This window comes from Drosophila takahashii, chromosome 2L, assembly GCF_030179915.1.
Source record: "Drosophila takahashii strain IR98-3 E-12201 chromosome 2L, DtakHiC1v2, whole genome shotgun sequence".
Taxonomy (NCBI): domain Eukaryota; kingdom Metazoa; phylum Arthropoda; class Insecta; order Diptera; family Drosophilidae; genus Drosophila; species Drosophila takahashii.
Genome location: NC_091678.1, coordinates 18,536,325 through 18,597,272, shown reverse-complemented (window position 1 = coordinate 18,597,272; position 60,948 = coordinate 18,536,325). Strand labels below are relative to the sequence as shown.

At 41.0% G+C, this 60,948-nt stretch overlaps 2 protein-coding genes and 2 long non-coding RNA genes across 10 annotated transcripts; 2 read left to right on the top strand and 2 right to left on the bottom strand.

Moving 5' to 3' along the window:
• The first annotated feature begins 3,932 nt into the window (after window positions 1-3,932).
• On the top strand, window positions 3,933-5,397 carry LOC108066965 (serine protease inhibitor 42Dd-like). The gene is made up of 4 exons (XM_017155771.3): window positions 3,933-3,989; window positions 4,042-4,889; window positions 4,941-5,076; window positions 5,140-5,397. The coding sequence occupies exons 1-4, from the start codon at window positions 3,977-3,979 to the stop codon at window positions 5,274-5,276; spliced, it is 1,134 nt and encodes a 377-aa protein (XP_017011260.2). The 5' UTR covers window positions 3,933-3,976; the 3' UTR covers window positions 5,277-5,397.
• On the bottom strand, window positions 5,194-6,477 carry LOC138913258 (uncharacterized). The gene is made up of 2 exons (XR_011418910.1): window positions 5,816-6,477; window positions 5,194-5,744 (listed from the first exon to the last, which is right to left on the bottom strand). It is a non-coding gene; the product is annotated as an uncharacterized lncRNA (long non-coding RNA).
• A 9,717-nt stretch (window positions 6,478-16,194) lies between these two features.
• Window positions 16,195-22,407, top strand: LOC138911971 (uncharacterized). 5 transcript variants are annotated; one of them, XR_011417600.1, is made up of 4 exons: window positions 19,860-20,183; window positions 20,235-20,400; window positions 20,804-21,266; window positions 21,444-22,407. It is a non-coding gene; the product is annotated as an uncharacterized lncRNA (long non-coding RNA). The 5 variants fall into 5 exon arrangements; XR_011417604.1 differs by lacking the exons at window positions 19,860-20,183; window positions 20,235-20,400 and adding an exon at window positions 16,195-16,310 and having other exon boundaries at window positions 21,444-22,404; XR_011417603.1 differs by lacking the exon at window positions 20,235-20,400 and having other exon boundaries at window positions 19,865-19,993; window positions 21,444-22,403.
• A 19,730-nt stretch (window positions 22,408-42,137) lies between these two features.
• salr (spalt-related) lies at window positions 42,138-58,708 on the bottom strand. Of its 3 annotated transcripts, none has more exons than XM_070216151.1 (7): window positions 58,519-58,708; window positions 47,831-50,501; window positions 46,793-46,953; window positions 43,901-44,159; window positions 43,608-43,840; window positions 43,334-43,531; window positions 42,138-42,962 (listed from the first exon to the last, which is right to left on the bottom strand). In XM_070216151.1, exons 2-7 carry the CDS (start codon window positions 50,430-50,432, stop codon window positions 42,600-42,602), a joined length of 3,816 nt encoding a protein of 1,271 aa, XP_070072252.1. In that variant the 5' UTR covers window positions 50,433-50,501; window positions 58,519-58,708; the 3' UTR covers window positions 42,138-42,599. The 3 variants fall into 3 exon arrangements, with proteins under 3 accessions (XP_070072252.1, XP_070072250.1, XP_017011278.2); XM_070216149.1 differs by lacking the exon at window positions 58,519-58,708 and adding an exon at window positions 51,602-51,960; XM_017155789.3 differs by lacking the exon at window positions 58,519-58,708 and adding an exon at window positions 51,721-51,960.
• Window positions 58,709-60,948: the final 2,240 nt, after the last annotated feature.

Here is a 60,948-nt window from a genome sequence, read left to right as displayed (position 1 = left end):
AAAAAACGGCAAAGAATTTTTGAGTGAAACCAAAAGCATTTCACAGCGACATGTTTGAACAACATTCTAAAAAAAATCGCATTCAAATATTCCATCAGAATTCGCTAATTTCTGGTGTTGTATGAACTTCCCCGAAATCCACTTCTATTTTTGTCCCGAGCGAATACGGCAGTTTTTTACCGATATCTTAAAAACTAAAAGTGGTACAAAATCAAGATTTTTACCAAAAATAGAGCTTGGGAAGAGTGAAAAGAAAAGCCCATAATTAAAATTAAAATCCATTGTTTTACAATTTTTTTTCAACTTTAAAGGTGTGCAAATGTCCCGAGCGACATTTTGGAAGTGCCCATATATTAACAATTTCTTGTGTCTTTTATCTTAAGATTTATGTTATCTAAACTTTTGTAAATTTTGTATAAAATTATTATTTTTATTTATTAACATCTCTTGAATATAAAAACCCCTCAAAAAAATAATTCAAAAATGTCCGTGAAAATTCCAGGAACTAACCAAAATATAAAAAATAGAATAGACTCTATGAAATCATTGTTTTTGTGCCTGCTGACTTTTTTTTTGAGTGTGTTCATTGTTATGGTTATGATATTGTTGCCGCCTTTGCCGCTTCTGTTCCTGTTCCTGTCGCTGAACCCCTCAGCACTCGCATATGAATCCATCCATCCAAAACAGCAGCCGCCCCATCCCGATTCCGATTCGAAGCGTTTATCCTCGTCCAGCGGCCCCATGCAGAAGGTCCGGGATCTCATCTGTGCTGTGCCCAGTAGCATGCCAGATAAATCAATGTGTCAACACCTCTTTTTGTGCTGTCAGTTTTTTATGGTTTTCGATGATATTTCGCCTATTGTCAGGCCGGCGACGCACGCGGTCCGTGCTCTTGACCAGTTTGCCTGCCGCTGGCCAGCCGTTTGCCCATTTGGTTAAATCGCACATTGCCGGACATTGCGCCTTGGAGTTTGAGTTTGAGCTCGGCCTGGCTTGGCTCGGATCGAATCGGAGTCGGTAGCTGCTGACATGGCCATCGCTCAGCGCTTTTTGTCTGGCCTTTAGTGCAAGAATTATGGGTGCCCCCTCTTCCTCCTTGAGCCCTTTTGCCGGCCCCTGATGGAAACATTTCCAGCGATGCCAGGCATCCGCGGCCACTGCAACTGGATCAATTTCAGTGGCGAAGCGTTTAACGTGGCCACTGTCGTCTTCCGTCAACCTGTCCGTTTGTCCATACCCCCCTTTTGCAGCCCCCCTTTGGTAAGCCCCTGCCGACCATCCTTTTTTCCCCGCGCTCGGAGCTTGCGAAATTTGAATTGTCTGCTTTTTAGCGAAGATTTATGGCAGTCTCGTTAAATTTTAATATAAAATAAAAGTTTTTAGAAAATCATGCGAACGGCGGCGAGTCCGGTTGGCTTGGGCCAGCTTAAATTGCCTGCTCGTACAGTTCGATTGACATGCAAAGCGAATTAGCTGGCCATAAATCGAAGCCAGCCCGAGTGGAGTTAAAATATCTGCAATTATTACAAATTTACAAGTGGCCAACTCTGTCCAGTCGTAAAAGCAAGAACGCGCTGCAGGAAAAGCTGAGGCTATGAGAACTTGGCGATCCTCGGTAGCCGAGGTTTCCCTCATAAACCCTCCATAAACTGGCCTAAAGACTGAGACTGCCGTCATCAGTTTGAAAAAATAATATAAGTAAGCAAAACTAGTTGTTCTGTGGAATAGCAAATTATTATGGTTTAGGGAAGTTCAAAAACTTAAAAACTAATAGAGAACGTTCTTCAAGCAAACTGAATCCTTTAGTTATATTTTTTTTCCACATTATTTTGGAGCTGCTCTCATTACAAGATCATCCCAAACCGGGGCGTTGCCCTTTCATCAGTGATCGATTACCTGAAACTCCGCATACACATCGATTACACATCCTCACCCGTTTTTTAACCACCGGGAACCTCGTACCAATTGGCTGACAAATAAAAAATAATTAGGCATTTAGCACGAAATCCGGAAAAAAGTCGACCGCTACAAAGACCCGACCCGCAGATTGCCGGCCATCGACCAGAGGAATCTCGAAAAAGTTCAAATAACTTGAGAATTGTAACAAATCATTGCTCCATAGCTGCTGCTGTTGTCATTGCCGTTGTCATTCGCCATAAATGCGAGCGTTTATGAAACATAATTTGATCGGAGCAAATGCCTCGGTGTCGTCATTGACGTTGACACCGAGCCGACAAGATGTCCAGATAACAGAGCGGTTGGAAGGGGGTTCTGTGGGTCGGGATGGGGATTGAAGTGCGTGCGATGGCTTTGAAAGACCGCCCCGAAAAACTGCGGAATCAAAACTCCAAGCCGGCTTTCTTCTGGCCGCCCCAAAAAATCGTGCTGCTCTTGGACTCGCTCGTTTAGCGCTCATTTACGGCGAATATGGAGTACAGTAAAGCTTCTTATATTCGTAAAAGAATGCACAAAAATACCGCTTAAAGAAAAATCATTTTAAATATATATTTACAAACCCAAAGTCCAACTAATCTTAAAGAAATATTTTAAAATTACAAAGTTCTGATCACTTGAAAAAATGTTTAAAAGAAGCAAACAATCAAAGAACTTTGTCATTTTTTATATATTTATTGATCTAGCTAGTAAGAGAAATATAGATAATCCTAAAAAAAAACCTTGCAAACAACTAAATCTAAAAAATAATTTTTTTTGTGGTACTTTGGTATTAAGTTGTTTAATTTTGTTCAAGCTCTCAATTACTTGGATTTCTATTATATAAACTATCAATAAAAGTCTTGAATACCCGTTAAATTCGACTACCTGAGTTGATAATACAGAAGTTGGACTGTAGTAGTTTTAGCTGATTCTTGACTTGATGCTGGTGTTGCTGGTGTGACAACAACAGTTGCTGCTAAGACTGTTGCTGCTGCTGTCGTGTCGGCTCGTGTTGACGACGTCGACGACACATAAATTGCGATTAAAATGATTAATGCTCAACGCACGGCGCAATGTTAATTGCCACCGCTCCAAACTCCGCTCAAAGTCCCGATCTCCAGCTATATATCTATATGGTCACTCTCCCCGAGTTGCTGCCGCTGTTGTTGTTGTTGTTGTTGTTGCTGCCACTGCGGCTGCTGCTATTTGCATAAATTTGTTTTGACGCTTGTAATGAGCTGTTTGTGGCATTTTCACTGCCACTATCGAAAAACTTTTATCGGCCTCAGTGGCCGAGAGCCCGACAATAATTTTCATGTTCGTTTTTTAATGTTTTCTCGCTTCTTTTATTTTAATTTTTCCAAGTCGGCCCCAGCATATTTGAAATTATTATAAAGCATCTTTAGTCTGCGGGTCCGCTAATCGCCGGTTGGCCATCGCTTTCGAACGGAAGTTGCCGCTTTTGGGCAAAACAATTTTGGGATCGCATCCACTCCGGTCACGGATACGGATGAATGAAATTCATAAGCGCCAAGTGCTACTTATAAGAAATTTGCTGGTCATTAGCGATCGCACGATTAGATAGACCAGCCATGTTTTGTAGAAGTTGTTCTGCGAATGAGGTTGCGAAAAGTTGAAAGTATGAGTCGCCGAGAAAATATTCAAATATTTAATTTACTGAATTTCTAATGAAAAATAAATTTAAAAATATTCAAATTAGTAATTTTTTAAATTTGAGGGTAAAAAATGGTAAAGCGTTTCGAGAATTAAGAAACTACATAAGAAATGTTTTATTATTCACTCCACTGGGGGAGCTTGTATCCCCAAAAAAATGTTCGGAAACTAATATATTATAAGAACATCTGGATTGAAAGACTTGTTCAAGCAAATAAAAGTTTTTCTTATGTAACACATCCAAAATCACATTTTACCGATGATTTTTGTAAACTCCATTACGAATCTATGTAGCAAATTCGATTAAGATTTAGTTTATATATAGGAACTCATTATAATTTGCGTTTAGTTTACAGCTACTTTCAAAATGAGATGTTTCGGTAGGTGGAGATGGTTATTCACTTCCAAAATTAATTAATCTCTTTTTCTCAGCTCTGATTTTTCTTGCCTTCCTTGTATCGGTGTCTGGCCGATTTACGGATGATTTTTACAAACATTTAGCAGGGAATAATACAAGTGAAAATCTTATTTTTTCGCCCCTCTCCGTCGAAATCGCTCTGGGCATGGTCTACATGGGAGCTGAGGGTAGGACAGCCCAGGAAATGAGGAACACTCTGAAACTATCCGAGGATAAAAAGGAAGTGGCTAGAAAGTACAAGAAATTGCTGTCAAACCTTGAAGGACGAGAAAAGGTAGCCATTCTCAAGCTGGCGAATCGAATATATGTCGCGGATAGTTATCGATTGGTTCCGGAGTACAATCAGGCGGTTAAAGACTCTTTCAAGGCCCAAGCCGAGACCATCAGCTTGAAAAGTCCAGAGAGTGCATCATTGACTGTCAATAAGTGGGTGACTGACCAGACAAACGGCAAGATCAAAGATTTAGTTACTCCCGCCGACTTTAAAGGTGATCTAGTTGCCATGCTCTTGAATGCTATTTACTTTAAAGGTCAGTGGGAGCACAAGTTCAATCCTAAACATACAAAGGTGACGGACTTCTATATAACTGATCAAAAACGAGTGCCTGTTCAGATGATGAAAGTGTCTGGGGTTTTCCAAGCTGCATATGTACGATCTTTGGATGCCCAAGTGATCTACCTACCTTATCAAAATTCTAGCCTCTACATGGTCGTATTTCTTCCCAAAAAAAACGATGGCCTCACAGAGTTGGAGAAAAAGATCGCCGATTATTCCGAACCTATACCACCCAGGGAAGTGAATTTAAAATTGCCGAAGTTCAAGATCGAATTTACGGCAGAACTAAAAGATATTCTTAGGACGGTAAGTGAGATTTCTAAATTTTAAAGTCATGTTATAAATGTTTAACTTTAGATGGGCATCCGAGATGCATTTTCAGGAAATGCTAACCTCAAAAGCCTAGTAAATGGACAGGTTAATATTGACAAAGTCAGGCAAAAGGCCTTCATTGAGGTGAATGAAGAGGGAGCCGAGGCCGCCGCTGCAACAGGTATTTAAAAATTTTTGAGCGGTTCTGAAACGTTTTAAAATTTAATACAATTTTAATCTTCAGTTGCAATATTGACTTCAAAGCGAGCAACGCGACCCTTAGAGTTTGTGGTCAACCATCCGTTTGCCTACGTCATTCGCGACAATGAAAATATTTACTTTCAAGGGCATGTTGTTAATCCAGCAGCGAAGGATAAATAAGAAACAAATTTTAAATAAATTCAAGCATTAATAGGAAGTAAAATTCCATAAAAGTAATGCGTAAAACAAAAAAATACTTTGTTGCATACTTTTTGAATACCAACTTTCTTTTCATTTTTCATTTCCGCGCTTACATGGCTCCTAATATATTCACAATTTGTCAACTAGACATCAAACATTTAGCCATTCAGTTGGAACACTATAGAGGCCCGTTCCCAATGCGATCGCTTCATTGATATGTAAATCGCATGTGCCCATATTGTTTATGGCCCCAGATGCCATGGCAAAAGTTGTTCAATATCTCTCTATATGCGCCCGCCTCTACAAACATCTATCTATTTGGAATCTATCTGGGATTTGGGTGTGTTCCGGTCGAGGTTCGAGTCGAAATCCATTCTCATTGCTCACTCAATTGATTGCCGAGGGAGCCCAAACAATTGCAACAATGTAAATCAATCAACTTGCTTGCTATTGGTAATTTTTATATTTAATTTAGTATTTCCGTTATTAAAATCAAAATAAGACCATTTAAAACTCACCTGCACAATAATTTACTGGCTGCACCCCAAATTGCCGATGCCATTGTCGTTGCTGTTGTTGCTGCTGTCGCTGTTTACACAAGCAACACATACGAAATTTATAATCACAATAACAGCAAAATGAACAATAATATTTGTTAACGCTCGAATAGAGACGCGCCCAATAATTTTATTGAATCCCCAATGCACACACACACAGATATCCAAAAGTTTAATTTGAAAAACAAAACACAGTCGAAAACACAAGTGGAAGCTCACGGATACAAAGATACTTCCACTTGCGGCACACAGTAGCAGCAGGCCAAGAGTTTTGGATTCGATTCGTTTCGTTTCGATTCGCGTGAATTTCGATTTTCATAAAATTAATGAATATTTAAATTGTGTTCCATGCAAAACGCCGCCGGAAACGCGCTTTGCTGGAGCCACCTGTAGTATCTGTATCTGTAAATGTATCTCCATCTGTATCTCTATGTGTATCTGTATCTGCGTTTGTTTATCATCGGACTGGCTTGGCCGGATGCCCACCCACACAAGCATATCTCTAGATATATCGATTGGGAGACAACTGCGAGTCGGATTCTGATTTGGCGCACAAAAAGCACTTTTTGTGCTGGCTCCATTCAAAATTCTTCGCCATCTCTGTCTCTTTCTTGGCTTTTGGGTTTGTCGGACGTTGATTTGTACAAATCCGCTGGCTGCCGCCACTTGGATAAGCACATGAATGAGCTTCGATCACAATAAACAAACAGTTTCACAGTTAATAATTTGAAATTGTACAGATACGCACTGGCTAATAGGTCTCCAGGCTAACTTTGCCCCCCAGTCCACCAATCCCTCGACTTGTCTGGTCTATAAACAGAATTTTCATTCATTGCTCTTCGACCGGACGGACATATAGCCGCCCACGCCCGTTCGATATCTGAGATCCGGAGTACCGATCGCCGATTCTCGTCCTCAGTATTGTGACGCCAGGAGAGCACCGTTCTACATTGACTCTTAAATCATTACCTCAAGGTATATTCACAACATTTCTTGTATAATATTAATGAAACGAATTACATAAATTTTATATTTTTAGTTTTTTATGATAAGTATTTGTGCTTATTTTCGTTGTATAAAGTATATAACTCATAAGAGTTTTCATAAAATTCCTACAACATTTTAATTGAAATTGTAATAATTCATTTCATAAATTTTTCTTACTAAAAATAAAAAAAAATCGCATAGCATGAAGCAAATTGAAAGATATATCTTACCAACAAAAACAATTGATAAAAAAATCAAATCTTTTTTTTTTTATTGTTTTATTTGACATACAAGTTTTAAATTAATTTCTTATTTTTAGAGATAGTCATATCCAATCAATTTTGAACCACTGTGCTTAGTTAGAAGTAAAGCATTGGGTGGTGCTGTTGATTCTTTTGAGGGTGGGACTTGGGGCACGGGCTTGCCGTTGTATAGATCAATTATTTGTCAGTCGGCTGGTCGATTTGCTTGTTTATTTATGGCCGATCTCTTTATGAATGAATGAATAATTGCCGTCGTGGCAGTTGCTTTCCACCTATTTGATGGATTAATGCCCCCGGCTCTCCGCCCCTGCCTATATTGCTGGCACTAAATGTTGGCCCCCATTTGGGGATGAGTTATGCAAACTTAGGATTCCCCGGCCAGATGGGCTTGCAACACGATCGCGCGATCGGAACCATTCACCTGGGGTCATTACGGAAAATTTGTTATATTCTGTTTACGCCCGGACTCACTCCAAGTTCCCCGATCCCCTTTCCAGATGCCTTGTTGACTATAATGAATGGGGCTGGCTCTTTTGTTTTGCCCAAGTCCGTTGATCATTTGTTTGTTCAAACAGTTTTTAGCGATGACAGCGTAGTTATTCGCTCCTTTGATGTTGCTGAATGGAATTTTGCTCATATCGGAGCAATATTAATTGCCATTATCCGATGATGAAAATGTTCTGGCCAGTGTGCGATCACACTGCTTCTTTGAACTGATTTTGTTTAGTTAAATGGCCAAAACTGTTTATGTTTATTCACTGTATTTTTCAATTCAACCTCTAAAGGGCAGAAATCGTTTTCTTTTTTTTTTAAAGAACTAAGCGTCTTTTGCTTCTACGATTAAAGATTATTAGAAGCGTTACCTTCCATAATTTCCATCGTGGTTCACCCCGTTTTCCCATAATCCCACGCCAGTCCACCTGACGAAAGAGTCGGTGACATTGAAATGAAAATTGCTGCGTAAACTTGTACAAGTTGGCAACATCTTGCCGGCGGCTCCGATCGCTGGATGTAGTGACAATAATTGCCGCTAAGCTGAACGATGCAGTTGGCATGATTAAAGACGGCCCCAAGGTGGCCCAATGCTCGATGACCCAGCCGACTTTGGTTGGCGACTTTTTCTGGCTTTTCTGCTTTTTCTGCGCCAATAGAACCCAACCAACCTGAAGCGAGAGAACGCGAAAGAAGTGCCTCCTGGATGGGCCCAAATTGTGGCTATTGTTCGTTGTCCGTGTCGCCGATGTCGCCGGAGTTGCCTTTGCCATCGCCTTCGCCTTCGATTGTCTTGTAGACGACGTTGTTCGAATGAAATTCACGGCTTGTATTCTGTTACTATTCGTTTGCCACTGGCGACTTTTTGCTGCTGCACTCGGCATTTGTTGCTGCTGCAGTTACTGTGCACGAAGAGAAAATTCAAATAATTTAAATCGAATAACTTATAAATATTGTACTTTTTATATACAGATATACAAAATTTATAGAACGGATATAAATGAATTAATTAGGTTAAGGGTTTAAATATTTCTAAAAAATAGTTTTAGTAATTGAGATGTAAAATCGTTTTATTTAACCTAATATTTAAGTTCTATGAATTTTAGCTGCTCAAAAACTCACCTTCCTGTTAAAAATATATGTTTTAGTTTAAAGTTTAAATACTTAAATTGAATTTTGAATTATTGAATTTATTTTATAATCTCAAAATATTTTTAGGAAACAGTTTGTGAAATAGTATAAATTTCTGGACCATTACCTCTTCCCTTTTCTTTGTGTGTCTATTGTTCTTTGGATTCTCTGGGAAATCCAGCCGCAATAGTCGCCTGCTAATGACAATCTCATAGACGTTTCCGCAGTTTGTCCAAGCTGTTTGTACTCTGTCCAAACGAACATGATTTGAAACACAATTTTTTTGGTTTATTCCACAGCCGAGTGCCGAGACGATGGCGCTGTAATAGGAGCCTTCCGACTGGCGACTTTCGGTGGCGCTTGGGGCAACACGCACCACCGACAATGACAATCGATTAGGGAACGGCTGGTCATGTCCTGGAGAACACCACTCGGCGGCTCCTGCGATTCCGATTCTGATTCCGACTGCAGCCGGAACATGCCCGGGATGTTAGGAATTTCTGCCAGTTGTGTAGCGCTGACAACAGCAGTTGCAACTGCAACTGCAATGGCAACCTGTTGACCCGCAGCAGCACTAGCTGCAGAATTATACTTGGCCGACTTCAAAGTGTCCCGAAAACCGAATACTGAATTCTGAAACCCGGCTACCAAAGACCCATTTCTCGGCCCTTGCCCACGGGGATCAAATCGATTGCCCCACAGTAGCCAAAGATGTTGCTGCTGCGTTGTTGTCGTTGTCGCATGCTCAGCTTTGATTTGTGCCCATTTAAAAATGTCTTTTTCTCAAATTTTCCCTGCTGGCCAGCTCGGGAGCTGGTATCTTGGTCCGAACTGCCCATTGCCACTTCATCATAGGCCAGGTTTGGATGTTGCTGCCGTTCGGCCGACAACAAGTCGGCACAAATATTCCAGTGGCAACTTGTGCTGCTGCTGCTTCTGATGTTGCAGTTGCTCATTGCAGGGACAGGACAACTTCCAGACAATGTTATTTGTTGTTGTCGGTGTTGCCGGGGCTGCAGCTTATGTTGCTGCTGTGTGTGGCACGTTGTTGTTCCTGCTGCAGCCTTGGTTATCGCCTTTGTAAGTGGTGATCCGCAACAAGTGTCGAGTACGCACGAAACCGAAAAATTACTGAAATCAAGAAAACCAGTACGTTTAAGGGAAATTTAAAACCAAATAGCTTATTCCAAGCTTTTTAATATTTCTAATTTTTATGTCGAATTTTTTATAAATGTTATTTTTTTTTAGAACCAAATTTAAACAAAATGAATATAAATCAAAATTACCTTCAAGAACTTATTATGAACAGTTTCTCAATCATCAATCGTATTTCTTATATGTAAAACCTCTGGAAACTCCTTAAATTAATATTGGTTAACTAAAAAAGGAAAATAAATTAAAATCGACTTAAATACACAACACTTAAAAGGCGTTCTTAATCACAGATCTCATCAAAACTATTTCCTATATTTATGTGGCTGTATTTTCACCATTTCTGGTCTCCACACATACCAAACTGCGATTAGATGACATAGCCGAAGGAGACATCAAACCATGTGAGAATCGCATGTTCTTTAATCTCGGACTCGAATGGAACGCTCATTACCTTCGGATGCCAACCAACCGATCTGTTCATCTGTCTCCCTCTGGCACCAGGCCCTCCTCAAGGAATCTCCTCCTCTCGGCCAACTCCATCTCACGTCTGTCTTGGCCAGTTTATGGCAGCCATACTCCGACCGATGGCCGCCGCCCGATGGCCGATGTAGAATTTCAACCATATTTAAATTATGGAAAACATAAGCGAACATTTCTGAAGCGACGAACATGAACAAAATCAAAAATTCCAACAAGTTACAAAAATAACTTGCAGCAGAGCCCACTTAAAGCCCGCTTAAGGTGAGCTGCAACTACAGCTACAGAATGCCCCGACACAGCAACAACAAATGCAAAAAGGGGTTGGGGAGAGGGGAGCGGGGGATGACAGGGACGCAGAAGAATTCGCATTCGCGCTCATTGCAACAAAGACAGAACAGGAGACTCCAGGCAGAACAACTCTCCTGAATCCTTCGTCCAGGGGCGCAGTCAAACGGGCCCTAAAAGGGGCTGATAGCAATGGGGCATTTTATATATAAATCTAAAAATTTCTACAACTTTAATTCGTTGTTGCTATGGGTTTTATTTATTGGAAATTTCAGAACTTAGAATGAAAGAAAAAATGTATTAAATTCTCCTCTTCTTGGTACAGTATAAATGAATTTTAAATCTAGAAAAAATATGGAAATTTACAGTTTAAACCCGTTTTAGAAAAAAGATATTATCTAAGTTTAGTTCCGATTGGTTATTTAAAAGTGTGTATAATATCCTGCCAAGTTAGTTAAATTGTAATGATAAGCATTAATTAAATTTCATTGTTTCAGTTTTAGAAATCAAATAAAATTGGTTCCTGTGCCACCAAATTTTGCTCTTATTAGTCAGTTAATTATTTTATGATTAATTATGAATACAAATTTTTACAATCATATCTAATTTTTTTAGAAATCGAAAATATTTAAATTCTTTTCCTTTGTACCCCCAATCCGCTCCTGGTGACAATTTCAGCCCGACCGAGCTTACACTCGCGGCAACAAATGAAGCTAACAACTCGGACGGCGTCTGGCAGTCGTCGATGTCGCTTGGTCGTCGTATTCTTCTGCTGGCTTGTCTCGTTCTGGAGCTTCTTGGCGGCAATGCGATTGGCCTGGGCCTAAACTCTGGGCCTTGGCAGTGGCTTTTGGCCATAGCTCTCCGGCAACAACAATTGCGAATAGCAACCGCCACGGAGACAACAACAAAACAACATCGGGCATGGCTGAGGAGCTTACAACGACAATTATAAAATGATGACAATAACAACAACAGCCGATGATGGTACATAAAGCCTGCTCAGTGAGCCTGCCTGCGCACTAAACTCTCACGATCTGGACGATTGGCATTGGGGGCTTGGGAGTCGCATGGCTGGCGGGAAGGGGGTGGCCATTTTCCGGGGGAAATGCCGGGAATTCGCCGAAACAGCCCACGAACTGATCGTCGTCGCTGTTTCGCCAGCGACAAATGTGTTTTCGATTGGTTGGCGGCCCTTTCCTTTTCCCCCGCCGCCATCCCCGATCCCTGGTCTCTGATCTCGGGATTGTAACTGGGCCCGGCATTCAAGTCGGCGCCACAGGCGGCAATAATGTGCAACACACAGCACTAGACCAGACCCAAGCCCCTGGCAGGCACCTCCCCATCCCACCGAGCTTCGGAGTCAAAAATCGAAAATTAAAATTTTTATCTCTGCTACTCAGTGGTGCAAAGGGTGTTTTAATTTACGCCTCTATCAAATGATCAACATTAACTAACTAGTTATAAAAATAATTCCAAATTAACTGTTAAACTTAATTTTATTTTGACGAAAAACTTTTACACAAGTCAACTGATTTTTAAAGCAAAATTTTCAAGTATTTATATTTTTAAAAATAAAATTTGATTTTTTTCATTTTTTAAATTACTTGTGAATTACAAATTTTTAATGTGCATATTTTGTTTTCTGATCAACTAAAGATGACAAATGAAAGACGACCATACAAAAACACTATTTAATGTGTTAAAGATATAAACAATTGAAAAAATAAGAAGGGTATAAAAATATTGACAAGTGCTCCAGCAAAAATAAATTTTTGAGGCAGCATTAATTTAAGTCTGTGATGAAAACTAAAATATTGCTTAATAGAAATAGAAAACAGGTGAGTTTCTTGAATGCAAAATGTTCTAGAATTTTGAATTTTTTGAAGTAAGCGGTATTTCTCGTTCTGTCAAAAACTTTCCGTTGGTTCCCTGCGACGAACTGGATCCCTACTGCGGATCCCCTCTTTTTGGTCTGCCACTTGTTGCGATTAATCGCTAGATCGACGCTTTAGTTAATTCCTGCCAACCGCAGTCAGCAGGCGCCGAGTGTGTGGGTGGCGATTTGGAAGTGGATGCGCCGGGCTGATCTCGTTTCTGTTAATTGCCACAACTTTTATGAGTCGCAATTGGGTCCAGGTGGTGGTTTAGGCGGTGGTTTAGACGGCGGTTTGGGCGGTGGTGCAGGCAGGCTACAGCGGTGGCGCTTGCCCCATTTGCATATGTCGTTGATGCGATCGGTTGGGAGTTGTCCATTTTATAATTGGATAGTTTGTCACCGCGCCGCAGTATCTGCCAGTGGGGGCAGACGTAGGCGGGCATTTGCTTAAAGCTCAGTGGTCAGTGGCCAGTGGCTGCGTTTCGAGATGGTCAGCTTAATATGCATATTAGCCATGAAAGACAACCGGTTTTTGGCCAAACAGTAGGAGCGGAGAAACCAGGTGCACAAGCAGAAGGATCTCAAATGAATTTTTAATCGAAACCATAAATATAAATCCTTACTTTGTCTTTGAAGTTGAAATATTTTTAAGGGTTATATAATACGGTCCAAAATAAATTATTTGCATTAATTATTTTACATCTCGAAAAGAGATTACCCTGAACAACCAAAGAAAGATTCATTTTATAAAATATATTCTGCTTTGCACACATTTCATTAAAGTTGATTCATTTGTATCCTTGTTTTAGTCTGCATAAATCTCTTCGTATATTCTGTGTATTCGGCAAAGATAAGGATCCCTCGGAGTGTGTTGATAGCCGACTTTATCGACATCTTTTGGGGACCAACTGAAATTCATTCATGTTTAGTCTGCCCTGGGAAGTGGACAATTAAAAAGTTATCTTGGGCATTGAACTGTCACAATCGTTAAAAGAATGCTTATAACATAATATGCCAGCGATCGTTGTCGGCGAATACAGATGCAATCCAGGAGTATTTAGTACATAAGCTAAATGCGAAGCAATCGAAGGGAATAGGCCCTCCGAAGGGGTCTGCCCACTTTGTTTTCGTATAATAATTTTACCTTATTTTTAATCCCGACTGAGCAAAAAGCAAGGAGAGAACCTGGAGAGGATGGGGAATGCATGTAAGTAGGGAGAGACTCCGAGTCGCAGACTATCGCAACATACGGCGATGTCCAATGTTATGTTGTCACGATATCAAAGCATTTTAATTGGCCGATTTATAGATTTAATTACGTATTCATGCGAAACATCGAATCCGTGATTCGTAAAAACACACACCGCGGCCCCCAATCCGCATCGAACCCAGCGGAGGAGAGATAAAGATACAGATACAGAAAGAGAAAGAGACGGGGCGACCGCGAGCGTCTCAGCCCAAGATCAGAGCCTGATTTCTGAGCCGCAGCAGCGACGCAGCAGATCTTTACGATTCTGAATCTCCGCGAGCGGGACGAGAAAATTCGGTTTGGAAGGATCTGAGTGGGAGGTAGGGGAAACAAAATCTTATGGCCCCAAGATTCCTTTTACTTATTTATATAAAGAACACTTCATATATCACTGAGAAATTAAACTGGTTCAAAGCTTATTAAATGTTCTAATGGATGGGTACATTTCCCGAATTAAAATGTTACATTATTTGTTTGGTAAAAAGTTTAGACAAATTAATACATTTCCCGAATTAAAATGTTACATTATTTGTTTGGTAAAAAGTTTAGACAAATTAATAGGTGACTTACACAAAATATTACTACTACTTCAGATCTGTTACCTTTTTATTGATTTTATTAAGCTTCTTTTACTCATAATTAGTTTTTATTTATACATTTCCCGAATTTAAATGTTACATTATTTGTTTGGTAAAAAGTTTAGACAAATTAATAGGTGACTTACACAAAATATTACTACTACTTCAGATCTGTTACCTTTTTATTGATTTTATTAAGCTTCTTCTTTTACTCATAATTAGTTTTTATTTATGTTCTGTATAAATAAAAATCCTTTCTTTGAAAAATGATGCAAACTTCACCAGTTTTACATCCATTTTTTCGAGTGTACTCCAAGCTGCACGAGATGCAATCTCCAGCTGAACTGAGCGCCACACGCTGTCGTCTTAAAATGCAGGAACCGAAACTGGCCGAAATGGAAAGGGCCGAAATGAATGCGATTGTGAACGTGAATGTGAATGCGTATGCTCTTACATATTCATTTGTGGCGAGGGCATAAAAACCATCATAACAAATTTGTATTCGTGGCATATGCGGGGAAAGCCCCATCCCCAGGGCCCCTCCCCCCATCCACCATCCCATAGCCTCCCCATTTCGCGGAGGCGTGCGCAGAGCCATTTATGAAACCATTTCGGGGGCACATTTCATGCGCCGTTTTAATATCTTTATTGGTCATCATCGTCGTTGTCATTAAAAATGAGAATAATAAAATCATAAAGCCCCGACGCAGACGGCCGACCGATTCGGGTACGGAACTCGAGTTTGGGAACTGGCCAGGTCGAAAGATCGGGCAATCGTCAATCGACAGCAATTTCTGTGTTGATGATGTTGTGCAAAAAGCGAAATTATTAAATTTTGTGCCTGCCTCGCATTTTAAATGCGTGTGCGCGCATTTTAATTTCCCCGCTCGGCCAACTCACGTTTGTGGCCCCAGCTGGGCCTTGTCACTGCTCCTCCTCGGCCCTAAATACACAAACAAAAATTATTTAGGTTACTCCATAGAAAAAGTAAAAAGAACTAACTGAAAATGTAGGAGCTCATAATTTTTATTATTTTAGATTTTACGATTGAAGGATTATTTTGTTTCAAAGGGACCTAAAACTATTTTTAGAGCACTTATAAAAATTATGTATCTTTAGTTCATTTATTCAGAACATTGTAGTGTTTTTGTTTGATTTTTTAGCTATTTGGTCGGCCTCATAAACTCATACCTGGAATTAGTTTTATAACTGTCTTATTTATAAAATTAATTTAAATAACTTTAATTTATTAGTTTCTAATATTATTTTTAATTTTTGTTTACAATGGGAGCAAGTTTCTATATTTTCTTAGTGTACTTTCCGGCCCCTCTGCTGGGCAGTACGGATTTGGTTTGGAAGCGGACTCGAGTCGTGGTCTGAGGTCTGGGCCACTTAATTAGAATGAGTTCACTCGCTGCGAAGAGTTGGCCATAATGTGGCTATAAATTATGCATAGCAAGTGCGGCGATTCCCCGATTTCCCCGCCATTTACACCGCCCTTCTCCTCCACCACCTCCCACCGGCAAAGCAGGGACATAAAGCCACCGAAATTATTCAATATGACAGCCGTACATGACAGTTGATTTAAGAAATTTCATCATAAACGTCAAAACCGAATTGTTTGGCTCGTAGATCTTATCCTCATTTTCTTTGGCTCATACGAAAGGGGGGCCGAATAAGTCCACACGATTTCGCGGTTTCTGGGACATCTGTCGGTAGCTGCAAATTTCTTGGCCGTCGTGCCAAAATGATAATTTGCTCGGATTTTATATGGATATTTATATGTACGTATTTATATACAAGAAGTGTCGGCATTGCCATAGTCGTCATAATTTTGCCAATTTTACTGTGTGAATAAGTGTGTGATTCCATAAGCCCGATCGGCAAATGCGTCAATCGTAAACTGAAAGTGGTACTCTGAAGACAGGTGGCGATTTGCATATAAGAAATTCAATTCGTAAGTGCAAACTGTAATTTTAATAATAAAAAGGCATAAAAAATAAATAAATAGTAAAATTCAATCCCTGGCTTTCAGATTTCCTTTTTGACTTATGATCCTGCAAATTGTTTTACCAACTGTGAAAGATTGAATATCACCAGAAGCAGTGCAAACAAGAAAACAAAACAAATCGCCCGTAATTGTGTTGACTTAAACCCTTTAGATGGTTAAACCAAAACGCGATACTTCCCGTTTGGGAGTCCTGCGAAATATCTCTCTCCAGCGAAGCTCTTGCGTGTCATCCATATCGAATGACAAAAGGGGGAGCACCGAGTTCGAATCACTTTCTGCGTTTTCATAACCACACGGCTGGGAATTTCGACAAATTGTGGCTTCGTGTGTTAGTCGGCGTTTAAGCAAATTGACCGCATATCAATTATGAAATTGAAATGTGTGAAAATGCAGTCCGGGGCGAGTGAAGCCTCTGTCAGTAGCAACAGCTCATTATGCAATAATTGAAGGGGTTCCCGTTTTCGGGGTGGGGGGCAAGGTGAGGGATCGATTCCCGGCACGACGATCGATTTCAGGTACATCCGGTGGAAAGGGGCGGGCCACGCCCTGCCCTGGTCAGCGGTCAGATATATTTACCATATGCGAATGCTCTTCAGCGCTGCCCTGCGGATATGAATGCAATTGTTAACCCTCTTGGCCTTTTGTTGTCGCTGCCTCTGTTGCGTGTCTGGTCGCTTACAATGTTTGTGTCGCTACACTGAAAAAAAATCACTGCTTAAAAAGAATTTGTAACTGAAAACAGACAAGAATACATTTTTTTCATTTGATTTAAATAAAAATTCATAAATTCAAATTAACGATAAAATAATTCATAGTAAATGAAGTATTTAGTTTTCCTAATAAAATATTTTTATTGTTTTCAATTTCTGTTATTATTATTTATAAATTTAAATAAAACATATCTTTTTGTTTTTTGTAAATTTAAAACCTTGAAAAGTGTTACACGCAAAAAAAAATCGATATGAAACGTAGATCGATTTTACATTATGAAATATCAATTTTAACTTGATATGGGGCGAAATGTTGTTTTTTATTTTGTTTTTAAATTTTACTTTTCCTAATATAATTTGTAAATAAATTTAAACCATATTTTTTAGTATTTAGGATCTTAAAAAAATGTTCCTATCTAGTTTTCGAATGATGATAACTATTTTGTACAGTGTGGCCAACCATTTGACGTTGTTATCATGAATTAACATATCATACCCACCGGGAAGACCTTTTGGGTGCGGTCGATGTAAATCAGAGCGCACATTAATTTCACAACTTTGTGCGAGTTCGAGTCTGAGGCTGAGTTGCAGTCGATTCAAGCAGGAAGTCGCACGCTGAAAGCCCTGTAATTGAATATGACGAGTGCAGTGGAGGGTCAAAAGGAAGCTCCAGTCAGTGGTCACTATCAGAAATCAGAGGTCAACTGGCAGTTGTGCCGAGCGAATGGGTTAAGTTGGAGCGAGAGCGAAATCGAGAATTCCCAACGGAAATCAACATCTTTGATTTCAGCATATCAGTTTCGTAAGGGAGGTGGGAGGCAATTGGGGTGGCTCCCCGTTCTTCTGTCTGTTTAATCAACGTCAACTGTAAACAACGGTCAGCATCTAAGGTTTCCACCACACGAGGGGCGGGAAAGGTGGCCGACTGCTATTTGCACTTGGCCTACAACTCCGCCTCTGTGTTTTACGGGGAGGTGGGGTCATCTATAAGGCTGGTCCGGAGGCATCAAACATCTTGGCTTCTTGCAGTCCTGTGCTGCACAAATATTTGCTCTCAAACACAATTCACAATGCTCAAACAAAACACATACAACTATTGAAGGTTTATTTACGAACACGACATCTTCACATACACATAATAATAATATAATATTTTGTCTTGACTGAAAGTGGGCAGGCTGACAAGTTGTTTGTCTAATGGGTTTATACAAAAATATGTATAGTACTAGAAAAGTTCTTAAAATTATGTTAATATTGCTAAATTAAATTCTTAAATTTTTCTGCTCCATATTACAAAAGATTTGCATATATATAGAATTTTAAACCCAATAAATTTCAAACGAAATTAATATTTTTCTAGCACAGTAAACTCATTGATCTGCCCAAAATCAATTCAGGGCAAAGGAAAATGTCTCGGGTTTCGATTCTGTTACTTTTATTGCACGCAAATACAAATCGAGAATAAATATGCATATCTATATTGTATTTATTTCATCTGCACATGCAATTCCAGACCGAGAGCATTTAATTCGCATCCGTTTGGGGGCGGAATCACTCATAAATGGGGAGTGCTCGACTAAGTTTCGCACTTGTGCCGCATTCGCAACTGCAATTTCAATGGGTGCAATTGTTTGGACTGCTGCTGCTGATTGCATCATTGTGGTTCCTGTGAACAGACTGCAATAATAATGCACCACGCCCACAAATAGTGACACCAGGGGGCGGAGGATATTAGTTGACAGCTATAACCAAGCGATAAGGTGGGAAACTGAGAACTGGAAACTGGGCAAACGTCCATTTAATGATATATGCACATCACAAAGGGACAGCTCATCTTCATACCCATCGAATGTGTCCATTTCGGGGATAATTCGGTGACGTTTGGAGAGAGATGGAGCTAGTTTGCGGCTGGCGATATGCAAATTTCGATATTGATGCATTGATATAACAATCAATATTTAAATTGACTACCTCGCCCCCTCACCACCGATGATTTGACTCTGCTGTGTGCACTTGTGTTTCGGCTCTAATGTGTGTCCATAAGGACACATTCCTGATTACGGGCTACATCCGAAAACATCTTACAATTAGGCAGTAAGCATGGCTGTCAAGTGTACGCAGGTATAAGCTATAATTATACCAGAAAGGCTCTTAGGACTAAAATAACAGTTTCAAGAATTTAAAGAGTCTATTATTTTACAAACAAATAAGAATGTCTTGAGCTTATTTATTAAATCTTACATTTTATAAAACATGTTTTCGTGTCTTCCAGATTTTATAAAAAGACGTTATCTATTTTCTATTAAAATTTAAATAATGTTTTTTTTATATAAATCATAAGCACACTGAAAGAAGAAAAACAAGATTTATATTAAATATTTTAATGAAATAAAAGCCGGTATATTTAATAAAAACATTTTAACTTGCATGATTTAATTTTAAAATATTTGAATCAAGGTAGAAAATATAACATACAATAATAGTCAAAGTTACTTTTAAAATTGTACCTTTAAAAAAAAAAGAATTTTAAAAAAGTTTACTATAATTGTTGCATTTAATATTTGCATATTTAACATAAATTAAAGCCGCAATGGATGAAAATCGTTAGATTTTTTTCATCAGTGTAATTTAATAAAATTCTCTAATATTAATAGGTTTTATAACTTAATCCCTCAAACTCTAATTGTCTGCTATCCAATTATGACTAATCCGCTGTCCTGGTTTATGCACTCACCCAAATAAACTCAGATCCAGTTGCCATTTGGCCCCAGTCGAACCGCTTGACAGACCTGTCAGAGTCATCGAGTCCCCGATTGATATCGATATGCTTAGTCTGAAAACTGGTGACAGGCAGCAGGCGAAAACGGCTTAAAGCCGGGCCAACAGCCAAGAGCCAAGTGCCAGTGGCAAAGTAACAAAGTAATTATGAGAGTTTTGTCTAATAGGCTTAAAAACGGCGGAAAGCCAAGTGGCAGGGCAGCATAAAGAGGGTCATGCTTGAGCAACAGTCGAACAGACCGAAGGGAAAACAGATATACATGGAAACAGAAACCGAGTCGGTCGAAAAATCCCCTAGGCAAGTAGAAAAGAACTCGAAGCCGCCTCGAAGGTGAGAAGAAAAGAACATTAAGACAGAAGGGTTAATTAGAAGGATAATTAGTGCGTAATCCGATATGTCAACATCGGGAAGGAGCTTGAGGGACGGGTGCGTAATGAAATTTGTCGACGGAGTGGAAACTTATTAAACGAACGGGTTGTGAAGGAAGGAAAGCCAGGCGAAAAGGAGGGAAACCCCGTTCAGGGCCAAGTGCCCAGAAAATTATGACGTTAAGTTGCCCTGGCATTTTTCCCCCAAAGTTCCTTCTATTTTACCTTAACTGAAACTGAAATTCCATTTCTTGGTGGCTTGTTGGGTCTTCTTGAAGGGTAGTTCGATTTTATTTTCAAGTTTGTCTTATAGAACTTTATTGCGTAAAAATATTTCTTAAATTTTTATGATTGAGAATCTTTAGGGAATTTTTCACACAATTTAAAAAAATCGAAAACAATAAAAAATATTTGTTGATAACTTAATACAGGTAGGTTTTTGACATGATAGGGTATACCAAACCCACCTTTTATCTTATTATTTGTTTCGTGTCTGACGAAATCTTGAAGGCTTTTGGGACGTTTGTTTTAGTGTCGCTTTAAATTATGCAGCAAAAACTTATGAATAACCATTCTCCGCAGGTGGAGAAGAGCCGGCGGGCCTGCGAAGCTGCACATCACATCAGATGGCATCTTCAACCCAACCCATGCGATCCCGGGGCGAATCGAACCCGATCCCCTCGTGCTGCTTTATGGCATTGGGCGCCACCCAATTAAAAGGCACTCGCCGGCCATTAAAAGCCGGGTCCGATCGGGAGAATCGGGACAGGGAAAGGCATCGTGTGCTGGGCCCAGTGCAACATTTCGCCGTATTTTTTGCAATTAGAGAATTATTAAAGTGTCGTTAAACGGCCGGGGAGCCTGGCATATGAATCATGCGCACTTTTATGACGACTGTCAGGGCTCGTGAGTATTTATGACCTCGCACAATGGCCATAATATCGCGGGGGCATTCGAGTGGGAATGATACTGGATCCCAGCTGCGGGTGTTTTGAGTATACATGTATCCAATATACAGGGCCATAACCAAAGGGAATTACAGGAAGTAATGGAACTTTCGTTTACTTTTTATCATATGTTAAAACAAGAAACTTAAAACTTTAGTTAATACTCAATTGATACATCTTTAATTTCGTACAAAATTTATTTAACTGTACAAATACCACCCGCCGTCTGCTTCAAGAATAAAAAACTTTCATCCTTTTTATTTTCCTATTTATAGCTCTCCTTTCTTTGCGTCGCTTTTGGCCGACAAAAAACTCTCTGCGAAATCAAGCCAACAGTCACAAAAGTATTTCGACAAATCGTGATTTACGTTGGAGCCGAAAAGAAAGTTGCACAAATATTGAAATATTATATCCATATTTATTGGGGCTGTCTCTTCTCTACTCCTAGGGTCACAAAGCACACGCAAAGCCAGCGAGGAAATTGAATCAATGAATTTAGTGCGACCATCAGCAGAAATTACTTTTATGATAAAAAAGATACTAAAGCCCGGACCCAAAATCCATCCATCCAGCCACCCCCGAAGCTGACCAGCCAAGACAGGAAGCGAGGGCAGGACAAAGGAGCTGGCTATCTCATATCATAATAAGCGCTCATCAATTTCCATTAAATTTAATATGTCACTTGGCCGAGGACAGTGGCCAAAGCCCACTGGCCAGGAAAGGACTCTGTCCTTTTCCTTTTCCGCTCGTCATCATCGTAAAAAGCGACCGGACCATAAAAAAGCTTTTTCATAATTTCCCTCCGAGTGCGCGAGAGCGGAAATAAAATATGATATGAGCTTGTAATAGATTTTTATCACTATTCGAGTGCGGGCCAGGGGGCGGGTGGTGTGGTTATTGAAACAAATGAGCGTGCTAAGTGAAAGTTTTGATTTATGCCGAAATAATATACGCCAGGGACTGGCCAGCCACTCCGCACGATGGATAAGCATTAGCAGCAATAAAGCCAGCAACAAACAAAAACCGAAATCACGAGGAAAATTGCACAAAAATTTGAGAAAGACATGCAAACGTAGGAAAGACTTTTGTGCTGTCCTGTGGGTAAAAAAATAGCAGGACGAGGGGCTTTGACAGGTCATCGAATGGCAAATGTGTTGCAGGAATGACAATTGGCCATAACTCAACCAGATCCGTGGGGCAAATAAAATTGTGGTGACTATTTGACCAGCAAGTGCAGGGTTTGGTAAATACATCATGAGAAATAATATTGGAAAATCATAAAAGAAAAATTTTATTATAATTATCAAAATGGCATATTAATATTGAAACAATACGCATGTTTAATGCATATTTAATCAGTTTTAGGTTGAAAAATAAATTCCTAATTCGTTTTTATAAACATTTTCTTAATTTCATAAAATTTAATAATTTTTTTACCGTGCCTTGAAAACCTGTGAGTCAGAGCCCAGTTAGATGCAAGCCTTCTGGGTGGCTGCCCACCTGGCGGATCAAAATTAATTAGCTGCACTCAAATGCAAAGCGGAGACTTTTTATCAGAGCTTCCAGCTGCGTTGCCTTTTGTTTCCCTTATGGATTTGGCATTTTTCATACTTCAATAATTGGGAAATATGCAGGTGGGAATGAGATGGGATGGGATTGTGTTGCACATCCCATCGGGAGCGGCAGCCAATAAAACTTTAACGAGCATTACACACGGTATGGTTGGCACATAAAAACTCTGCCCGTTTCCCAGGAATCATCGTCATCGATGGATGTTGGTCGGATGTGGCTGAAGGTATTGGTTTTGCGACTGTGTTTTCCATAATTGATTAATTCATTATTTTTGAGGACATTGCAAAACGATGGCTATATTTCGCAGAGTCTGTCCAAACAAAGCCATTCGTGTTGACTTTTATGCGAATTGGCGAGAGATAAACAGACTTAGCATAGACTGTAATTTCCTTTATTTCACGCTTTTAAGTCTTGGTCAAGATTTTTGTCTGATGGCACCGAGAAATTCTCAGGCCTGTAAATTAATTGATAAATTAAATGAAAGACTTTTTAAATTACACCCAAAAATGACTTGATATGAAACGATGATCAGTTTGATGTTATGTGGTATCAATTTTGAATTTATATGCGTGAAATGTAAGCAGCTAGTCAGTTCAAAATTCGAATGTGTTCTTCTCCCTTTAACTAAAACAATTTCCGAATGCAATACCAGAAATTTACCATGCGCATATCGTTTTGACCAACTTCTCGACCAATCTAACTCATGTCAGCTTTTATTACCATTGACAAGCTGCAATGCTAGCTATTAGAAATTCCTCCTTCGAACCTGTAAAATAGTTGGCATACCACCGCTGATTAAGATAAAACTCTACCCGATTGATACAGGCATTCCAATCTTATTATCGTCATACCATTTTAAAAGGTAACCGACTGAGATTTCTCCCGAGTCGAACCGAAATAATTGCCCAGCGAATGCATCCATCAATATGCGAGTGCAACAAATATGGATATGCAAATATCTCGGGGAGAAGCCTCCACCTCCAGTCTTCAGTCTCCAGTCCCCAAAGGGGGGATCGCACATAACTAACTGGATTTCTCTGGGCCGTCGGATCGAAAAGGAAATGCTGCTCGGTTCTATTGCCGAGTGTGGGACAAAGATGAATCCGCGAGTGCAGAAATTGTGGCACTTGATATCCATAAATACGTCACAATGTGAAAGTCTTGCGGCGGCATGCAAACGAGTCTCCAGTTTGTTTCTATTTATGCAAGTTGCAGTTGCATTGAGGAAGTTGCTGCTGTCGATGTTGCTGCCGTTGATGTTGCTACTGCTGCTACTACTGCAACTGCTGCTGCTGCTGTTGCAAGTGTTCGCCAGCAGATGCGACTGTCAGCGGCACGGCATTCACTCTCTTATGAAATGGTTTTTGTCATTTATTTATCGCTTTTCGTCGCTCAAATGAAAACTGATTGAAATGTGTCGTCTGTCCGCGCGGAGAACTTCGTGGCGAGCCTTGGGTTAATGTTCCTGGAAGGCTCTGCCTAATTTGGACCCAGCACCAGCGGCAGCATCAATTTGGCCAATTATATTGACACTTTCGCTTGACCAGCAATCGGCATCAATCGCGGCGACTCCGATCGCCGCCGCTGCATGCAACATTCGGCATTCAACATTCAAGATTCAGCACTCAACACTCAACACTCATAGCCAGAACAATGTCCGACAAGCTGTGAGCTGCCAGGAACCGACTGAGAAATTGGCATATCTCCGCTTGACAATCAAATCTTGGCCTTAAATAGACGCAGTTCGACCCCCAACTCAACTCCAGCAACACTTCCATGCAGATGGGCTCTTTTCTTTGGGTGAAATCTGCACTCGACAAAAATGATAAAAAACAAGAAAGGAAGCTACCTTCGGCCAGCCGAAGGTTATATACCCTTGTAGATAAAAGAATACTCACTCGGTGCAGTTCCAGGGATTCCAGATTCAGCGTTTCGATTTATTTCAATTTTGTTTTTAAGTAGTCAAGAATCAAAACGCCTACTTCCTACAAAGTTACAATGAATTTTCTTATATTTGTTTGGGAGCCTTAAGATATAGTGGTCCGATCCGGCTGGCTCCGACATATGTACTACCTGCAATAGAAAGAAGACCTTCGGGAAAGTTTCATCGCGATAGCTTTAAAACTGAGAGACTAGTTCGCATAGAAACGGACAGACGGACAGACGGACAGACGGACAGACGGACATGGCTAGATAGACTCGGCTATTGGTGCTGATCAAGAATATATATACTTTATGTGGTCGGAAACGTCATCTTCACTGCGTTGCAAACATCTGACTGAAATTATAATACCCTCTACAAGGGTATAAAAACTCAGATACTTAACTATCATGTTTCAGTTTATATTGACTTTCTTCGTGTAATAATAGTCTGTTAGGGTTTTCACTTTCCAACTAAATTATTAAGTTATCTGTTGAATTTACTGGCATTAAAACAATTTATAGTATAGGAAATATATACATAAATGAATAAAAATAAGAAATACTTTCAATTTATTTTTTTCATTAAAAAATTTTTCATTTATTTTTATATTTATAAAAAGGTATTTTTTTTGAACCAAGTTAAATGGTATAGTGATTTATGGATACTCAAGATTTTTAATAAAACTTTTCTTTTCATTGGATCAAACTTCATAAGTAAACTTTGTTAGTTTCATTAAAAAGATAGACCAATTTCTTTAAGTGGAGCCAAGAACCGGGACTCTGGGGCGTTCATCAATTCTCTGCCTGGGCGCGATGATGTCGCGATGACCAGCCCAAAAAGTGCCGCGCAGGCGCAATCTCTGTGAGATCAGCCGCGGCCAAGATGCAACAATGGATGTGTGGCTATGGTTGCGACTGAAAAGTGATCGTGACACAAGCGTGAGGCTGGCAGGGTGTAGAAAGGGGGGTTTGGGGACTAGAGGTGCCGGCAATTTTTCAACACCCTGCCGCACGAGGCAATACACAAAAACAAACTGATTTTTATAAAATGATTGACTATTTTCCAAATTTGTAAATCAACATCAAAGGTAGACTTCCTAATTAAAATAATAATTAACAAGCATTTCTTTTGTTTTGTTTTACTTCTATTTCTAAATAGGCCATTTAACCAACAAGTTCATTATCAATTTGCTTAGCATTCTCTTTTTTCAGTGGATATACCTTGTTCGCATATTGCAGTTCGGTTAAAAAATTCTAACTGGAGCAATTGCTTGGAAAATGTTTCGCTTGCTATTCGCCAGGTGGGTTACAAATTTGTTGGCAGTGACATTTACTCTGGCTCCACAAGCGCTCCGCTTTGGCAGCCTCTTCATTTAGCCGCCAAATGGCGCACTCCAATTCCAAGTCCAAGCTAATGATCGTGAGAGAATTCATGGGTGCTGATTATTCCGACTGGAATTTTAATGCCGTCTCCAAGTGCTAATTTGTGTTTGCTGTTAATTATTGCGGGCTGAAAATGTAGTCTAATAATGACAGGTTTAAAACCGAAATACGAATTTTCAATATAATACAAATCTTTTTTAAAATTTACAACAATTTTTTTAGTTATTAAAAAGATTCCTGTCGCATTCTAGTTTTTCTATTCGCAGATTTCGTAACAACATATGAAAAATTGTATCCTACTTTCCACCTGATCCTTTTTACCACAGATTTGGTGTCGTCTCTTTTCCTATGAAATATCCGGGGGAATTGTTGACAATGTGTGCATAATAAAAATTTGAAGTCGCTAAATTGGGTGATAAAGTTGATCCGGGCACGATAAGCCCATTATAAATGCATTTAATGGCTAAATATTAAATGTATATTCGTGCTGTGCGACGCGATCTTGTCGGATCCTCGCACCACGTTGTCGTGCTTCGTTGAGCTCTGCAAGTCTGAGGCAAAAATACACAGGGAGAACAAATATTTAGATATTAAACCTATTTTTCAAAATTGTATAAAAAGTTTTAAAAATTTATTAAGACCGATTTTAGTCCTAGTGTAATAAAATTCATTTTATCTGGAATGAAATTTTTCAAACATAATGTTCAAATTATTTTTTGTTGTTCAAGTAACTTTAAAATATGAACTGTAGTCGGATATAATTTACTTTATTTCTCTCGACATTTAATGTTTATAAAATTGTGTTGATCCTAAAATATTACAAACTTCAAAAACACATCAAACTGTATCCTACATTTTTATTCCGGTGCAATGCCGGAGGTCTTGGTCTTGCACTTGGTGGTGTCAGGTGACGGGCAGCGATCTCTGCGCCTGAATTTATGAAGTTGTTTGCGCTTATTAAATTTTAAGCTGCGCATGCAACGCAACACTTGCCACCAGACACTTACCAACTTAGCAGCCAACCACTCGCCACTTGGAAGTTGGCAGTTGGCGACAACCTGGCGTTGCCTGAGATGCACAGATAAGATTCGGTGACTGCGAATTGCGACTTGTGACTGGTTCCCAAACACGCCCTGGGTTTCCTTTCCACTGCGGCAATTAGCGCAGGCGCTTGAAAAGTGTTGAAAGATATTTGATGAATGGTTACTTAGCGTGTCGGGCTGTTTAGCTGTTTAAGTAATGCCAAGGGGATGTGAAGGCTAACTCAGGTGCAAAACGAGGTTCTTAAAACAAATTAATTAAAGTAGATCAGCATCACTAAAAATTTCCATAAATCACTCTTCGATCTCTAAAAATAATCTTAATCGTACAATGATCGAAATGCAATATTAAGTAAATTTTATTCTAATGAATATAATTAAATTACATTGGAAACATTTTAGTAATTTGAAATTTTTATAAAAGTGCAAATTTAATCTAATTTCTTTTGTAAAGTTAGGAAGAAATAAAACGAATATTAAAATTAAATTAAATTTGCATTGACCTAAAAGTAGTTTTAAAGATGAATTTAATTTTATTTATTTGTATTTTTCCGATACTTATTTTCCTTTTAAAATTTGACCCTTTCCTTGGCACCTCAAGATGTTGCCAATTTATTTACATAGAATGCACACACGCTCGGCAATATTTCACGCCTGCGACCGACTCTATTAGATGCCTTCTGCGACATTCAAATAAAGATGTCGCGGCGAATGAATTATGAATTATATCACGCGGCCAAGACCAAATTTGGCGAGGCCCCGGAAAAAAGGCAGTACAAGATGCAAAAGACTACACGAGTCGAGACAATGCCCGCGGAATCGCCGGAGGAATAACAAATCCGCTGCCGATGGCCAAAAAGACAATGACAATGGCCGCAAGTACAAGAGATGTGCGGACACAACAACCACAATGGGCGGGTTGTGGGGGTGGTGGTGGTGGAGCACCATGGACCAAGTGGCGACGATATGCCAACGGCAACTGCCGCATTGTGTCGCTGTTTTGGATATCTTCATATGGCCATGGCGAGCTCTCCATCGAGTCCCATCGCATTGCATCCCTTTCCCAGCCGCCAACCGCGCCGAGCATTTAGTTGCATTTATTTGTTGCTATTAACTGGCGCGCTGACGCTTATCGGCCGACTCCAATAGCCAGGCCCAAGTTCAGGCCCAGTGCCTGGCCAAGTCCAAGTCCAGCTTCGAATCCAACCATGGCCCCAGGTCCAAGTCCAAGTCCAATGCTAGACACGGAAAAGGAAAAGCGCACGCGGCGAGAACAATTGCCAGAGCAAACGAGGCCGGCACTGAGCCAAAGTCGCCCCCGCCATCCAGAAAGCCAGGGAGTAGGAGTAGCGATCTCACAGTGGTTGCAAATCAGAAAGTATTAAAATGTTTTCTATATAAAAATTGAATTTAATAACTCTGAGAACACCCAAAAACAAAAATTTCAAACGCAAAAAGAAACACCACGCGATCAAATCGATATGGCCATGATAAATTTCAGGTATTTATTTTTATCCCACATAATATCAAATTGATCATGGTTTCATATCAGGTTTTTTTTACCTTAAATATATAATTTAAGAATTTTGTTACTAGCCCAGAAAATTATAAGTATTTAACACGTTATACGCTACATGTAGCGTTAGAAAAAAATTGCAAAATAAAAAAATAAATATACAAAAGAAAATAACTCTATATATTTATTGAAATATTTTTGATTGTCTCAGGCACTCATGTTATTTTATAATAACCATAATTCCAAATCATAATAATAATTCCGAAAAATGCCTGCCATTTTGGGTTTCTATTCTATAAAATAAAAAGGAGCACTACTGTAAAAATAAATTTAAAATGGAAAAGCAGGATATTTTTAAAATCAAGTATGTAATAAAACTATCAATAATAACAATTAAAATATTTAGAGATACTAATGAAAATAGGTTATCTTCGTTGGAAAATTTAGTGAAAAAGTTATTTAAAAAATTACAATTTTAATGAATATTTAATATTTTCCACCACTGTTTAGTGATTTTGGCTGCTTGGGAGCCGCCGTAGTCGTGGCGCATGTATTGTTATCGCCTCTGCGAGATGCGCTGCAGCTCAACTGGAAGCCTGGACCGAGGACCCAGTACCCAATGCCCACTATACAGTATCCAGTATGCAGTACCCACTACCCAGTGCATTCTTATGCTATATTCCGCATCCGAATCGCGCTGCTGGCCGGCTTCTGCGGCTGCCGCTGTGGGTCTTTTCATATGGCTCTCAAAAAACGCCATGTTCATATCTCAGAATTGGTCTGCGGTTCTACCGGCTGGCGGCTACCATTGCCCATGCCCATTGTGACCTCGGGGTACGGGGGGTCGAAGGGGGTGGGCGGTGTTTTGGGGGATCCACTGTGGGACCTTTTAATGTGCCTGGTAATGCTCATCGTAATTTTTCCACATTGACGCTGGCAGCTTTGTGCTGCTGCTGCATCTGGCTGCTTTAATCTGCATATCTTCATTTGACTCTGCCGCTTTTAAATGCTCCACGAGAGCTGGGGAATGGGGATAGGGTTTTGGTTTTGGGATTTGGGGATCGGGGGCTGGTGGATAGGTGGGAGTCAGCGTTTGCCGTTTGGCGTTTTTAGCAAAATAATGAGAATCATGATTTCTGCTCTCTGCGGTTCGCCTCGCTTTCTGTGGTGAAACGAGATTTTCAGTTTTTACGCCATTTTATTTAGTACTTTTTTTTTTGTTTGAGCTGGTTTGGGTGTACAAATTGATATGCAAATTTTTGAGGAGCTGAGAACGAGCCAAGTCTGGACCCCGTGTCTTCTCCAGGGTTCTTGCCTCAGTACTTATCGTACCTAAAAAAACAGAAAAGAAAATGGTAGCGGGTAACCAAGGTTAATTAGTCGCCAAGTGTTGGATACTGCAGCTGAAGACTGTGATGTCATCGAAACCAGTTGCAGTCGCCTAAAAAGAATGGAATCAAATGAAGGATGCTTATATTTAATGAGCTTTGTGGTTGCAAAAGGGGAAAACTATATACTCTCAAATCATCAGTACAAATTAAAGTATTTTACACAACAAAGAAAACATCAATTACCTTCCTAAAAAATAATAGACTACAATACCTCACATTTATAAAGATTTCTATCACCTGACAATTTTTTTGCGGCACCTGTCAGTCTTTAATTTTTTTGCCATAATTAAAATTAACCTGTGAGTATATTTAATAATAATAATTGTAATAGTTGCATGGGATTGCGTGTCTCAAGCATCTATAGCCAAGTCAATATCTAACAACTTGTCAAAGCATTTCCTGATATTAAAAGTAAAAAATAAACTGTAGCACTTTGAATTAAACAATAAACTGTAAGTATAAGCCGTAAAGATATATTAACTTCTAGATTTCAATGTCTTCAAAATCTTAAAGATTTATTTAAAAAATAACTCATTTTTAATAAAAACAGATTTAAATATTTAAATTTGTCACTAATGATTGGATCTGTTGGAAAACAAGGATTAGGTTTTACCGCTCTTAAATATGCACAGACAGACAGAGAAATTCACCCGTCCACCCACACATAATCCCATTAGGGATTTGCCAAAATCATTCCAGACCATCCTCAACTTGCGGCATCATCTCCATTTTGATAAGTCCACTTTACATATTCCCCGATGCTGCCTGTTCTGTTCGGTTCTGCTCTGTTCAGTTCGATTCGGTCCTGCAACATGGCCACAATAATCTTGGCCAGGTCCCCATCTTCACCCTGCCCCCCCTTTGTACAACTAGTGACTGTGCCAAACAAGTTTCTGCACTCGCATAATCTGCATGAACCATAATTTTATTGAGAGCACGCCTGCCAATAAATAACTCTGCCCCGATTCCCGATCCCCGCTTCTGGAATGGGATGTTGCAACGGCAGCCGTGGCCATTTATTAATATGGAAATCTACAGAGGAGCCGCAGTGGCAGAGCTTCTGTTCCCCATTCCCCCGCCGATCCCCCTGACAACCGCCTCTGTCGCACCGCTAAACACATTACACGATAGCAGCAAATGGGAGCCAACGTCATCTCCGTATACCTATACCTATATCCATACCCCTACCCGTTCCCACACCCAACCTCGTCCCCCGAGCCATCGTCATCCTCATTGTTATCGGAATGCTGGCCCATAAGCAACGACCCGGCCACTGGCGAGTTAACAGGCCGCCATCGTCATCCGAGTTGCGTCGAGTTGAGTCGAGTCGCAGGCAATTTCAATTTCATGTTATCCGCAAAATATTCATTTTAATATCTCTTCAATCCACACACGAACGGAGCTCTCCGGCTTGTACAGAGAAGAAAATATTTGGAAAGTATGGGATATATTCCTTCAAGTTGAAAATTAATCAGGAATGAGAATTGTTTATTTCGGGATTTGAAGTTCGATTGATGTGTATGTGCCTTAGAATTTAAAATAATTATAATTAGTTTTTGTTTGAGCCTGAAAGGAAGTAGAGCTTGAAAATTATCGATATTGATTTTGGTATTGATATTGATTTGATAATATCGATGTTTTGAATGGAAAACACATTTAAAATAAAATATCCAGAAATAGCAAACTGTCGATGTTTTTTTTTTAAGCTCTTAAAGGAATTCGAATTAAATTATCAATTTTAATATTTTAATTTACAAATAATTAACTTTAAGATAAACCACTATCCTTTTGCTTGAGAACTGGAACTTCTTAAAACATATATCGCACCAAAATTAATATCCCCAAGTGTATTTTAAGTTAACAATGGGGTTGCAGACTGAGAACGATGTGCTTCGGCTTCGGGTTTTGATTTCGTTTTTGGGGTTTTGGGGCTCCTGCGCCAGACAGGCGCAAATATGATGTCCATAAATCTCGCTAATAACCAATCCTGGCCAGGGTTCCGAATGCAAATTGCTCATGCTCGGATGGCCGTAGTGGTTGGCCACGTTGGTGGTTGGCTTTGGGTGGACAATTCTCTCAGACAGCCACCACCCAGCTTTGCATATGAAACGATGTTGGGCACTCTACCTCTACCTGCAACCCGGACATAATCCCCTTTTCGGAGGAGCTGGGCTGCCATTTGGCACACTCGGGCATATTCATAATGCATTCAAACCCCCAAAAACCGTTCGCTCGCTGGCGTTGCAGTAGTTTTGGGGCATGAAGCTCCCTCCTTTCTGTCCATTCAACTGACAACTGGCGCGGAAAGTTACCGCTGCGGTGCTGGCGGTTTTCCATTTTATTCGAACCGAGTGGGAAGGGAAGATCATGGGTGCCAGTCGTAACCAGTCGCATATCCTTTTAAAGGGACTTTTTTTGAGCGTATTTTAGCGAAACAACCCACTTTCACCGTATGGTAAAAATTTCTGTCCATTGCTTAAAGTGTTTAAAGAATTTTCTAATTTAAATAATATTTTTAGAAGATTTCTATTTATTTATTTTTTCAAATAATAATTTCTTTGAATGGTGTCACCCTTTAGGTTGACCTAAGACCAATTGGTCTTACTTTCTGTTGCTTCACTTTAAGATACTTTAATTTCAATGCAGCCATTGTCTTACAACAAAGTTCTCACTTTAGTGGGGCAATTACTCTTGTTTCAGCCATTGGGTCCAGTGCTCGGAATCAGTATCGTAAGTTCTGAAAGTAGCTGTAATTGGCTCAACCTCGATGGCCTCTTTGAACCTCGGTCCTTGGATGGCCGATGTTGGGGATTAATGCCACTAGCGCTTGCCAACTAACAATTTTAATAAATTACCGTTTGCTTTGTCAAATTAGAATATTATTTATTTAGAATGTAAATATGAACAGTTGACCACAGACACAGGTATTTTAGCCATTTTATCCTAACTTTGCCGCAGAGCCAACAATTTCCCGACCGTCTGGGTTTTCATTTGTACGGGAGTTCTCTGTGTGGGTTTGGGAAATGCAAACATTTATCGACACGCACATTTGCAAAGTCCCCCTTTTTATGTTATATGCAGGAAGGACCCCTCACCATTTGGGAACCCCGCTTCTCTTCGTCGTCATTAATATTTATGCCATTCGAGGGAGTTGGGCGCACTTTTTCGCAAACACAAATTGCAGTTACATTAGAAATGTAATTATTATTTTAATTGGACTGCGATGCTCATTTGTTTAGCGGCCGGTGCGAAAGGCGGTTCCATTTGGTGTTTGTCCGCGCGACGGCCACAAATAATAAATGGACGAAACACGCTCTGCCATTCGGTTTGTCGGTTAACCGAGACACTGTAAATATGAATAATTTCGGACGATGCCGGTTCCGTTTTTCCGCTTTTCCGCTATCAAATTAGTCAGCTTTTTCCCATTTGTCAAAACCCCGCCCTAACATCTCATCATAAAAATGCAGTTATCGGAATGCGGAAAATGGCAGGCTACTTAACCCATTACAGGGCGAAAGATGCGCTTTTGACCCATTGCAAAATGGTATTGATTATTTAAAAAGTCTATTGAACTGACTTAATTAATTTTCACGTTACCTACTTTATAAAGAACCTAAAACATGATTAATTTACATTTTTTAAATGATAACAAATTTAAATATATAAGATAAATTTAAAATTTACTTGAATTTTAATTATTTTACCTTGTTGAAAATTTCTAAAATATCACCACTCTCAGTATAATCTGTAAAGCCATAAATATAGTTACCCAAATATATTTTAATAAATATAAATTTTAAAATAAATTTTAATCAAAACCTTGTAACTGGCTAAAAGGCTAAAAATATTCTTTACAATTTTAAAGATTTTTCTCTACCCACATTGCTCCGCCCCTGCCATCAACTTTTATAATTCCGTTGCATTCAGAGCCCGTCTCCTTTCAGAATTCTTCCAATCAACGCAAAGTGCAAAACGCGTTCCGCCCCAGCTCCCAGTCACTCTGCCCCCTCACCTCCCCTTTGGCCCTGCAAAGATGCATCGCATCATTGGAGATGCCTCAAGATGCGAATGGCAGCTGCCGGATTCAAATTCAATAATTTTTTTCCGCGCTCACGTCGCCGTCGTGGAAATAATGATGATGTTCGCTTCATTTTTTCCTGTTTCGACTCTTCCATTTTTGTTTCGATTTTGCGCTGTAAGTCTCGAATCCCCATCATTTCGCGATGGGAAGCTAAAATCTTGAAATCTTGGAATGGCGGAGTTTGGCTAAAATGACGACACGAAATTGGTTGATAGCTCTGAGGCATGTCTTAACGTAAAAGAATAAGTCAGTATTTTAGATGGGAAAATATAGTAAATATATTTAACAGTAGGTAGTAGTGACATTTAGGTATATCTTGTGGAAAAAATATATCAAATATTTAAAAATGAAACTATGAATAGTTCTAAATTATTTTTTAAAAGTAAACAACTCAATAAAACAGAAAAAATTATAATAATAAATTGCGTTTAGTTGGTCATCAACTCGGGTCATATCTTTATAATATTAATCTACATTTAAAACTTAAAAAATGAAATTTTTAATTACCTGATACTCTGATTTTAAATGTGGAATGGAATACTTAAAGTTGGTAAAATTTAAGTATTATTCAAGTAAAAAAGAAAACAACCGAAGTCATAATACCAAATTGGTCATCAATGGATCTGCAGGAAAGTTTAAAGGAATCTGCATGCATATAAGCATATATATCTGAACAATGCAGGCTTTCAGCGGTTAATCAGCCATTCAGTTGCCGGTTAGCCTTCCCGCTTACCCCTCCTTTAAATCGGGGACCCCTCCTTGGGCCTTGGACCGTCGACTTTTGCAATGCTGCCTACAAGGCCGCCAACAAAATGATTTGTTTGAAGTTTGATAAGCGGATGGGACTGTCGACGGCGTCATCGAGGCATCGCAGTAGATGTATCTGTATCTGAGCCTGGGCATTGAATGGGAATATCGGGGGATATTGGGGGATATATCGCTGGCATCTGAGCCTCGGCAGCAGCAACAATAACTAAATGACTTTTGTTTCATGCGGAGGATGTATGATTGCAGACGGCTCTGCTGCATGTTGGATGTTGCTGTGTTGCTGTTGCCTTTGCAGGAGTTGGATGACAATCCATGTCGCTGTCGACGACTGTCGGCGACATCGACGACGAGTGATCCACATCCACTTGCAATCGGCGCAATCAATACTTTGTTAGTTTTGAGCAACATGTTGCTGCGGTGCAGCAACTGCTGATGCTGCTGCTGTTGCTGTTGTCGCTGGCGATGTTTGGTATGCAAAAAGGCAACTTTTGTTATCTTCATGACAATCATTGGCTCGGCTCATCCGTGTGCCACAATTGCTCGTTCGCTTTTTGCGCTTGATTGTCTTCTGTCTGCTGTCTCTTCCCCTTCATGTTGCTGCTGTTGCTGATGCTGCTGCGAGGTTGCTGCTGCTGCGGCGGATGATGATGATGATGGGGAAAGAAATGGCGGCTGATATGGCCGCTCCACCGATTCCCAATCCGATTGCGATGCCGATGATGATTATTGTAGTTCAATATTTGCCTTATGGCCATTTCGCAACCGGCTTCTCCGTTTTTGTCGTTCGTCGATGGTTTTTTCTGCTTTTGCTGCCGCTTCTGCTACTGCCGCTGCCAGTTGTCAGTTGCATTCACATCAAATTAAATTGTATTTTGCAAAATAAATGAAATTAAAAGGAATGACAACGGCAGCAGCGACAAGTGGAGCGCAGCCGGAAAAGGCGAAGGAGCTGGGAGAATCCAAGAAACATGGAGCAGGAGTCGCCGAATGAGATGGAGTGCAGCCAACTGCGACTTGGCTGCAGGTTCATATGCAATTTATGTTCCTTTCATTGTTTTTGCTGCCTTTTTTTCTGTGCCATCCGCCTGTCCGCTCATCCATCTCCAGCCTCCCTTTCCGCAGTCGGTGGATCTCCTTTTGCGGCGGGAAAACTTCTAGAGTTGACCATTTCCCACCCCATGGATTTTCTCCTGGTCAGAGACTTCGATTGAGTTGTTGTTTAGGCCGCGAAGTAGTGCACTTGCTGAATTTTCCCCCTTTTTCTTCAGTTCTTATTGGCGGACATGGGTATGGGATATAGGTATGCACGCATAGCCACAAATATCAATCGAAAGTCGCAGCACCCACTAGAGAAAACTAATGCTTGATCTGTTGTAAACAAAAATAATAATAATAATAATAAAAATAATAATAAAAAAAATATGAATTTTTTTCGTTCCTGAAAAAGAGTAAAAAAAAATTACGACCCGAGGTTGTAAATTCAATATTTATTTTTTTATAGATGTTTAAACAATTTTCCTCTATTTTAAACGTAATTAGGTTTTATGCCTCAGGATAAGACGTACATTTCTGAATTCAATTAGGTGATGGTAAACTAATAATTATTATATTTAATATTCAATATTAATATTAATATGGAATTCCTTAAAAATTATTAGCTATAATATAGGTATAATTGGTAAAAAGAGTTAAAAGCTTCCTCTAAATATAAAAAGCGGACGAGAAAACGGCCGTTAATTTCTTAGCTATAATACAGGTATTATTGGTAAACAGAGTTAAAAGCTTCCTCTAAATATAAAAGGCGGACGAGTTTTTGGTCAATATCAGATTTTCCATTGCACTTAATATTTGCCAAAAGCATTTTAATTGTGTAATACATGTCACACATTCAGTCCTATTCCCTTTGAGAACGATGCTAAATTATCTCGAGTATTTTTTGTCCTTTGCAATAGTTAATCTGAAGAGTAATAAACAAAGCAAAAACCCGCCTTACACATTAACATAGATATACACTCGTCCGTACATCCGTGTCCCCATCGATATCAATGTTTTCCTGCCGGTCGCCAAGGCCACGCAAGTATCGATAACGCGGCTGCTTCGATCGGACAACATGCGAATATGTTTCGCTTATTGCACGCTGCACGTGACCGTGCCCCTGCCCCGGCCTTCACCCTCTTCCTGCAACCCAACCCTCCCCCTGCCAAGACCAAAACTAGTTGCTGCAGTTGAAGTTGCAACTGGCAAATGCATTTTGTTGCACTCGCCGGCAGTTGGCTTTAAGCGGAAGCGATAACGTCTAACAAATTAAGCCATGTCCCGCAAAAGAAGAAACGGCGGCACGAGAGGACTTTATTAGTTGAACTTGCCAGGATGTTAAGTGGGCGGGGCAGTGGGCAGGGGGCGGACTATGAGTTGCGTCCCGTGAGAGTTGAGAGGTCGAAACTCGACTTGTAAATAAATAAAAGCTGAGCCGCCATAAAACCCGATTCCGATATCATATTCCAATCAGTCCGGCACATTAAGGTAAGTGGCGAGGGGCCAGGGGGATGGACTGGCTATTCGGAGGAGGAAAGTCCTTTTGCACTAAGAAAAATAATTTAGTAATATAAATATAACGGGCAAAAAAAATCTAAGGTTTTTTAAACTATTTTTCATTACTTTGGTTTGTTGTTAAATATTTCAAACATTGTAAACGTAAAATATAAAGATAAATTTGTGTGTGTTGAAAAATGTATTAATTTAAAATCTTTAAATACCAATCTAAAACTTGCTCAATAAATTATAATTATTCATTTAATAATGAATTAATTTCATAATGAATTTAATTTAATAATTTTTGCTAAACAATATTTTTGTCTTAGGGGTTTTAAAAGATGAATTAAAAGATATGTTAATGAGATGTGTATTTTTACACCACATTGAACGATTCTTCAAGGTAAAATTACTGTAAGTTCTTTAAAAAATAATAATCAATTTGTTTCTTATGTATAAACAACTATAATGTGCTCTCTTACAAGCCTTTTTCTTCGAGTGTGTATGACTTTTTGTGTTTCTTTTGGGCGAATCAATATTCGCTGACCGGCAAAAAATTTTGGCAAATATTACAACAATATTTCGGGCTTCGGTCCGTATGGGAATATCCTCTTGGGGGAGGCGAAATGTTCGATTTTTGATCAGCCCGGACGGGGGTGGCGGAGTGGGCGATTTTATGACATTGCCTGACAAGTTTATGCCACCAAAGTTGCATATGCAACCACCCAGCTGGGTCGTAAAGCCAACTGGCAAGGCCAGAGAGCCCGAAAGGGCGGCATTCACTTAATGGCAATAATAAAGTGGCACAGGCATTCAACACTTTGTCAGTGGCTTTCGCGCTGTCTGGCCGCATTTATCATGCCACTCGAGCTCCAGACTATTTTGACAAGTTATCAAAATGAAATGCAGCCAACAAGTTGCCTGTGCTAGAAGGCAGAAAACAGAAAGCAGACAGACAGTCTCCCCTTTTTGGCCCTGTCATAATCCTCTCGGGGCGGGGAAGGCGGAAAGAAAGAGCTCTCGACAGACGACAAGTGTATTTATGTTATGATTTGAATACCGCTAATGACAGCCAGACTCGGCAGCATCTTTCGGGTGGCACCGCATAGATATAGACGGATGGATGGAGGGGGATACCATCCCCATCTCGGTTTCACTACCGGAATCCACATTTTCAGCGCCCCCATCAATCCGACTGCCTTGTAGGTATTTTCACACCTTAACGCTTCGAAATTAGAATCGATCTGGGAATGCCTTTCGCCGTGAGCTGCAATTGAACATCATCATTATGACGCCCATAATGTTTCTTATAAAGATACCATTCCTCCTCTTCTTCGTTCTGTGCGTGTGGCATCGTTTCCTTCAAATGCAAATGATGCCACCGCTTTATCTGGAACTGGAACTCGAACTCCATTGGCGGGGTGAGTGGACTGAGTTACGATTACGATGCCGCGATAATATCAAGCTTTATAAATTTATTAGGGATAGCTATGTATGTGCTACGGGGCAGAGAACCAGATATATTTAGCCAGATGGATAAATAGATGCACATGGAGGCCTTGATAGCGGATAGAGAGGGAAATTATTTACGGATCTGAATGATAGCTGTGTGATAATGAAGAAAACTTAAAAAAAAAAACTGTAAGTAGTATAAGTGCATACAAAACTCCTCTGTGGAACATCCCACAATCAGTGACTCCATCTTGAAGAGAACTCAACCAGTCACCGATCTTCAATTCAAAAAGACAACAACAGAAACTTCTAAAACAATGACAACGGCAAACGGAGAGATCGGAAGGCACAAGGGCAACTTGCAACATCGACAACTTCAGCAGCAACATTGGCAAAAGCCGCCGAATGCCTGGCAAGGACAACATGAATAATCCATTTTTCGAAACACTTGTCCAGAGAGCAGCAGCCTCGTTCTCCTCGTCTGCTACGATCATAGATATAGGGACGGGTTCTGTCCCTCCATCTCCATCCCATCGTAGGTGTTGTCTAGATCTTGGCCACGCATGTGAGCGGCAGCAGGAGCCAAGGCAAGTCAAGGAGTCAAGGCTGGCAGCGACACCAGCGCCGAGATTAAAGATTCCTCCATAAACAAACAAGCGAAATAATTGAGGCAAAATTGAAGCAAACTACTCGAGGGAGGAGAATCGAGGCTGCAATGCCGGCGAAGGCTGAGACATGGAAACCAGTTCGGATTCGCGGTGCAACAATTAGCACGGAATTTGTGGGTGCCATAAAACGCGCTACACGATGGCCGCTTGTTCTCTGGAGACGCGAAACCATTCCCATTTCCATTTTCATATCAATAAAACTGCAGTGTCGATTGCCGTGGCTTTTCCGTAGACTAACGGTGCTTCCATCGCCCAACTACTACTATCCACTTTCCTCTCGAGGCGCCCAATTAGGCACACTTATATTTAAAGATTTTAAAAGGAATTAGAACTCAAACAAAATCAAACTATTATAAAATATTTATGAGTAACTAAAGATAACAGGTTGTTTTAAAACTCTGTAAAAAGAATTAAAAAATATAGGAAATTAGGGAATGGAAATGCCGTTATCAAGTCAAAATTAATACCAGAAAATATCAAAATGATCATCGTTTCATATCAAGCTTTTTTTGGGTGTATATATTCTTGAATACTATTTGTGAATATTAAAAATATATTTTAGTTATATATTTATCTTAAATAATTTATTATTTTGTGGTGCTAACGAATAAATAATCAGTAATTTGCTAATCGAAGACTTGGATAAAGCCAATTGGTATTTTTTACTCTGTGATATCGATGTGGGAGCCACGGACACTCAGGACTCGTTTAACTGGCGCCCAATTAGACACACTTCAAAGTTCTCTACGGTATGCCAGCCTCGCTCTCTCGGTGGCCATCAAACGAAAAATCATAATTCCCCGGGAAATATGTAGGGATGTATATATTCCTCCCTCGGAGTTTGGGGCTGGGTTATTATTCATAGACCGTTTTCGGACGACGCGTTTCATGCAGACAGAGTTAATTACGCGCACAGATCAAACAGATTGCACGCAAAATAAATATAATGCAGCCCGAAGATATGAAGAACCCGGGAGCAGATCTAGAAATGAGGTTATTAAGATGCCCGACGGCTGCCAACCGGCGGGGCGAATTATGATCATGAAAATTATGTCTGCGCATCAGCGTGATCTTGAAATTTAGCCAGGGATCCCGGGTCGGCCAGACATGGCACAATTTCTCATCGCTCATTTCGGTGCAGGAGGCCGGATTCGTTAGCCACCACCACCTTCTGTTTCTCGGCCCGGAGTTAATGGCTCCAGCCGTGGGGCTGTTAATAGCCCCAGATCTTCGCCATCCCCAACCCCTCTCACTATATCCATTCGAGACACACTTTACGGCCGCATATGAAATATGTGCGCCCATGAAATGAGCTAAATTTCTCGGGAAAAGTGCAACATTGTGGAAAATGGAATTGCCAACAAAGCAGCATTCGTGCTGCAATGCCAAAACAGAGGGTTGCAATGCTCGGAGGTGTTTATGTGCAAGTTGATGGCTGGAATTCACAGAGACTGCCTGATGGCAATGGCTAATAGAAATGGCCCCTCTCGGAAAACTTTAATCCAAAGGAGCCTTTTGCTGCGTCAAATTTATTAATTATCCTCAATTAATAACATAAATGAGTCGTATTTAAACTCAAATAAATCAAATAAATAATAAATAAACAAGTTTTTATTCGGTCTTTTCTAATGGTATTTAAATGTAACTAAGAATTTAGAAAGTTTCTAAAATAATCCAAAAAAAAATTCTTAGGTATGAGTAGATAAATACACCCAAATAAAATTTGAAATGAAACGATGATCGATTTGATTTCATGTGGTATGAATTTACGTCATGTTCCTTTTTGCTCTCTTTTCCAATTCAGAGAATCTTCAAAAGCTTATAAATACCAGAAATGTACCATGCGCATATCGATTAGATCCCGGTTGGTTTTTTTCTGTTTGTAGGTACTTAATGTTATAGGTTCCTTTCAATGTAGTTTCGTTGACTTTGTATTAGATTCTATATTATATTTTAAATTGTAAAATCGTAAAAATAGGAAATATTTTACTACGGAAGCAAAAATGCCTCATTTTACAATAAATCACTCTGATATTTTAATCTTCCCCCAATTGATGTGCACCCCTTAGTCAATTATTTCATGGGGTATTTATTTCTCACCCTGCGCCCCACATGTGCCCCACTTATGAGAGATCCCGCTTCGAGTGCATCGGGTCGTGTCTATTGTTTTGGCAGACAACGCCTGTCATATTTGGCGAACATTTATAATTCGCGGCGACATCAAGTTGTTGCGGTCTAGAAATTATTATTTGTTGCATTGTCGTCGCGGGAAGAGGCGCTGCTGCCAAAATGACAAGGGAATAATTAAAAGTTTTGCGACTACGCGATCTGCGAGAGACACAAAGAGCGCTTCGACCAAAATTTGTCTGGGCAAATGAATCAAAAAGAAAACATCTGTTGGGAGTGGAAAATGCGCCGAGGCGAGGGCGTCTCGCCCATCCCGAAGGCAATGGGGATGGGATGATGAATGGGCTGCGCGTGGCATGTGGCACTATCGAAGGAGGCGCACTTACCGAAGCTGCCAATTTGCATGAATTTATTGAATCCATCGTAACTGCAATCCTCGATCCCCGATTCCAAGCGGAATGCTTCCCACTTCCCGGAAAAGAAACGTCACAACATTTTGTTTTTGTTCTTTGCAATTTCGCTCGCCGGCTTTATTTTTGATCATTTTTGTCGCGGTTTTTTTTCGGTTTTTCGATTTCAATTTTTTATATGCAACTACCACAGTTTACATTACGTGTATTTATCGGTATATGTGTTTAAGTATATCTAGGTATAGCCATAAAATTAGTTAAGTTCTGACCTCGCAGCCTGCCTGATCCGGTTGAAGGGACTCCTTCCTCGATCCGCTATTTTTACAACTTACCGGCTAAACTTAATGCATTTAAATGCCTTGAAGATCGCTATCATTTAACCGTACTATATATATAATATGTATAGACACAAAGGATATATTCGTATATGTGTGTTTTTTGGGGAGGGGGGTGTGTTTGAGTTTGAGTTTGTGTCAGTGCTAGTTGAAGCTTAGCGTAGGGTAATGCTCAAGATATGTACTCCACAAAAACCATGTGTGTTCCAAGACTAAGATCTCATTATCATCAGTTACTTCTCCGCATCTCTGGACTCCGACTCCTCGTTGTCCCCACCTCCGGTGGCCTCCGCCTCTGCCTCCAGCTGATCCTCCTGCTCGCTGAAGCCGCCGCCGGCCTCGTTTTGATTGTTCTCCACCTTGATGCGACTCAGTGGATGCCATATATTGCCGGAACCCTCGTCCTCCCGCAACGAGGGACTCTGAGGAGGCTCCGGTGTGGGGGACTTGCTGCTGCTCCGTCGCTCTAACCCATAAGGATGCTGGGCCAGAAAGCCCGGGAATCCCAGGAGTCCAGGCGGATAGGGATACTTGCCGCCGTTGGCGAAGGGCGGCGGGGGAATATTGGGAAAGGCGCCGGGACTCAGTTCACCAGGCTGGCAAATATTCAGAAACATAAGAGAAAATAGAGGTCACCAGTTAGAAAGGTTACCAAAGAAAAAATATAACTGTATCATAAGAATAAAAAAAATATTTGAAATGTAATCAACTTAGTATGGAGTTAATATGTAAATAAATGTATAAATAAAATAAATAAATAAATGTAATAAAAATAAATAAATGTAAAAAAAATAAATAAATGTAAAAAAATAAATAAATGTAAAAAAAAAAATAAATAAATAAATGTAAAAAAAAATAAATATATAAATGAAAAAAATAAATAAATTAATCATTAATAAATAAATAAAAAAATAAATCCTTTTTAAATTTAACAAAAAAGCTTAAAGATTTTTTCTAATTTCCTCACCTTTGGTGGCAGTCCGTTAAAAAAAGGCGGCAGGTAGGGAAAAAAGAGCTCCGGTCTTCGCTGCATGAACTCCTGTTCGGCAGTCGGTCCCGGATGACCTTGACCCGAGTTCGGACCAGGACGCATTGGTAGCTCCAAGGACATTCGACGACCTCGCCGCGAAGTCGGATTCGTCCACATGTGAGTGCCCATGTGCACCTGAAAGCGGGATGGATCCGAAGAAGACTCTGTGGTGAGTAACTTGCTATAAGGATAATATAGAGATTAGTGGTACCTTGAGATTCCCCTTGGTGGTGAAGGCCTTCTGGCACACATTGCACTGGAAGGGCTTGTCGCCCGTGTGGGTGCGCATGTGGATCTGGAGGGCGGAACTCGAGCTGAAGTTCCGGCGGCAGACGTGGCAAAAGTGCTTGTTGTTCACCGGAGGATCCAGACTGGAGGTCGGGGGACCGGCGGACATCAGAGCCTGCTGAAAGTCAAGGGGACTGGCAGGGAAACGATGGGCATCTGATGGGAAGATACACTTAGGCTTCTGGAAAGAACTTCAGGTGGCACTGAGTGACTTACGGAGCTGCATCTTCATCAGCGACTGCTCGGCATCGCCGGCATCCTGGGGATAGTTCGACCCAACTCCATTGCCAGATCCTTCGCCAGCCGAGGCAGCCTCCTCCACCATCTGCTGCTCCTGATCGGGATCCTCTTTGATCGGCGGCGCTGGGGGATTTTCGGGGGCAAAGGGCAGGGCGTTTGCCTCCGGCAACTTGTCACCCGATGAGGACGACGAGGAAGGCGGCTTCTTTGCAAACAGATTTGGATTGAGAGTGAGCTGAAATGCGATGAGATACAAAGTTACAGGGCGAGATACTTTCGCGACGGGCGCTAATTTCTGCGCATTTTCAGTTAAATGTGCCGTTAATCCCGCCGCATCAGACTCGCGCCTCTTAATAATCTTATTTTTGCCGAAAGAGAAGGAGAGAGGGCCAAAAACATAATTTACAATTTTCCTAGGCCGCATGTATCGCGTGTAATAATGCCAACTAATTATCTCGCGCAGACGATGCCGCCGGGTCTCATATTTTTATGGCAAAACAATTGTTCGCCGAGAGGAGGGATTGGTGATGGGGGGATAGAGCCGAAAACTACTTGGTGGATGGTGTCCCCGGCAGACGCGACGAACAAAAGATTAAATAATTTTGCATAAAGCGTAGCATAATTTATTTGCATTGAATGCATCGCACACACCGTCACCGACCCGGCGCAGGCTCCCCTATATCTCTAAAGTCCCCCGATATATATACCCGATCCAGAGCGAAAACATACCAGACGGAGTCGTAAATTTCGCATCATCATAATGCATTCTCGTAATTACTTAAGATTTTTGAATCATTTAGAAATTTCAAGCCCAAAAGATGATGCCGATTCCCAGCCCCACCTACCACCTACCATCTCTCATCTCCCATCCCCAAACAATCCCCATACCATCCCCATCCCCATCCCGATCCGATGTTCGTCTGCTCTAGATCATCAACAATGTGCTAAGCGAGCAAAACGGAACGTGGCCGGTCCTCAACCAAAGAAGTACAAATGCAGTCTGATGCCAAAAAGAGGGAAGGGGGGATCGCAGCGGAGACTTGCTGATTACCAACTGAAAATGTTATGACATTTACACTGCATTCACATTGCCACCAAAATAGGGAAAGCAAATAGGAGCGGTTCAATATAAAAAGTGTTAAAAAAAATATTTTTAAGTTAAATATCTTTAAATAAAAAGAAAACAAATTAAAATAAAAATACAAGAAAGAAGTGTTTGAAAAGACAAGAAAAAAGAAGCAAAAATGGTTACATTTAACCTTTTGGGTGCACTTGAAGAAAAACTTGACATGAAACGCTGATCTCCGAAAGAGAAAAATCGATATTGCATGGTAAAACGAATAAATACCAGAAATTAACCATGTACAAATCGATTTGATCCCGGCGTGTTTTGTTTGAGTGTAGTTTTACTATTTAATTAGGCATATGCTAGGCCCATTAATCTTTAAAAAAGCCCAAATTGGGACTTGTTTATTAAAAAAAAAAAAAATAAATAAAATAAGTAAAAAGTATTGATCAAATAATTATTAATAATAAATATTAAACATAATTTTTTCCCGCAAACTCAACTAAATAACCGGCCCTGCCCGCCTCTTCAAATTCCGCCCCTGGACCAAGACATTCGCTTTCAATTTTGGAAATACTCCAAGAATGTAAGCCATAATGAACGATGTCATTAGTCATAGAGAGACAATGCCGCACTGCGTGCCCCGGCCAGAAATAAATATTAATACTAGCATTTGTACTTAAATTATGGGCAGCCACAGCAGAACCACTCCATCTGAGCATCGAGGCAGCGAACGCACTTTAATAAATAATTGGCATTGTTGGGCGATGTAATCCGGGCACTTAAAGCTCTCTCTCTCCTCCATAGATGAACCTGCGAGTATGGGAGTCTGGGATCTGCGATCTGGGGATGGGGTCTAAGTTTCCATTTCCAGCCCAACTTGGCGGAGTGGAGGCCGCAAAGCGGAACGCCAACAATTAAGGCGAAGCTATGCAAGTTGGCCACAATTTCTTCATAATAAGGCCCAGTCAGTGACGAGGCGAACACGCCGGGCAATTAATAATGTGCTCATAATTTGTATGGTCGCGGCCAAAACGGGCTGTGCTCCATCCATATTTGGCCAAATCAAGCCAGCCCCAGGAGCGAGCTGAACCCGTGAACATTTTAATTAATCATGACCAAGGCAGGCCCGAAGAATCGATTCGGACTCTCGCTGCCAGATGGCACTAGTTCTCAAAGCGAGAGTTGAGGTGGGATTAGGCCGGCTGGATGTGATGTAAGTGCTCCCGTATTGGGGCAGGGAATGCTGCTCAGTGGTTAACTATGGGAATGATTAGTGGGTTGCAGCGGAAAGGGAAAAGTGAGTGTGCAATATTAGAAGAAAAAAACGCAAATTCTTCAGAACTTTGGTTATTTAATGTCCTAAAAATTTGTAGGGTTAAATAAACTTTTATAAAATGGGATATTGCTGCCCAATGTTTAACAATGGATGGATTTCATCGAAAAGGGAAAAAATACTGTGCAGTACACGAAATAATGGAGAATGCAATATCACGAATTCTTCAGAATTTAATAATAATTTAATGATATCATAACACGAATTCTTCAGCATTTTTCTTATTTTGAAAAACGCGAATTCTTTAGGAGCTATACAATTAGATAAATAATAAATGATGGGGTATGCAACAACGTGTTTTCTTGACCATTTTTTTTATTCTTAAAACTATAAGCCTAAAGAACTTTTTTAATAAGATAACAACGTGAGTTCTTCAGGATTTATCATGCGCCTAAATTTATTACCGACCCTTTTCGATTACTAGGCAAATTTTACAACATATTTCTTTAAAGGTTTTAACACTCACCTTGGCACCGTACGGCGATCCAGCGTCACTGCTGTGGGGGCGGAGGGCGTGGCCCGTCGCCGGTTCTTTGGCATGTTCGCTCTGCAGATGGCTCTCCAGGGCGGCCAGGCTGGGCAGCATCTTGAAGCAGAGATTGCACACATTGGGGGGCGGGTGCAGACCTGCGGATGGGGGCGGGATGCAGACAAAGAGTTACTCGCGAGGTCAGTGGGGGACACATAATTCCCGCCACGTGCTGCCGAATGTCGCTCGCCGCGATCGCAGATATAATAAATATCCATCCGCGTAAAAGGTTGTGACATAATGAGGCGACAGATCGCTGCTCGATCGTTTGCGCCTCTTCTCCGCGAATCGGGAATGCGCCAATGTTTATAAATAAATTGCGGAATTTGGCATAGGCATATCAGACATGGACTGGGATGGAGCTGGGTGGAGTGTTGCGACTGCTTTGTCTCGGTCCAATTGAGTTATGTCGCGGCCAGATCGCAGATTTATCGCACTTCCACTCCACTCGGGCTGCTTGGCAAACGCTGACGGGGTCAAAGGTGGCAGACAAAGAGGCTTTGTCATCTCGCATCCCCAAAAGGGAGCGGAGAAGAAAGTTAATGTCAAGTGTGGCGACGAACGGATACGCAGTTTGCCGGATTTATTTATATATCATTGGACTTGAATGTGTAAAGCGATTGAATGGAACGCCCCATGAAAAGTGAATCTATTTTAATTGCCAGTTTTTTACATATATTTTGGGTTCTTAAGAAAAGCAAGTAGATATAACTACATAGATTATAAAGAACATCGGATTATAAGTAAAAAGAAAGTATTAATTTCTCTTTATAAAAACTATTATAAAGATTTTTAAAAATGCATAGAAAATGTTTCGGACAGACAGAATACAATTGTTAGAAATATATTTATAGAACTTTTAATATTTTCTAATAGGAAAATTCTAGAAGTTATTAAAATATCCCCAAAATACATATGCCACTTCCTTGAAAATGATCTAAAGTAAAGATAGATATAAAGGTTATAAAAACTTACCCATAAATCCGAGTGGACCGAAGGGAAGCAGGGGAAATTTGGCGTGAGCATGACCTAGAGCGTGCATTTCTTCGCGGGCAGCTGCCATGAGCAGGAGATTCGGGGGCATGGGCATCCCGAGCATCCCAGGAAGACCTCCACTGCCCGATCCTCCGTTCGCCAGTCCGGTTCCGAAGATGCGACTGGTGGATGAAGAAGGTGAGGAAAGATCCATGGCGGGCATCTCCCCACTCTCGCTGCGTCCGCCGGCCAGATCGGGATTGGAATGAGATCTCTCGTCGGAGATGTCGTTAGGGATCCTACGCTCCTTCTCCCTCTCCTTCTCCCTCTCCCTGCTCTCCAGCGGATGGGGCGTGGCTGTGGCCGCACTGGAGTTGTCCCTGGAGTCGTCGGTGCTGTCCATGGTCATGAACTCATCGAAATCGCCGCCCTGCGACGACTCCGACCGCTGGCCCGAGTGATCCGAAATGGTGGTGGAGAAGTCCAGGGTGTCCGAGGTGCCCAGCGACTTGTTGGAGTTCTGATCCTCGATGCCCAGCCGCTCGGCCTCGCCAGGATTAGTAGGACCACCTGTGGCCTGCCCACCGCTGCCATCGTCCATGGTGTGGATGCGAATGTGCTGCTGCAGGATGATACCATTAGAGAACTTCTGGTGGCACACGGGACACTTGAACTGGCTCCTCATCGGCGGCTTGATCTTGTGTATGCTCATGTGGGCCTTCAGGTTGCCCTTCGTGGCGAAGGCCCTGCCGCAGATCTTGCAGCGAAAGGGCCGCTCGCCGGTGTGCGTCCGGATGTGCATCTGCAGGGAGCTGCGGCAGGACATGACCTTCTGGCAGAAGATGCACTGGTTCGGATCCGTCAGCTTGTTCTCGATGTTGTCGACCAGCTGCTGCAGCTTCGAGGTCTCCGACGTCTTGTCGATCTCGATCAGATCCTCCCACGACTTGTCTATGATGCGCTCCATTTGGGCCAGCGAGTACTCGGCCGGTTGGGATTCCCGGCTCGCCGATGAGCGTCTCACCAGCTTGGCTATATGCAAATGCTCGGCGAGATCCCGTTCCCGGTCCTCCTGCGGAGGACTCCCAGCACTGCTGGTCTGTCGCTTGCGAACAGAGCCATTTCTTCGAGAATTAGTGACTGCCGGTGGCTTGGAGACCTCCTTTTCGGGCTTCTCCGGTGGAGATGCCTGTTGAACCTCTGGCTTTACTTCCTTGGGGGTTTTGACACGCTCCACGGGGGAGTGGGACTTCTCCTTCTCTCGCGAAACTGGCTTGCTGAGATCTTCGGCCTGCTGAACGGGAATCGGTATAGGAATTGAAACCTCCTGCCTGCTGTTTAATTCCTCCTGTTCCTCCACTTGCACCTGCTGAACCTGCTCCTGACCACCTGGTGCCGCTGGAGGCACAAAAGGCAGGCGATACTGCTCGGCCTGCCCGGAATGCCCCACGTTGGGCGCCACTCCTGGTGGCAGCAGCATAGGTGGAAAGATCTGCGTGTGCCGCTGGTAGTGAACCTTCAGATTGCCCTTCGTGGTGAACTTGCTCCCGCAGACATTGCAAACGAACGGCCGTTCGCCGGTGTGGGATCTCAGGTGAATCTGGAGGGCCGAATAGCTGCCGAAGATCTTGCCACAGTACTTGCAGCGATGCTTGAAGATCTCGCCGCGACTCTGGGCCTCCTTGGAGGCGTACTCCGAGTACTCCTCCTGCATCTGGGCGGCATGGAGGCTCTGGGAGGCGGAGTCCAGGACCTCCTCGGTGCGGCGCTGCAGCATCTCCAGGCAGTTGGGCTCGTTGGGAGCCGGCGGGGGATCGTGGTTGGTGATGATGCTCGAGGCCAAGCTCGAGCTGATGTCGCACATCATGTTGTTGGTAGTGGGTTGGTAGCCCTCCGGCTCCGTCTTCCTCTCCTCAGTCGCCCTCTTGTCAGTCTTTGAACTCTCCTCCCGCCGCGGCTCCTCTTCCTCGTGATCCTGCTCCTGATCCTCCACTTCCTCCTCCTTGAGGCCATTGGTTGGCTCATCCTTGGGCTCCTCCTCCTCATCGCTCTGAGTTTGCCTGCCCAGGGCCGCAGCCTCGGCCCTTTTCAATTGACTCTGCAGGTGCTGGATGAGCTGCAGCTGCATCAGATGCTGCCGCTGCACATTGAAGATGGTGGACTGCACCATGGCCAGATCGGCGCCCTGATGGCTGCCCGCCATCGCCGAGGCGGCGAACTGGGCCACCGCCACTTTGGTATGTTGTAGGGCCTCCAGCGAGACGTGACCACTGCCCGGCAGCGATTCCCGGCCGCTGGACGAGATCAGCGAGAGGTCGAGGGCCTCGTTGCTGTTCTCCAGCTCCTCCTGATCCTGATCTTGATCCTCGGCCATTTCCGTTTCCGATTCAGGAAGTGCCTCCGCCTCCAGTTGCGGCTCGGTGCCATTGTTGTTGCTATCCGCATCCAGTTCCTTGGCCAGCAGGGCGTCCCTATTACCTATTTCCCGATCTCGATCTCGATCCCTGTCCCTGTCGCGGTCCCTCTCCCGCTCGCCGCTGCCGCTCCTGGTTCCGCCGCCGGTTCCACGGTAATTGATGCGGTTGCGAAATATTGAACACATTATCCTCTCGATCGGAAGCGCTCACCTCCTGATCCCAATTGCCGCTGAGGTCTGCTCATGGACTGCACCCTGGCAACGAAAGGGGAGAAGATATAGGGAAAATCTGGTGAGAAACGCACATTTTCCGATTTTCCAGCCAGTAACACTGATCAGCAAAGGCAAGTGTTTGATTCGAAATAACTTAAATATAAACAAGAAAGGAAGCTACCTTCGGCCAGCCGAAGCTTATATACCCTTGTAGATAAAAGAATACTCACTCGGTGCAGTTCCAGGGATTCCAGATTCAGCGTTTCGATTTATTTCAATTTTGTTTTTAAGTAGTCAAGAATCAAAACGCCTACTTCCTACAAAGTTACAATGAATTTTCTTATATTTGATTGGGAGCCTTAAGATATAGTGGTCCGATCCGGCTGGCTCCGACATATGTACTACCTGCAATAGAAAGAAGACCTTCGGGAAAGTTTCATCGCGATAGCTTTAAAACTGAGAGACTAGTTCGCATAGAAACGGACAGACGGACAGACGGACAGACGGACAGACGGACATGGCTAGATAGACTCGGCTATTGGTGCTGATCAAGAATATATATACTTTATGTGGTCGGAAACGTCTCCTTCACTGCGTTGCAAACATCTGACTGAAATTATAATACCCTCTACAAGGGTATAATAAAAAGCATTTATTAAAAAGTTTTCGTTTTAGAAATGGTTAAATTCAAGCTCTCCATATATCAAAAAACTATTTAATTTAAGGTACTTGAAAATCTAGCTGCGCAGTGTTATTTACCAAGATATTATATATGCATATGAACGGATCGTCACGTAAGGCGTGCCCGGTCAGACTTTATGATAAATTTTTGAATATATGAATAGCGGCGTGTCGCAATTTTAGACGTTGAATAAACGAACTGGGCGCATATGGTTAGACGCGTATAACTTAATGGCAACCCATGGATCTGGACTCGCGGCTGGATCGAGAATTTGGATATTACGGAGTTGGCGTGGACTCTTGACCGGGTTGGAGGAACCCCAAAGAGTTTTGCATGAGCCAATCGCGTAAGAGTGGGTAATTTATTGATTTATTACACGGAATCACTCAGCATAACTTTCAGCCTACCCAGATGATTGAGTTTGTGCCTCGAATCTGTCGGATTATTCCACCTAATTTACCTGACGCCGGCAGATATCGGCTATCGAGATATAAACATAGTCAAAAATAATCCGTTCGGCGGCGACGAAAAGAGGGTCACCACAGATTTATTAAGAGTTGCAATGAGAAAGACATATACCTAATATATCCCTCTGCACAGATTTATCGAGTCTTTCGTCTTCCGTAGTCTCGCATTGAAACCGGGAAATTCTAGAGATAGTCGGGTATTTGATCTCTGCCTGGTGTAGAATCGCCTTCCTGCGAGAAGAATAACGCAGCGAGCTCCCAAGAACCACCAGTTATCCGTAACCCCCATTTTGGAACGAACTTGACTATGAATTTGTACACATTCTATCCGACATTAGATACCATATGAATGGCCAACTTGGGGGAGTTTCCGACGAGGGTTGCCCAATACCAACTAAAGTGTGCGATGTACGCGCCGCATAAATTTTAGGAGCAAATCGATTTCAACATAATTCCACACCGTTTCTGAGTTACACTTTCAACAGGGCCACAAATTCTCGATTCCCCGAAGCCCCGAAAATAAGGCTTGCACACGGACGGCCATCCCATCCGCATTACGGCCGATTGCTTTATGATTATTTCCCGGCAATTAAGACAATTTATTGGCAAAGGTAAACACTCGCCAGATACATGTGCAGACGAAGATACAGATACAGATACAGATGCGTGGCCATATCGATTCGACGCACTCGAAATCATCGGCGCACACACATCGACTCCACTATTTCTATCAATGCCGATGGGCTCATCGGAAATCAATTTGTTTAATGCATAAGTGGGCTGGCATAGAGTTGGAGTGAAGTTGGATTCCAAGATTCCAAGTCGGGACGAAAGTGTTAACCGAAACTAAAGTGAGCCGGGCCACAACTTATTCCACTTGAGCTGATTTCTTGAGCGATTTACGCACAGCCAAAAACATAAAACTTCCGCAATTGCCACGAAGCTTTAAGAAGTTCCACAAGTCTGCGGTGGGATTCCATCAGAAAAGTTTCAAGCCTTCATTTCCTTTGTCACTCCAAGGGAAAAGCCCAGGGAAAATTACAGAAAACGTGGAATAGCCAAAGTTTCCTGCCAGCAGGTGGTCCCAGCCTCTCGAAAGGAACTCTAAATCTTTCGGATCTTTCAAGCGCCGTCCGGAATCAACACGGCGTCAATCATTAAGCCAAATCGTGAATTATGGTTGAGTATATATGCTGTTTAACCCCCAACCCCCCCTTCGAAACGTCTTCAGCGGATATTGATCAAAATTCATTGCAATTGGCTTGATTGATTGATGGCACAGTGCATATATCCGGGGCCAATTGGCTCTGTTGCTCTGTTTTAGGAGCCATCGAATGAATGAACCCGAATCCAACGTAAACAGACACTTTGGAAGTCTAGCCAAAGGGGCGAAAGGGAAACGGAATGCGAGATCTTGATTGAAGTCTGTTGTTTCAACCGTCGATCGAGCACGAACGACTGCCAGTCCATCGGCGGACATCACTTTATTGGATTGGAGATTTTCGGGGCAGCTATCGGTAATTCTGACAGTCTGACGGAAATTACAGAAAGTGTACATATTTCGAAAATATTATTATTTACCCATTTTAATCTTCTTATTTGTTAATATAGGGTAAAACGTTAAATAATGTCCATTTACTGGAAGTTCTTCTAAAATTCAATTATCTTTAAAGGTGGGATGGATTTGATTTTGATTCTTTTGATCATAAAGATATAAAATTAATTTTTGAATTATTTTTATTCTTTTTTTCTATTATAATACTCTTAAATAGTGTACATCTTATGGTTTTGGATCTCAGACATTGTCAAATTCAGCTGTTAAGTTAAAAAAAATATATTATTTAAAGAATGAAAACAGTAATCTCTTAAAACACAATTGATGAAGATAAAATACAATCTTCTAAAGTAGCCTTTATATCCTGAATATTTTGATTTTTATTTCACAAGTATTATAAATTTCAATATAAAAATGTGATAGATTTAATTTAAAAAAGAAGTACTCGTTCAAGTACTTCCCACAAAAAGCATGATTCATTTTCGAGGATTGTGTGATAAATAGCCACTCCAGTTTCACTTGACACATGCCAGGCTTATGGAAAAAACTCCCGCAAGGTGAACCTGAACCCCACGCTTCTTTTTCCTCCCACTGAATTGACTTTCCAAAAAAACCCAAGAAAATATGGGAAATAAAAACGGTTGAAGAAGCAGAGCGCAAAAAAAAGTGGGAAATTGTTTGAGGCAAATTTATGAGCTTCGCTTAAGCAAGGCAACTGCGTCTGGTTAACGCTCCGCCGATGAGCTCGGTACACAGCCGCATGTGTATATATATTTTTTGTATAGTGAGAAGTCGGGGGATTTAAGGCCACTTCAGCATTGACCATTTTGCATGAAAGCCTCTCTCGGTTCCCAAACGAAAATATGTCCGAGGCAAAGGGGCAGCCAATAACAACGGCGAACCCGGGGCAATTCAAGTTCCCAGCCACCAGCCACCAGTTACCAGTTCAGAATTCCCATTTCCAGGGGTCCCCTTACAAAATGTCTGCAAATTTATTAAGCTGAAAAAATTTTATGAGTTGAATTGGTATAATTTTCATATAATTTTTGAGAAAGAAGCGAAATGGAACGCTGCCAGACGGCGGCGACGGTCAATTCAACCAGTTGAGCCCAGCGGGGGGTTAAGCGCCACACACACCTCTACAAAATAAGTGTGTGTGTGTGCGTATCTGTGTTGGGGAATGCAAATGTCTGTGTTTAGGGAGGAGATGGAGGAGAAGAAGGTGGCCAGAAGAAGGGTCTGGAAATGAATGAATGGCCTGGGAAGAAGAGGGCTAACTCAGATACCCACTCACACAGATACCCCACCGCACACACAGATACTGCACTCACACACAGACAGACAGGGGAGTCCGATTAAAAAAGCCTTGTAGATGAATTTGTATTGTTTTGCATTTGCTTTTGGGGCGCTACTTTGTTTTTGCCTCCGCTTTCGTCGGCCGTTTCCTCTGCTTCCTTGCCTCTTTGCCATTTCGTTTTTGTTTCGTTTGAAAGGAATAATACGGGGTTGTTGGTGGAGTTGTTAAGCTGCCATTGCAAACAATTAAAATCATAAGAGACGCACATAAATTATTCATGGCTTAATCTAAAGTGGACAATCTATGCAAAGTACCAGGGCACACACACAAGCACAGATGTGTGCCTGTATATCTCGTTGGACACTTGTTTATCCCCCTGCCACGCCCCCTCCCCCTTCCCCGTCCCGCCGCCCACACATGAGCCATGGCCATTTTTGATATTTTGCCAATCCTCGTCTCGCTCTCGTTTCGTTTTAATTACTCATAAACGAAGGAAATAATTGCATTCAAGTAGCCACACTTTGTTTTTACCTGTGCTTTCCTTCCATTTTTGGCAATTAAAAAGGACAACGAAACGAAGGAGATTTGGTTTCCAAATTTTGAATTTCGGTCTTGTTTTTGCCGGAAATGTGAGTTAAACGAGGCAATTTTCTGGTTCTTTCATAATGTAATGGTACCTTGGGGATTTTTTTAGTGTTTCATTTTAATTTCAGCATTTCACAATTTTGTTAACCTAACATGTAGGGTTACTCATAAAAATAGCACTTTAGATGCTTTTAAAAGTTTTAAAATATAGAAACATTTTTTTTTTAGTTTTTTTTTTGTCATTTATATTTTTAAAAAGTTTTTGTACTATAGATATTCATTTGAAATTTACTACTTTTATTTATTTTTTGGTGTCAATGTACTTTTATAACCAAAACTGAACAATAATTGTTATTAAATTGTATTGTTTTTATTACTTTATATTAAGCAATTCATATTAAATTGCTTTGAATTTATTTTACGTTTTTTGGTATCTATTCCACGTTATAATCAAAAATAATTGACAGAAATCTAATTCCATCTGAATTTTAATTTGCTCTTCTTATAATAGAAACAATTAGTTTGAAATTATAATGCTTTTATCGTATTAAATTACAGAATTCATTGAGTGTATACATAAATTTAATTTTAGTTATAATTAGCTATTCCACCGCAAGTCGTGTAGATCCGGAATAAAATCAAATTTAACAAATGGATTTCGTTATTAATTCAGTCGAATTTTTTCGCTGTTCATTTCCGTAATTTGGCACAAGCTAGTCAAGTCCAAATTTGTTTTGATGAATATGAATTGAATTTGGTTTATTACCCCGGCAGAAAGCAATAAAAAGGCAGCTCGGCGAAGGCAAAAATCGGGCAGGTTCTAACAGTGTTAGAATGGAATCCAACTAATAAACTTGCGCAGCGAGCGAGCAATAAAAATTCAATTTATGCGGTTTATTGAATTAGCGAGCGGAATTAAATTGAAAATTCACAAATGCAGAAATGCATGATATAGCTGCATATTTGAAGACCCCGTTGATCTAAAAATCGGGGTAGGGTGGGGCGGGTTTCGCAGATGGATTGATATATAGACAGATAGTTTCGCGTGTGAGGATGGGCGCTGTCAGATTCAATGGCCCACATTACAGAATCACGCTGCGAATAATAAAAACATTTTTCGCCAAATATTCGCATTCAAAAGCTACAAAATATGCCGCAAACTATGGTCGAGAAGTCGGGAGGGGAAAGGGTCTATCCGATAGATACATTTTTATATAGCGTCTATGGCCGCACATTTCTGTCATAACACAAAATAAATATTTCATCCGTCTGGTGTCCGCTTGGCTCGCTCGTTTTTAGTATTCCTCGCTGCCATCGTATTTATTATTAAAATGAAAATAAATTTTATATCAAATATATAATCCAAAGCCAGGCGAAAGGGGGTGAAAAGGGGGGTGGGCTGTGCGAAAAGCCAAATGGTAGGCGAGAAAAATGAGAGATAGACTCGGGCTAAAGCGCTTCGAATTTTTACAAATGAATTTATCGCCAGGCCAACGAGGAGGGAACAAAAAATAGATGCTGTTGGTCGCTGAAATGAAATCGCGCGACTCATAAATTAATTAAAACAATAAAACAATAAATGCACGAGGGTTATTCGAGGAGAAAGTCTTTATGTGTCTATATATCTTTGTATCTGGCTTGCAGCTGAGTGCATTATTTATGTCGGGCATGCGTTGCATCAATTGTGACTGGATTGATACGGTTCTAACATCTCTGCGTTGCTTCACAAGATGGCATTTTCCCCCCTTGAATCGATGTTTCTTTGACACACTGACTTGACACCTGTCATCTTTTCGTTTAACCCTGGATGGGCAATGTCTGCGAAAGTCTTTCTCCTCCCACTAAAAGCCAGATCCCTCCCTCTTTCAATGTTAATTTTCTCTTGACATGTTCTTGTTGCTGTTCCATTGGCTTGGGATATTGTTCGACTTGCTCGTGTTGTTGTCATTGCATAACAAGCACACACACATCCCATAGCCCCATGTCATTTCCTTGGGCACAGACTCCGCATCGAGAAGAGCGAGGAACAACGACCTTTCGCCCATGTCGGTGCCGCCTCCCCCTTGACCCCGCCCACCGACCACCTTTGGGGCACAAAGTAGTTGTATTTATGTTAACTTTGACATAAGCTCAACATGCAACTTTCGGGCTGCTCCGTTGCAGTTGCATGTCCTCGCATAAAGTGTCAAAGTTAAATAATCTAGGCACTCCGATATTTCAAGGGAAGAGGGAAAAGGTGAGACGAGACAGTGGTGCAGTATAGGAAAGTAGCCTCAAGCTCAATTTCGATCTTGTGCAATATGTACTCCCCAATTTGTAGGTTACTCAGATGACCAATACCATTTGTGTGCGTCAAGAGAAGTCAACGTCGGTGATTATATACATAATATACTATTTTACTAACAAAAAGTAACAAGCCTATCAGTACAGAAACGAGATTTTAAGAATATAAACTTAATAAAATATAGAACTATTAGCTGTTATTATAGAGATGAAATATAGTTTTCACCTTAAAGGTTTACTCAGAAAATAAACAAATTGTGCACCAAATGACACTACGACAGTATACATTAACTTTCTTTTAATATCATAGTTTAAAACTGGGACTAATGGTTTATACAAATAAAAAAATACCAAATTCAATAAAATCGTAAGTTAAAAACCGAAGAAGACGTTTAGGTGTAAAAACGGCAACTTCGGTAATGGAAATACCCCCATTTATTATTATATCTTGCTTCATAAAAACACATCTTTCAAATTGAAGTTTCCTTACACTCAGTTGAACATCAAACCAATTCAAAGGAAAAGCAATAGCAAGTGGTCTTTCTATTCCACAAAGGGTTGAAACCTGTCACAGTTCTTAGTTCAAATCACTAGAAATATTCAAGACATTATGCGCACTATTTACCATAAATTGTACCACTTGAATATCCTTTCCCTAATATAATTCATTCGTTGGGTTTACACAGTTACAAAGTTCGAGTGGCTGGTTTAATTAAAGTTATAGTAAATTTAAAACGTTGACTTATTCTTGGGCTTTAAGAGGTTTATCTTTTCCAATATTAAACTCCCTAACACAAAATGACTTAGGAAGTTAGTTTATTATTTGTCTTGAAAGTTTGTTTAAGAGATTCTTTAACTTTAGGGTTATGCAATTGAGATAATTTTAATAAAGGAGCTTAGGATGTTTAGAATATTGTTCAAAGTACCAAATCGAAGTTCTTTAAGTTCTTTCTATTAACATACTAGAATTTTGTGTTAGGTTTCCCTTCATAGAAAAGAAAAACATTTCTTTCTAACCGTTTCTAAAACCACTTAAGTTAACTAAATTTTGATTAATGGAGTTTTTCAAATATTTATTTATTTATCTTAAGATAAGCTTCTTAATAATAATCATTTGCAAGTTTACAAAATTAAAATTAAATTTAAAAAGGTTTTTTAAATTAAAATTAGTAAAATATTATAAAACTCACTTGATTTCTGTCGCGTTGCTCCTTTTTCCTTCTATTTTCACTTAGTATCCTTTGGAAAGCATCTTTTTGTGGGGCTGAGTATCTCACGGATGCCGTCGGAAAAGCGGAGTTTCAGTTTTTGCACAGGATATAGTTGGTTCCAAAATCGAGTTTATTGCACATTATCCCCCCGCCTCGCCATCACCCCACCCACTCTCTTGCCTCCTCTTTCTCTCCTTCTTTTTGTTAGCTTTTTATTTGTTTTTATTTATATTTGTTTTTGCTGTTTTTGGTGAGTTACTTTTTACTTTTGCGGCTTGCGATGTAGATTTTATGATTAATTAAACACGCGCGACCGCTCAGCCCACACACACACACGCACACACTGGCACTCGCATGCCCCCGCCCCCCGCACGCACACCACGCAGCGTGTCCGTGTGCGCATATATATATATATCAGTATGTTTATATATATATATGCGTAAGCTGCGGAGGCGGCGGTAATAAAAACGCACTGCGGTACCGTTAGACTCTAAGTGGAATTGGCAATCTGAGGGATTTCAGTTCTTGGATTCTTGGGTTCTGAGTTCTGGGAAAGGCGCTCTCGACTGGCAGGCTGCTTTTTGGCTCGCTGACTGAAACTATGGCCAAGAATCGAAATCGGAATCGGATCGGGAATCGAATCGAAATTCTCGGGCTGGAAACGAGTCCGAAGCGAGAATCTCGAAAACCGAGCGGAGTCGAGTGGTGGAGAAAACGAGTGTCCTTTTTGGCGACTGCGTTGAGTGGCGCCCCCGCGCGGCCGGAGAGCAATTGGCGGAGCGGCAAATGGCGACTGAGGCAGCGACGTCCTGCGAGCCGGAGCGTCGACGGCGCTCTATGGAATCGGAATCGGAAAAAAAACAGGAGTTGCCCAACGTGGCCGCCAAAATTCGCAGCAGCGAAAGCTTCTCTGCCGCACGCGCTCTCTCTCTCTGGGGCTCTCCTCTCTCCGCCTCTGTTAGCGGTTAACAGCTGGGGAAATGGCGTATAAGACTGCAGTTCGAATGTTAACACCCGTTAACCCGACTGTTAGCCTGGGACCCCATATAGCTGTGCTCCTCTAACCGCTCGCTCTCCCTCTCTCTGGGGAGAGAGAGAAAAGCAGCGAAAAGAAAAAAAAAACCCACATAAAGTAATCCAACGAAACGTCTTCGTTTTTTATGAACGTGCGCAGCGGATCGGCAAATAAATAAAAACGCATATATAGCAAATTATGACAACTTTAGGCGGAGCAACGTCGACGCAGGCCCTTATTTTTTGTTCTTTCTTCTCTTCTTTTTTTCGAGACTCCTCTCGTTGGCTCGGCATCCCAATCATATTTCCCTTTATGTGCTCGCTGCTCCTTTTATTTATCCATATTTCCCTTATGTCAGCTTCCGTCGCTCCTTCTGCGACTGCTTCTGCTTCTTCTTCCTCGACGGCGTCTTGGCCGCCGATTGTCCTTTTTTCGCAGCAGGGATTTCGGATTGGCCAGCGATTTGCCGACGGGAAATTCACTTCGAAGCAGATTTCACTGAATTGGGATAGTTTTTGGGAGATTGTGAAATACTAATATTATATTGTTAATTTTCCTTTAAATTCTTCCTTTAACTAACCATTATTAATTGGCCATTTATATTTAATTTTTTTTAATATGGTAAACATGTATTTTCGTAAGCTTGAGATTTTGCGTTAACTTAGTTCGTGTGGAATTTTTTCAGGATTTTTTTCTTCCAATTTGGATTTTATGTTTTATATTTTTATAAAGCATGTAGACTTATTAAAAACGTTTAAAATCTTGTTATAAAATCTTGTTATAAGGCTAAAATTAAATCAAGTAACTATTCCATTCTTATCATATAAAAAATGGATAATATTTTCCAACGGTGGTAATCAAAATTATAATCTGCAAACAATTACTACAAATTCTCTTACAGATCTCAAACCCTCCAAAAATATTCCCTAAGTTCGCATGAATTATGCATATGTGTTTGTCACACGATTGCAGTACATTTTATTCAATTCGATTCGATTGGATTTGATTTGATTTCAGTTCGGTTCATTTCGATTGAGTGCATCACGTACTGCCTGCACATACCATATTATATGCACATATCTGGAAATCTGCATGATATCTACAAGGCAACCCTAAATATTCCGCGTGGAAGGGGTAACAGCTGCCACTTATGATTTACTAAAAAACCATTCCAGTGGCAACAAAAATTTCAAAATGGTTGTTATAAAAAATGAATTGAAAAATGAAAACGAAATGAAACCGAATGAGTTGATCAAACAAAGAGCACACGCAAAGCAAACAGTGATGCGACCTCTTTTCCCAACCCCCGTGAACATCCCTACTTAAAATTGTAGATCCTGCCCACCTATACAGACGTATATGATGATATCAAATAATAACCCTCTCACTTGATC

Bases quoted from the DNA above. Each gene is read 5' to 3' on its own strand.
- LOC108066965 (XM_017155771.3), top strand. The intron at 4,890-4,940 runs GTAAGTGAGATT...GTTTAACTTTAG, and splicing joins TAAAAGATATTCTTAGGACG to ATGGGCATCCGAGATGCATT. The intron at 5,077-5,139 runs GTATTTAAAAAT...TTTAATCTTCAG, and splicing joins CGAGGCCGCCGCTGCAACAG to TTGCAATATTGACTTCAAAG.
- salr (XM_070216151.1), bottom strand. From the start codon at position 50,432: ATGTGTTCAATATTTCGCAACCGCATCAATTACCGTGGAACCGGCGGC. The intron at 46,954-47,830 runs GTAAGTTTTTAT...CCCCATCCGCAG, and splicing joins CGGTCCACTCGGATTTATGG to GTCTGCACCCGCCCCCCAAT. The intron at 43,532-43,607 runs GTACCACTAATC...TCCCGCTTTCAG, and splicing joins CCACCAAGGGGAATCTCAAG to GTGCACATGGGCACTCACAT.